This window comes from Spea bombifrons, chromosome 1, assembly GCF_027358695.1.
Source record: "Spea bombifrons isolate aSpeBom1 chromosome 1, aSpeBom1.2.pri, whole genome shotgun sequence".
Lineage (NCBI taxonomy): Eukaryota > Metazoa > Chordata > Amphibia > Anura > Pelobatidae > Spea > Spea bombifrons.
Genome location: NC_071087.1, coordinates 9,239,277 through 9,300,224, shown reverse-complemented (window position 1 = coordinate 9,300,224; position 60,948 = coordinate 9,239,277). Strand labels below are relative to the sequence as shown.

Here is a 60,948-nt window from a genome sequence, read left to right as displayed (position 1 = left end):
AATCCTGTTGTTTTATAGGGCATCTGTGACCTAATTTTATGGGGTAACTGAGACCCGATAGGCTCTGTGACCCAAATTCACTAAATGTTGATACTAGTGAATGTTGAATATAGAGTCTATTCAAACCACCAGGAGACCACGGTGTCTTCTGATTTGCGTCCAGTGAGCAACTGCTAAACAGCTCTCTAACCGCTCACATCTGTGTTTGTAGGGTTGTGTTATTACTGATTTCATATGAAATTATTAAACCCCTACATAGGGTTTTGTTCACAAGTGAGTTAGTAAACCTGACACGCGAAGCTCCCGGATAAGCGCGTATTCACTAACATTTACTTGGTTCCCTGGAATAGGTGAACACGACTTGCTATAAAATACTATATAATTATTACTCTTGCTCATTTATAATGCTGTGGTATATCTGCAGGCTGGTGATGTCTGTTGTTCGGCATACGTTGATCGTTGGCTGTATTTTATTTTTCAGCATTATTTATGAAGTGACTGGCATGTGGCTGTTCGGAAAGCAGTTCTGCAAAGTGTGGATCTCTTTTGACGTCATGTTCTGCACAGCGTCCATCGTTACCCTGTGCTTCATTAGCCTGGACAGATACTGCTCCGTGGTGACTCCTTACCATTATTCCAAGAGAATGTCACGGCACAGGTGGGTACCCGTAAGAGTTATTATGATTTATCAAGAAAAAAATGACTATATATGTTTCCTACAGATCCTGTTTATTAGTGCCTGAAACTCATACCTGAGAACTTTTGGCCTCTGGCTACCCGGACCCTTCCCTTGCGTGACGCGGCCAGGACTGCACACTGATGTCAGCAGGTGGTCCCGTGATGTCGGTGGGCAGTCCCGCTGACATCGTTAGTCCTATTGACGTTAATGGGAGTTCCCGCTGACATCGGTGGTTGGTCCCGCTAACGTTAATAGGAGTTCCCGCTGCCGTTGGGGGCGTTCCCGCTGACGGCTTTGGGAAACACCCCCATTTAAAGGGAATATGGGCGGGGAGCAGGACGTGTCAAGACCCCGCTCCCGCGACCCAGAGGATTCGGGTCTTGACCCGGAGAACCGGAGAAGCATTGCTCACCCAGAAATCTCCGAGTCAAACCCGGAGAGTTCCCAGGTATGGTGAAACTACCTAGAAAGTTTCTCTAAGTCAAATTGTTATGTTACATACTACTTGTTATTTCCTCTCTATCCATTGTACAGCGCTACGGAATTTGATGGTGCTATATAAAACACTAAGTAATAATATGATTAACAATCTTAAAGTGTATTTGCAAAAAAACATTTATATATTTATATCCAATGGGACTATTTGTCCCAACAGTCCTGTAAATAATGTTTTTTTTAAATTAATTTATTTACTAAGAAAAAGAAACCGTATGACCTGTAATTTATTGTATACGGCAAAGAAAGATTGCCAGCACGTTTCTGGTTACATAGAGGCATATAGCAAAATAATATAATCATTGATTCTATTCCACACACCTTGGAATTTATAATAACGTTTCTCTTTATTTATAATAATTTTAAATATATATATTTTTACAACTCAGCAGTGATTTTTACCAGATTCCATTAAGAATGGGTGCAATTTGTAAAATCTGGTCATTTATTATTTTTGTCCAGATCCCATGTACCGGGTTATATTATATTTAATTTTAAAAATGTTCTAAATGTATGTGGAGAGGTAACCCAAACTAAAATATTGCTTAAATAATAGGTGTAAGTATACAGTATATATATATATATATTCTATATTATATTACATATATTATATTATATATGTGCTTATTTATGATTTATTTACAGATGTATCCTTATGACTGTGACCATTTGGGTTTATTCTTCCTTGATATCTTTCCTTCCCGTCATGCAAGGCTGGAACGAGATCCCTGGTATAGACTTTGACGACGGGAAAGAATGTATATTTGTAACAAATTGGACTTTTGCTATTGTGGCCTCATCGCTGGCCTTCTACATTCCATTTATGATCATGTGCACCATGTACTTCTTCATCTACAAGGCTTCTCGGTTAAAAGCCACCCGCATTGTCTCTCAGACGCTGGACCTTCATTACCATCCAAACAGCAATCGGCAAAATAACTTGCAACTGGAGAATAAAGCCACAAGGACTATGAGTATCATCATTTCTGTGTTTGTGATGTGCTGGTTACCCTACTTTGTCCTAAATGTATGGATTGCGGCAAAGGGAACCAGTTCCACCAGCGCTGTCCTAGTCAACGCTTTCAAGTTTATTACATGGCTGGGGTACTGCAATTCCACCATCAACCCCATGCTGTATGCTTTTCTAAACAGGGACTTCCAGAGGGCCCTGAAGAAGTTGCTTATCTGTAGACGCTGGAGGTCTCAGGTGGACATCGGTGAGGATATGGTCTCGATAGTAACTTTTTCCAAGACCGCCCAAGATCCGGAATACAGCATTAAGTTACCGATGGCAAACTGTGTTCTAAAAGGCAAACAGGCTATGAAATGCACACCTACAATTCATTACTGATCAAAGTTCTGAGCACATCTGGTTTCATATCTCGTGAAAACTTAAGTGGACTTCTTTGTGCTAAAATGACAATATTTGCCGGATTTACACAGACAACAAATCAAAGAACAGAGTGCTTTCTGCTTTGTTTCAACATTTACTTTCTTCCACTCTCGATAAGGAAATCCTCGGATTAAAATCACAAAAAAATAGAAATATTTTAAGATATTTTTCCCGATCGACAGGGGGTTCTCCTGCGCAATAAGACGTGAATGTTTTCTACGCTTTCTAACGAACCTTTTCATATTCTTTGTAACCCCCCAGCATGCAAATCAACTCATTGTGCTACAGACGTTCTTCAACTTTATTACAGATGATTTGTTCAATGTAGCCTTCGGAAAAAAAAGAAAAACCCAACAAAGCAATGAGTCCTACTGGCGGCAATTTCACAGCTCTAACAAATAGAAAAACATGATTTAACTACCAATCACTGTGACAAACAGCAGGATCTCGTGCTGTTTCCAGAAAGGGAGCTAAAAGCAAACCACCCGCCACACATTTCCAATTTTATGGGTCAGCAGTGCAATGAAATAAAACAGCTGGGCGCGTTCTCAGTCATAAATCAAAGAGGTCATCAAATGTAATTGCCTTCTCTGTAATGAAAGCTAGAATCCTCTTTGTTGGGACATGGTTTTGGAAATATAATGTAGTACTTTAGTAAATCTGGTACTCACACGCAATCCTAAACATATGCTCTTCATATTGTGCTGGCTTGAGTTTGTCATGGAATGGCCAAAGATGGCGGTCAAGAGGCTCTCTAGAGAAGCAAGGTGCGATGACGATAACATCACAACGATGCGTCTATTACTTGTTTGAAATTAAACAATATATTGTACCATACTGTATCTATTTAGTGACTTTATTTTCATTTGGCATTGGACCTTCTCTATGGTCCTGATTCTGTAGCCCTCAGGTGTAGTCTTCTAAAGGTGGCTTTGTTGGCTCAACCCAGAAATGTCTCTGCTCTTCTCACAGGCTGCTATATAACCCAATCCGATAATAATGTCATTGTTCTGATTATATATTCTAAATTAAGAATGACATTAGAAACAAAGTACAAAAACAATGGCATAGCATGGCATCTAAAATGTGTTAAGATCTAAAAGGTTCTCTCCCGTTATTAACTATTTTCAGTTATTTTGAGTCCGGGCGCATATCCATAGTGTTCTGTTGGGATATCACGGTCTTCAATCAGAGGTTTGTAATCACTCAACGGTTTGCTGGACAGTTACATCTCATTACAACTCCCTAACTTGACTATTCATTGTGAAGGGCCAGCCATCGTGAGGTTCTCCTACAAGAAGATCTGATCTGGCCCTGTATAATGCATGGCTTAATTCTTCCCTTGACATAGGGAGTAGAAGTTTTCAGCTGTCTCTGAAACACCTGGTTTTCGTGAGGGGTACTTCCCCTCTTATCAACACAAGAAATAGCCTCTTCTCATGTTCTCTGTGATAAGCTTAACAGAAAAGTATCATCTTGACTTTATAAATTGTCAAGGTGTATTAGGGTATCAAGTCCTAACCTCACCTCACCCAAGAGTTTTTTTCTCTGGCTATTCTTTGTGGGGAAACTAGCGTGAGATAAAATGTACGACTCATATAATACTTTTGTTAAGGAAACTTCTGTTACCTTGGAGTTCCCAATAATCTCAGCGACTGTCCACCCACATTCGTTTTCGTTATTCACAGTAGCTGTAAATATGTACCCACAATGGTGTTTCAGATTTTTGTATTTAGGTTTCTTGCTTCCCAAAGAAAGATATTGTGTAGAGTGTCACACACTGTCGTCAAAGACGCACTTTAATGTTGGAGATACTGTACAAGAAAAATCAGTCTGTCGGTTAGACTCACAAACTTAAGGATATCAAGTTGTTTACATGATACACGTTGAACCTAATGAGTTGCGAAAATGTTTCCTTTTTTATGTCTTAATAATCTTGAAATAATCTTGAAACGATTAGAAACAACATTTAGATCCCTGCATAAACTAACAAAAACAAAAAAAAGATTTTACTTTCATTTATTTGTTGGCCTGCTTTGGATGAACAATCTCTCCCTCTGATTGCTTTATCTGGGGTCATACAGGCTTAAACAAGCTCCGATGAGCAATTACCCAGAATTAACCATTTCAGTGTCTGTAAGGAAAACACTACAGACAAGCAAGGACTATATTATAATTTAGAGCATCTTCTATTTCAGGCACTGTGTGTGCTCTACATGCCCCTCACTTTTTTCACCTTTTCTATGCAGCAGCACACTGTCTCACATACTGAACCTCCCTCCTCCCCGCTCCCTATCAGCATGGTCGCTGCATCTGCCAAGAAATCAGAGGAGATAAGAAAACGGCTAGAGAAGGAAAGTAAGCGGGGGGGGGGCAAATGAAAGGGCAGAAAACAAACTTCGTTGCCCGAAAACAGTGTAAAGCGAAACCAAAAATGTCTCCAAAATTATTCTGGACCTCGTGCATAATTCTAGCTGGCACTGGTATCTTGTTGCTATAAAAACTGAAAAAAGCTTCTTAAAATCACTTTATTTAGATATAGAGATTTAACAGAAATTGCAGGTGATTTATTAATAATGTATTGAATTTAATCAAATGAAATCATTAATGTGATCCCTGCTATTTCTATATGCATTATAGAGACTTCTAGAACACTCTGATTCTCTCATATCCAGCAAACATTCTGAGCTTCTAGAAAGCACGGACATCAGGGCACATTTCACCTTCCTTCCCCTGAGAATCTGAATTAAATTTTTTGATTAATATCCCTTCCTTCTTTTCTGATTCAGTTTATTAAAATGATCACTTTGAATCTTTTATCATTCGGTGCAACAATTAAAACCTTTAAATCTGATATACTGTAGCCGTAATATTTCACATAAATTATCCACACAGGGATTCAACATATATTTAATATGTCGGATATGATGACCCACATTCCAAGTTACTGACAGATATATGTAATATATATATACAGGTATATATATATATATATATATATATATATATATATATATACAAAGAATTAAGGTTTGGTGTGGGGGATATATCAGGTGGAGGAAAAGAGACCATCCTAGCCATGCTTGTCTTTCTTTGAATAAAACAAATTTCATTTAATCTTCACCCTAGAGGGATTTTAATAAATCCATTTTAAATTCCTGTTTTTCAGTCCCCGTTTTAATGATTGATATTTAGCCGCGTATATCTTCAAGTGTGAAGAATACATGTGAAGTGTAACTATAATGATCAGTCATCCATCCAAGATGGTAAACACTGTAATTGGTTTTGTCCTTTATTAATAAAGGGAAAAACAAGTTGTAGCTTGAAAATTAATGGATTAGTAAAGCCTCAAATAGAATTTCTGTATATTTCGAGACTATTTTATATAACATGAAAACTCAGCCCTGTAACATTGCATTTCTGTGAGGAACCCCATGGCTGTGTCTAAGCACCCATAGGTACACAGGTACAAGTACCCATAGGTACACAGGTACACAGGTGGCTGTGCATGGCCATGCAAAACCAGCAGACTAGGCGTCTGCTTAGGAATTTAACCTAGTAGGTGGCTCTAATTCATTTACTATGTGAACAAACGAGTGGGACCTGGAAACATCTAAGGTGCTAGAAACCTTAGGCTGGCCCGAGATGAGTGCTTAGTCAGGGTGCTGCCCGAGGTCTGACCCGGCCGGCTCTGTGCATGCCTCAATGCTCAGCTCTGGCTATGACGCCTTTTGAAGACAAGCGGCACAGATACCTCACGCTTTACTGGTTGACCCCACTGGACATGCCGTCCTAGGCCTACTCTTAGATCTGATCTTCCCGCATTTCATTTTATTCCCCCTCATTTTCTCTTTTTCTTTCTTTTCTCTCTAATCACATTTCTCTCTTATCTCTCTTTCCCCCTCTTCTTTCTCCTTCCTTTCTTTCTTTCCTCTTTCTATCATCTGTCTCCCCTTCTCTATTCTTTCTTATTTTTGCACTTCTTCCCTCCTCTGTTTTCTTCCCTATTTTCCTTCTTGCCTTTCTCTTTTTATTTATCATTATTATCTGACGCAGGGCTTCTTACAGTACATACATTGAAAGGGTATGAAAAAACCAGGACGGACAGAGCAAGGAAAACCGATATAGTGGGCAAAGAGGACCATCTTTCTCCTTCCTTTCCCTTCTCCACTTTTTGTATTTTCTCATCTCTCCTTCTTTCCTTTTCTGTCCTGTTATTTCTCTTTTCCCTCTTTTCTCCCTCCTCCCATCTCTCTCTATTCTCCTCTAATTGTTCCTCTTCTTGCTTCTCATGCAAAACCGACCCCGTGTAAGCCATAGATAAAGTGGTGGTATTTCTTTTCAATTTCTTACCTGATTTTGCATTATGTAGAACCAATTTGTTCCTTTTTTTGCAAAAGAAACTCGCATTTATCTGTCATTCCTAACGCACAGTGAACATTTTCAGCTCAGCTATAAAAGTTTAGTAAGTATGCTATTTTTTAGTCATTCCTAACAAAGTCTTAATACAAAAGCCGTGAAAACCACTGATGTCAACCATGGCAGGACAATTTTCTTAATCATATTGCAATCCAGTGGCATTCAATAATCTTTTTTGGGGATATTATTTAACTATTCGTATGCTAGTTTGAAATTCATCCGGACAGAGTAATTTCTAGCAGAACCGGCTATATAGATGGATGGCGTTGCTAGTGTCTGAGCTGACTTTACTATTATAAAAGGATTAGACCAAATTTAAATGCATTCGAAGGTCATAAAATATATATATTTCTACAATGTTCCTTAAAGGGTTATCATCTTTACCACCATTTTTATTATCAGATTAAAAGTTTTCAAAAAATATTGAAATAAATAGAATTGCTCAGTCTTAATCACACAGCCAGACTATAGAGGCGCTGACCTCTGTAGCTTTGCCATAAAGAATCAGCAACAATGGCGGCCTCCAGGTCTGCAGATAAAGGGCATTTATTGGAACAAAATGAGACAAAACCAGGCAATATGCAGCATTGTGTTTTATTCTCTACGAGAACATTTTTTAATTTTTTAATTTTTTTTTTTATTGGGACTTTAATACCATTTCACTCAATGAAAAAGCTATTACATAAATAAAATGTACATTCTTATACCCTTAAACTAGGTTTTTTTTATTTTTTATTTAATAATAATAATCATCGGCTAGAAAAAAAAGACTGAAATATAAAGCCTTTTTCGGCACTCTGGCTACATTTTATATGTTCACATGAATATAATTACAGTTCTTTTTGTCCTTTTTTATTGAAACTCCTGCCGAGTCTCTAAATAAGGTAGAAGCTTGAAGCTGAGACGTTACAAACATGGTGGGAGAAATGCGCTTCAGGAATCCACGGGGTTTCCTGCTCCCTCTGAAGTGTGAATTCATTAATATGCATTTTCTTTCCATGTTAAAACTCGCAAAGAACAAAAACAAAAGGAATATAGAGAGAGTTTGGTGTGCGGCAACTCTTGGTTCTTGCTTTTTGACGTGTTTCTCCAATTGTGAAGGCTTACAAAGCATGCCTTCAAATGATAACATACAGTTAAGGCAGGAGCCTCCAAATAATATTCATTCTGCAAATAAAATCACTTATCTTCAGGAGAAGCTGCAGCTTCAGAGCTGAAGACCAACATTTCCTACATGGTCTGCTGTTTTAACCCCTTAAGGACAATGGGCGGTCCCTAAACCCATTGAAAACAATGCATTTTGAGTACATGTACGGGCTTTGTCATTAAGGGGTTAAAATCAATGCAATCACTATGTGCTCATGACCATGAGAGGTCTCATTAGACCTTCCTGAATGCTCAACGAAGCCCTGCTTCCTCAGCAGGGGAAGCGGGATTTGGCACTTGTTAGGTGGGAGATCGCCTCTTTGAGACACCATTCCATCTGTCTCTCTTTCCTTCCCTGATGTCCCCATTTCCTAGCTCGGAATGTTCTTCTGGGTATGAGTGTATCACAGGGTTCTAAAACCTACAATAATTTGCATCTATACAGTAGAAAATGTATTTATAAACTAAACGAATTACACTTTTCTTCTTCTAGATGCCATACTTGGTAAAAAGTCTTAGAAGAGATCTGCCCTCTCATCACACCTCAAACCACAAACTGGTGTTGCCCCTCTTTGGCCATTGAAATGTATGTTTTCTGCTGTTTCTTTACAAATTACTGTGGATTTTAAGACCGCAGAACACCGGTATATACTCATACCCAGCAAATATTCTGAGCGCCTAGAAAAGGGGGGACATTAGAGGAGCATAGACGGGCAGCGAGGTTTGGGGCCTAAGAACAGGGCAGTGCCTCCTCAAGATCACTTGGACAATGCGTTGCCTACTAACATTCTAACTCTGGCTGTAGTTGCTTTTATCTTTTCTTTTTGTGGAACAATCTTTTTTTTCCCCGGTATATTAGATTCTTTTTGTTTTTGAACACATTTGCATTGATTTTCCTTTTTTCCTCTGGCCTTCAATGACTAGAATCATATTTCTTTGTTAAGCTTAAATTGAGTTAGAACTGCTATTTCTTCTGGATGAAAAAATACCATTTTTTTTTCTAAATGCATCATGTTGTGCTTTGGGAATCTCGGTAAGACAGATGGTTTATAACCCAAACTTTCTACTTGAACTTTTAGAATTACTTTGGGAAAGCCAACAACATGCCAAATGACATCGACAGCTAATATCTGGACACCATGAAATATTAGCTTTCATTTTTAATTTTGAATATATATTGGCAAAATGTGATAGGCAAAGATAATTAAACAGAATAGGTAAGTTATATTTTATAAGGTGATCTCCGGTTCAGATTTCACCTGGACAGTCCCGGAATTAAAAGCTAAGTCCTGAGTCCCAGATTTACCTCATTATGTCCTGGGAAATGCTGGCCTAGCGGACATGCGAGCGGGAGAGAACAATTGCCCCCTGGGCTGCCTTGATTTTGCTCCTCTGCCTAAAGCTTTTTGCATTCTACTTGTATCTACCCGTGTACCTAAAGTACCAGTGATTTAAGTGGCTGGATCCTTTCTGGACTCCTTTTATTAAATTATATGCATTTTTGAAAATGTGTTTTGGACAGGACTGGGTAATAACCATTCACTTGCGTTGTGCGACAGATATGTCGTGGGCTACGCTATTACTTGGCCACTTGGCTGGACTTGCCCCTGGGCTGAATGTTGCCCTACATGTGAGCCCACATTCCACAGTGGGGGACTTGGTGTTGAGACCCCCTACCAGCAGCTCAACTGCCAGCTGTAACAAGGTCCCTGTGCAGTGTGAACTTAGCGGACGACCGCCTTCTGCGCAGTCTTGCTATCCATGCTCAGTATCTGCCTGTACTTGAGCCTCCTCACTGTTGTCCCTGTCTGCCCATCTTGGGGCTCAAATCTTTGCTAGGTTCTTCACTCACGGCAGTCATGGCACTTGATAATCTTTGGATCTGTGAAAACAGCTGATTGCTGCACCTAGCATGGCCACTGAATAACTGTGAAACACACACACTGGGAGCAAAGACATGGTGCTGATGGCCACATCACTGACCACACGCCAGACCCTCTGACACAACCTCCTAGAGAGTGTCCAAGAAACAGCTCAGCTTATGTCCGATGGTCAAGTAAACTATTACTAGTTTTATTGTGGATAAGTCAACCAAGCATACCGTATATAAGCAGGGGTTGGAGATGACACCTTCTGGCCCATTGCATTAAATTATTTATATAGCGCCAGCAGATTCTGTAGTGCTGCTAAAATCAGTGGAATATTTTAAAGTCACACACAATAACAAACTGCTACAAAAAGAATGGTGGTTGGGGGAAGTGAAACAGTAGGAGAGAACGGCTTGGATGGGGATGAGTTGATAGAGTCCGGATGATCTGTAGAGGTCGTTGGTCCTTCAGATGGTTTGATTAGGATGATGGCTGTTGATTGCTGGAGGAGATAATATTGCAATCCCTGCAGTTTCCCTCAAGTGCAATTCTTAATTGTCCACTTATGAGGAGTCCACTTGTGATGAAGCCTCTGCAGCGACATTTCCAAGCGAGGAATCTAGGAATTTATAGGGAAACCTCACAGGTGGTCAGATAAGGTGATTGCATATAGGATGCAGATGTTTCACACCTTGTCTGAACAATTAGGCCAGACAAGAGGGCACCAAAGTTAACCCTTTGAAATCAACAGGGTATGTTGAGAGGCAGGATAGAGACATCCCAGGTAAAAGACAAGAGGTTAAAGCAGGAGATCTGATATGGTGGAGATATGCAGGTGTCCAGGTGAGTAGATGGAGGAAGTCATGCAGGGCCGGGATGGATGGATAACCCAGTGTAACTCTTATCTGACCACTTAGGAAGAGTCTACTTGGGGCCATTGCAGTTACATTCCCAATCCCGGAGAATTTGCTGCTTTATCATAGATTGCATTCCTGAATGTAAAATATTTTATGATGGTTTGTTGGGCATGGAAATTATACCTGATGGTGTGCTAGGCCGGGAGCGCTTCCTCTCCTGCCCAGAAATTAAACACGGACCAGAGATAGTCAGCGGCAGGAAAATACTCCCACTGAAATCAATCAGGGGGAGGTAACAGGCATTAGGTATATTAAGTGGCAGAAGACACATAGTTACATAGTACATAAGGTTGAAAAAGACCTAAGTCCTTCAAGATCAACCCTTCTACCCAACCTTCCTACTCTTCATCCAAAAGAAGGCAAAAAACCCTAATTGAGTTAATTTGAATTCTGCCATCAGGGGGGGAAATTCCTTCTTGACTCCAAAAGGCAATCGGATTTCTCCTTGGATCCAGAAGCTCTAAAATATTAATTATTTTTATAGCCTTGGCTGGAGTCTCCCTTTACATAGGCAAGTAACCATTCAATGAAACATTCACATACATCGGTAAATGAAGTAAATGAATGGCAAATTAGCTTTGACAAGTATGTTTCATTTTACTGCCATATATTGTCTGGTAAAAAGTAATTATCGGGTTTTATCATCAGACTCTCTTAATAAAGAGCTTAATTAGTGCTTAATTAATGACAGTGCCTACGGTCACGAAAGTTTTTTTACAGATTAATTTGTGCAAATTGTAGTATCAGAACTCGTTTAACTCCATTTATAACAATTAATCCGTCAGTAAGCATACTTAATTTCACACAGGTTAACATGTCTCTATTATTTTTAAGTTTACAGTCTTACTGGTTTTCTTTCTTTGTTATAAAACAGACACGTTATCAAAGAAAAAGAACAGAATCGTATAAATAGACGTTATCACTTTCCACTTCATGGGGCTTTAGGGGCTAGTTGTTGAGGGTAGCTCCCAATGTTTTGCAAGTTGGAACAGGAGGAAGCCCTAAAGCAATCAAATCTCTGATAGCCAATGTTCAGTACTGGTTGCCAACAGCATGAAAATTGAGCCCAGGTGACCTCCAACATGGAGGTTTTGCCTGGAGTCTCCAGGATGGATCACCTCTTCTCCAGTTATCTGGTTTTTCCGGGTCACCATGTTCTGTGTCTTGGTCACGTAAGCTGTGGGTAGGTCCACTCGGTCCTAGTTGCTTCCCACCTCAATACAGATCTAAGCTATCTGGGGCTAGTCCCACCCTTATAAATATCAGCCCTGACCCTTGCGTGGCTCGCCCTGACCCTTACGTGGCCAGTCCCACCGCTCTCTGAGCCACTCTCCCTGAAGAGGAGAAGTTCCCAGGCATGTTTATCTTCTACATTGTTTTACATTTGGCAGACTAGGCATGTGTTTAGGGGCACTGTGGAAGTAAACAAAAGGATGGTGCTTATGGCACCCACCAACGACCACTTTTGTCCTAATTTCTCTCATGCAGTATAGCAATTTACAGGCTTCAAACCTCTGGCTCAGACAACATCTGCCCGAGGAGCAGAGCTGGTTGGGCAGAACACGGATCTCCTAACCGACCCAAAATTAAGGAAGTACGAAGTCTGTTCCTTCAGACCTCTGCCTGAGTGCTCCCTCGCACCGTGTGCCTGTGATTGAAGCCAAGCGCCAGGATATGTTAAACTGGGTTGGGTGTTAGTGTATGGTGTTAGAGTGAACAAGTGTGTGTTAATGTATAGAGTGGTGTGTCAGTGTACGAGTGATTGTGTCAATTTAAAATGTTAGACAGTGTATGATGTTAGAGTGAGTGAGTGAGTGAGCGTGTGTGTGTGTGTGTGTGTGTGTGTGTGTGTCAGGATTCAGTATTAGACTGGGTGGAGTGTCCACAACCAGCAAGTCAGCGTATTGTTTGAGTGTGAGTGTATGGTGTTAGACCGTGTGTGTGTGTGTGTTTGCATATGAGGTAGGGAAGAGGTGTGCAGGGTGAGATGCAGAGTGGTGAAGAGGCTGTACAGAGTAGGAGCGGGGCAATTATTCCCGGTGCCTGGGTGCCATGTACCCTGTATACCTGGCTCAACTGCCCCCGCATAACAAATAATTGCTCGCCACCCTACTCATTATTCCTTCATCACTGCTCGATCCTGGTAAGCTTTAAAAATATTGCCATCTATGTAAAAGAATGGGGGGGGGGTGCAGGAGAATATTTGTGCCTGGGGTGCCACTTGGTGTAGGATTGGCACTGGTTGCAAAGCATGTGATTAATAAAATACATTGTGTATAGGAAAATGAACGTATAATTTAATTTCACTTATTTTTAGTTCCGACACACTGCTATAATTTTTCCAGCAATAATTATCGGCACTTACATGAGGCTTAATTCTATTTGACTGACATGTTTTTTCCCAACATTTGTTCCAGTTATTAACATAATATGAAGACAGTATTTTTCCCTGAATCTTTTCGGTGCGATATCTGTGTATCTGCTGCCCTCTACAGGAATCAACTCAGAAAACCTTCTTAAAGGGGAACTTTGCTGAGAGGGTGGTAGATAAGTGGAACAGGCGCTCAGCAGAATGGTAAAGGTTAATACAGTGAGAGAATTTAATCATACATGTGATAGGCATACGGTTCCTGGATCCAAGAAGAAATCAAGGACCGATTAAGGTCTGTGTCTTTAAAGCAGGAAAACACGGGCAGACTAATTGGCCAAACGGTTCTTATCTGCCATCAAAGTCTATGTTTCTATGGAACTGAAGATTACACGGCTTGTTTTTATTTCGTAATTTATAGATAAAACCCACCCCCCTCCAAAAAAAACAAACAAAAAAAAAAACAACTCAGAACCGAAAATATTTTTTCCCATATATGGTAATTGCTCAATGAGTATCATTTTTCGTTCAAAATCACTCTATATTTATTGATAAAGGTGGCCTAGAGAACCTAAAGGGACCCTTTAACATCTTTGACAACCCCACTTAAAAGAATGCATTTTGCAGTACAATGCGATCTCACAATTCATGACACTGATTGGTGGTTCCAAGTAGCCAACGAGCGACACAAAAGGGCTTCCATTTAAATCATAGTTAAGACCGAGCTTCTCTGGGATTTTCTTCCACTTTTATGTCTTATGATTACAGTCTATCGGTTTTCTTAATTCAGCACCAGAGGCTTTGCAGCTACCAAGATGTAATGGTGCCAGCCGGACTCCATCATATTGGGGTATAAAGTCTCAAACGTGGGGGGGGGGGACCGGCGGGAAAACCCCCACTCCATGACATATTTACCATCTGGAATTCCCCAGGCGTAAACCAAGGAAGCGCTGCCTGCCGCCCCTCTGCCGTCCTTCCTAATAAGTGTCGGGATAGGACACCATATTTCAGTGCTCTACTTCTAAAGGAAGCGCTATGGGCAAGCAAACTATGAGGACTTGGCACAGGTCTACATGGCGTTAATGGGCTGGTCCGGGAGATCCGTGATCTTCCCTTTAACCTGCCCACTGACTAGCGGCATTAGAGAGCACTGATCGCCTAAAATGGCAATGAGGCATCCTGCCTTGGACTTATAACGGCCTTGCCACGGTTTAAGCAGCAGATAGACATTGGTCCTTGAAATGAATACGAACACCCAATTTAGGAACAAAACTGATATTTAGGATGACTAGTCAATATTTAAACATCTGCTATGCCGATGAGCCTTTATCACACTTTGGAAGATGATCATCAAGATGACCCCTTTAACAGAAAATCACACAAAATAAATAAAAAAATGTTTATTAAACGATTCAGACTTGAAAAAAGTCACAATATTTAATGCACTTAAATTCTCATATTGCAATAAGTGCTCTGTACAGCACCAACCCAAACGGATTGACTTTGTTTTATAAATAAAAAAAAAAACACATAACATATATACAGAACAGGCAAAGTTGAACAGTTTAACCGCATAGTTGATGTGTAAGCTGGTAAAGCGTTTTCAAATTTGCAGAACGGGACGACAGATAAAACAGTTTAAATGCAAAGGTTTAAAACAAACGAGAGAAAAAGGGGGAAAAAAGTTCCATAAACTTCCAGGAATTTCGACATTTTAAGAAAGATAAACGTAACGCGATCCAAAAGGAGTAAAAATACGTAACTAAATGCGTATACGATTGCAAATAAGGCGATGATTGGATGACAATTAGCGACACAAATTAAAATCCGCTCTAGATATTTGCTTTGGTCGATACCGGGCAGCGACAACACGGATACGGTTAAGAAGCTGCAATAAAAAGCGTCACCTAAAACCAGAATAAGGTTCCGGTTAAACCGTAATGCTGAAGGGTCTAGAAGCTTAAAGGTCCCTTTAATAGAAACGAGTAACAGAGCTAAAGTGCTTAACCAACAAGGCACAAATAAAAAGTGTTCGGAATGAGATTTGTAGTTTAGGTTTGATAAATCAGAGCAGCATTTTAAATGAATAAAAACAAAAAAAATTAAATTAAAAATCAGGAGAATTATCCGACGCGTCCAGAGGGTTTATCTTGTTTTTTTTTTTTGTCAAGGCACAGCATGTGGTACTTTAGTATGCCTGGAGATCTAGAAAAATATTTGGGTTATTTGTCATTTCAAAAATCTGTGCTTTACTTCATGTAAAAAACGAACCAAAGAAGGCAAACGGCCATTATTACTGCCAACCGGCTAGATAAAAGAAACGTTCGTGTTTAACACCGGCGTCCAGTGTGCACCGAAGATTATAAAACACAAGCCCATTTTAAATGACCCCCCGCTAAAATATCTTTTCTGAAATACACATCTTTAGAAGGTTTCCAGGTTCTGTTAACGTTTAGAACAGGAGCCAAGCGCCCTCGGCGTAAGATGGCGAAGAAGCAGCCATGATCACGGAGTAGAACTGATGTGAGGAGAGACTTAATGATTTTTGTGCAACAAAAGGATTCGGGGCTGAACAGATACCGAGGATGCAAACGAGTAGAAATCCGAGGACGACTGATCAAGCTCCAGTCGTGTATAAAAATCCCACCGAGCGCGGAAGGAGCGAGTGTCTCTGTGCCGCGCTCATTTGCTGCTGGAATGTTTTAAATGCTTTAAGCCGGACATGCTGAGAGTCCGGGAACGCTGTCTGAGAGTCAGTTTGCCCGGAAGCGAGACGCTTTCAAACAAGGGATTTTCGATAATTTCTTCCGCTTCGGGTCTTTCGCTTGGGTTATGGGACAGCATATGGAGGACCATATTTTCCTAGGTTAATAATAAAAAAATTAAAAAAAAAAAAAGTTACCATTAAGATGAATGCAGAGATGTAATTTTGCATGTTATACAGCTTCCCCCCCGAAGATTCATTACAAAGTGGTGTTTTTTAACCTTGGTTTACTTAACCCCTTAATGACAAGACTGTTTCTTACTCGCAGTAAGCTTTGGGATAACACCGATTATGCTTAGGAAGCGATTGCTGATTCCAGCCGCTAAATGATCGGTTTGGCCGTGGACATTTGGGTCGCTCAGAGTATGTTAATAAGCATTCTTCTTCAAAGGGGCCGTCAGGGACATTAAAACCGTCCCTTTAGAATAACAATCACACCAAAAGGCTATAGACGAGCATTTACCTCCTGGGCAAACTTCTGTGTGAAAAGCGGCGGAAACTTCAGGTCTCGCAATTCTGTTAATATCTGCAGTAGAAAAAATATAAAATTAAAGTTGGTTTGCAATCAAGTTGCTTCCCATAAAAAAAAAAAAAAAAAAAAAAAAAAAAAAAAAAAGAAAAGTAAGAAAAAATGTTGGGCATTGCACATAGCGGTGCCGCACGCAACATGTTAACACTAAGGCGGTTAACGTGAAAAGAGAAGGAAGAGTCGCTTTGTGGGCTCTGCGAAAGCCGACTTGCACGCGCGCACTAATACAGCGTTCCTTACTGGTACTAAACCGGAATCACAGATCAGTAAGGTTATTGCCAGCAAAATCCAGTAAGGTTAGACTTGCAGCCAAACCCCCCCCCCCACCCCCTTCACAGAGCAGATTAACAGTCTCTCCTACGATTGAGCTACCCGGATACAACCGGTAACCGCACATATGCTGGGAATAAGTGAGGCTTTACCATCTTTTAAAACTTGTTTTGACATTACCCTGAGGGAGAGCGGATTTCTGCGCATGTTTCAGTTAAGGGAATAAAATAGAACAGAAATCTTTTGCTTCACACAATTTTCACAAAAAACAAAACAAAAAATAAGACACGGGTTGTGAAAGTTATAACCATGTCGTGAAACATCACGCAAGCCATAAGACTTACTCTGACGCGCTCCATCTGCGTGCTAAACGGATACAGCAGCTCAAAAAGGATTAGCCCCAGGGAGAAGATATCCACTTTGTGCGAGTAACTTTGGCTATAGATCTGCAAACAAAAACGAAAACGAAAAGCTCAAACAATATACCCATGCAATATTTAAATAAAAGGAAAGAAAACGTAGTCTCGCCTGAAAACGCTTACCTGCTCTGGGCTCATGTAGAGCTTCGTTCCCACCTGGCCAGTATGTCTGGCATACGCCGGCATCGGGGTCAGGACAGCGTCATCATCTTCTTGGTCCATTTCCGTAACCAACCCAAAATCTCCTACTTTTACCACATCGTCCATAGTAAAAAATATATTGGAAGGCTAAAGAAAAGACACACACACAAAAAAAAAAAAAAAAAAAGAGGTTAGGACAAAAAATAAAATGCTGCCACACACACACACACACATATACATACATTATATATTATATATATATATATATATATATACACACATTACACACAGCTAATCAATTTATTGTGTGTGACTTGGTTGCATGGAATGTGAAAGTAGGCACTGAAAAAGGTGCCGAAGAAAGAAAGAGGGGTCCATTCACTTAGGCCCTGCATACAGAAAATTAGTCCCTTAATATTTTATCTAACTATACATAGTTCTGGAGGGTCTTTTTGTTTTATTAGTCACCAGACTGTACACATGACCTGTGCCTCATATAGCTATGAAAAGCTATTAAAAACCCAACGCTGTTTTTTTGGAAATGGGAACCAATTTTCTCTCTCTTCTTACTGCGATCAACCTGAGCCGGACGTAAATTGGGGAGATCTTTTGCAAAAGCAGGAACTGCTGTGGTTTTTAGACACAGCAACGTAGACTGGGGCAGAATAAAGCGGTAAACAAAAAAAACGTACCAAAATGTACCCGTCAGTCCAAGCCTACCAAGAACGCGACTCCACTCAGGGTGTTGGGTTGCCACTTATGGACAATATTTTACAGGGAACACTTAATTTCTTTTAATATCACCAATATACCGCGTTTGCGTATATATTAGAGAAGACATCCTTATGTGACAGGGGACTAACAAGGCCTACTAAGGGATATGTGCGAAACCTGGATATTACATTGTAGCAACGATCCTGAACGGCAAATACCTGCAGATCAAACAGGAACGGCAAGGGACGCGTTTACAAACAGAATACATTGCCTTTTCATACTACATATAAAGCGATTAGATCTAAACCCCGCGTCGCACCTTCAGATCTCTGTGCATTAGACCTTTGCTATGTAGGAACTCCACGGCCTCCGCGATCTGCAGAAATATACGCAGACTCTCGGCTCGCGGCCGCTCCTCCAGCGTGCAGCGGGCGCTCATCCAGTCTTTGAGGTTTTCCTTGCGGCAGAGCTGCATCTGGATGTACAGATACACCTTTGGGGAGCTGGGTTTAACCCTTTCGGCCGTGTTTTTCGTGAGATCCAAATTCAAGGTCTTCGGCCTCGGAGGAGAGATGGATAAAGTGCTCGCCGAAGTTGGTTTGCTTTCGCTCGAGTCCTTCGTGCCGATTTCTCTACCGGAAAACTCACTGTTGGTTAGGAGAACCGACACGTCCGTTTTGTTATCTACGTTATTGGATGCGTTATCGCAACCAGAGTCTTCAAACACTATCGACGAGGAAGTTCGCTCGTGCGTTCCTACATCCAAGGCTGAGCGAGGGCAGTAATCGTAATAAATACCCAGATCGTCGTCATCCAGGTCACCGGGCTCCACGTCGCAGTCGGTGAGAAAGCTGTCCTGTAGGTTTACAGCGATGTTTTCCGACTGGTTCAAGTCTCCGGGTGTAGAAAACCTGCGCAGAGGTGGGTGCCTCTCGTGCACTCCGGGGGGTACGGCTAGAAATCCGGCGGAGAGGGAGCTCACACTTTCCGATGACGGCGTTATCACTTCAACCTGTTCCTTCATGGAGTACGGATCCGTGCTACGGACTCGGACAGAAAGACATTCCAGAGGCGTCGGGGAACTTAACGGCCAATCGGTGCTAAGAGAAGCAAAAGAAAGTATAAGAAGCAGCCGATTACAATAACCTTTCCTGCGACAAATATATTATATACTAAAAACCGACAACCATTCAGTATAGACTTCAGTATTAAAGTTCCTTAGCAAACAAAAAATATGGGTGGGGGGTATACTACACAGACATAAACCCAGACACGCATACTACAGTTAGAAAACTTAACTTTCTGAATGGCCAAATAGCATTTTAAACTTAAAACTGAGATTAGTGAACACAGGAGTGATGGGAGTGATAGAGGGCCTCTGTACCCCTAGATATCCCATTAAAAATAGTCCGTTTTAAGCTACAATAGTCTTTCACAACATTAACATCTACGCGGTATTTCTGACCTGTTTGGTGTTTTAATGGACAAAATTTGCCCCCCCCCCCCCCTGTTTAAGTAACCCGAAACTTATGAACTCTAGTGTATATCTGTAGCAAGGTAGGGCAAACATTTTAGTTCTTTACAGAAGCCGTACCTTCCATCCTTCAGCCACAGCTCGTCCATTTTTTCTTGCCACAGTTCAGGAGGAGCTTCCAGCCACGCATTGAAGTAGCGGACGATGCCGGGATGCTCCAGTTTAGCTAAAGCTTTAACTTCACGCATTACTTTCTCACGTGCCAGATCCCTACAGGAAAAAAAATGAATAAATTCAACAAGCCCATGTTTACAGAAACCAAACAAACAACAAAGCGGGCTACAAAATGCCGCCCATATAATACCAACTGCACTCAAGTCTACATCGTTTATTCTACCGACAGCATTGTCAGCAGCCCATCATATTCACTCTCGCGATGAACTTTCATGCTTTACAGCCAATCTTATTTTGCAGATCTGTTTGCTTCCTCCCATATCAAAGGGATCCCTATTTTTTGCCTATAAGTTACTCTTAAGGATTCACTAAAACATCCTAGCCATAAACGGGCAAACGTCATAAATGCTCAGATAATGGTCCCTAAACAAACATTTTCCAACAAAGTTCCTCTTTCCACTTAATGTTTCCGCCGTTCTTCATTTAGCGATACTGAATAGCAGCAGCGTACAAACACAAGCGCCGGGACCGCATGAAAACCACGGAGGCGAGATTTTGTTATTAGACGTCTACCTGTTGGGGAGGCGGATTCTTTTTATAGCGTAGTTGCAGTCGTCTACTTTGTTCCTGGCTTCAAACACCACCCCGAACCCTCCGCGTCCCAAACACTGAATAGGCTCAAAATCCGTAAGGTACCTAATAAAGTCAAACAAAGATAACAGGTCAATGCAATAAAAGCAATGTGAATAAATAATGTAATATGTACGATCACAAGCGAGCTGCAAACGTACCCAAAAAAAAACAAAAAACAAAAAAAAACACACAAACCCCCCCCCCTCCGGAGGTGAAATGAACATAAAAGCCCCGCGCAGCACCAAGTACGCATTTGCTCTGAAAAAACCTTGTCTTATAATCAAGCAAATCCAGTATATATATTAAAATATATAATTTGCATTCTTATTACATAGTGAGTTAGTATCTCAGCTCTAATTACTGACGTTTTAGGTGATCAGATTGGTCACGTACATATGGTTACACTCTTTTACAATATTTTTATGATAAATTGCCATCTGATCACCGATTGTTGACTCTTTAGGTCACTGATCGGAGTCACCGGTCGGCCAGTGATCTGATCTGGTAGGTGCGTATTATACACAAGTACTTCATCTGTCCTACAAAAATGGAGTGTAAACTTATCTCTTTCCGGAGATTTCATGGTTCGCTCTTCTCCAACACATTTTTGTTTTCACATAGTGGCCAGGTTTGGGCTTTGCATAAAGATCGCTCTTACCGGGAGACGTAGCCGCAGTTCTTGAAATCATTCCAGTTATCTTTGCCGTCTTCACCGCTGGAGTCATATTTATTGTCAGTCTGACATTGTGTCTCGGATTCTTTCCTCTTCTAAAATAGAACATTGGCGAGACTGACTATGTATACATCAGTATTACCAAGTCACGTAAAAACTAAAATAATGGGGGGGGGTTACCTAAAATGTGTAGGCGAAGGAAAAATACAATAGCAGGTGTTCATTCAAGATCACAAAAGGGATATCTACCTTTTAAAATCAAATAAATTAACAGTAATAATGTGCCAATAAATATACTCTGGCTATAGCTTAGATTCTAGAGATAAAACCCCCAAAAAACTGCCTGCACTCACTTGAGGAGAGCTTCATAACGGCACCGTTTAGGGAGCTGTATGTAGGCAGGCTGCCGACTGGCAAACAGATCTACTAGATCGGTACATGAAGCCAACACATTCCGTGGCGCTGCTTACCCGTGCACCATTGGGTTGGAACAACCTGCGCACAATGTAGGTGGTCGCTGTAATACAAAGCAAAATAGTTCCTATGATCTCCTTCCACCAGTGCAGCAGCAGGACCGGGTCCTTTTTGCGAAGGTTCTTGTAGTTTGGGTTCTCCAGGATTCCAACCGTGATCTGTGTGCCCCGCTTATTGCGTTCCCTCTTGTAATAGGGCAGGTAGTAACCGTTGTCTAGAAAACAAGAGGGGGGACACAATAAGCGTAAATCCTCAGAGAGAGACACACACCTCCTTGGGCTACCAGTCGCATGCAAGAATCACGTCAATTCATCAAAATAACGCACAGAAACCTAGGATTGTGGAGGGAGAACATGCAAATCTTAGCACTGACGGCAGAATCAGACACGTGGCGGTTAATTAGGTGTAACGCGGTTACATTGTTGGTGTGATTTGTTTAAACAAGAACAGGTCCTACAACGGATTATTGCATAGCCCAGACCACAAATGTTAACGACAGGAACAGGAAGGAGGATACCCTTACGAAAAAATTACTGCAGTTTTTCTGAAGTAATACTGCAGTTTTTTGGACATGAAAAAACTGCAATACTGCACTTTTACTGCATTTGTACTTCACTGTACTGCAGTTATTTTTGTACAAATGCAATAAAGCTGCAGTGCATTGAAGTACAACTGTAGGTTTGCAATATTGAAAAAAAAAAAGTGCAGTAATCCCGCAGTAAAAGTGCAGTATTGCAGTTTTTCATGTCCAAAAAACTGCAGTATTACTTCAGAAAAACTGCAGTATTTTTTTGTAAGGGTAAGGATATATCATGGGATAAGAATGGAAGAAAGGAAGAGGCCCTAACAAAAACACACAGCAAAGTAATAATGTTAGAATACTTCGCACATCAAAAAGGGAGTTCATGTTTTTTTTTTTTATGATAGTCTAAATAACGGCGAGCAATTTGATGGTTGAATATAAAAACACACATCGCCACTCTGGCATTAACCATATCTCAGACAATGAAGGCGAGATGGAATAAATAAGGGCGCATGGTTTGACAGCACTGAAGCTGGTAATGGAGAGTGGAGAAGCAGGGCGTGAAGGGATGGCACACAGTATGGGCTTGTACCAGTAGTTAGTGCTTGAGAGGGGTGGACAGAACGTCCAGCCGAGCGGACAGACGCTAGAATGTGCCTTTCGGTTCCTTGCAGCTCAAGCCGGGGAATTCCACCAAGTATCGCTAGAAACAAAGGCAAGGTTAACGATCCAAAGTACACCGAGCCTATAGAATAGAGGCATGCTCCAAACCAACAGTACATTAAAGCTCAGGCGCTTAGCGCTGGACCCTAACAAAGGAGATACAGAATCACACGGACACCCCCCTCACCCCCGTATGATCATATATAACGGCACCTCGTGTATGTTCATGTTTAGCAGGTAAGAGGACAGATAAAGACCTCCGCCGTTATTTTACTCCATGCTGGTAACACTCTGGCAGACAGCATTTAATGAAATACTAAGCAGAGATGGCAAGACAGGCACAGTACAGCACCCTGACATATATCACAGAACAAGAGTCAAAGAAAGACCGGCGTTGGGCAAAGTGATCAAGGAGCTAAATCCTACATGACACCGATTACAATTAACTCCAAATATACTTCAGCCATCATATGCTCTTTAGTGATAAGGTAAAAGTGCGGCCCCTTTAAAAGTTTGCGGTGATCACCCTTGCAAACGCATAGGGGAAATCTGCAGAATGCCCATATGCATTCATCCCTTTCTCCATCGCTGAGCTATTTGGGCCGAATGGACATTTTATGTCTCTGTGATCTACATCCCTCCGGTCAGCTCCAGCTCGGCCAACGCAGCGGCTGGGTGTCCATTCACAGAAAACGCTCCCTTTGACTTCAATGAGAGGATGCGCCGGTCACTGACTGGATGTCTTTAGATCGTTGAGGAGGGGAGCTACACTTTCTACCCCAGCCAAGAGCTCTTTGGGTTTCTGAAGAATGCACATTAAACACTCAAACAGTACTTTTACAAGCATTCTTCTTCCGTATGGCGGTAAAAGGCGCTAAATCGTCCCTTTTACCAAGTTGATAAAAGTCGAGCCTTAACTTGGGGCACACGTTGGCTTGGTGTCTTACCATAAGGATATTGCAGGACAGAAAGGGCGCCATTGCTGTATTCTTCATGAGAAAACTTATCATTGCTGAGACATTTATCAAATTCATCCGAACCAACTAATACCGGGGTCCTGGATGGAGAGTCTAAAAATAAAAACACAACTTTATAAATGACGTGTTTGTTTTTAAGACCAAGGAAGAGAGGGGGCAATAAACCCATTACTTACGGATTAAAGGCTTCCACTTTATCCTGGGTAAAGATATAATGCTGTTGTCGTTCTTTCTGGTGTCCAGCGCAGTGGGATTTACTGGAAACTTTTCGGAAATCCTTACAGATGACTGCAGGTAGAGCTGCCCTCGGTACATTCCTAAAGTAAAAACCCAATAAGCAAATAAAGCGACGTTCTACTGCTTCGGACAGACTCGTCAAGGAGGAACAACCTCGGAACTCTGAGCAACTAATATGCATTATTCACCTACAATAAAAAAGGGAATCAAATCATACACGCAGCTAACCAGCATTAGTAATAGAAGATTAACTCCAATTAGCAAACGCCGGAGTAAGTAATGGAAGAGCGGCTCCAACGTATGTATGCATGCATGTATGTATGTATGTATGTATGTATGTATTCATGACACACTATTAACACAGAGCCAGCAGAGACAGATTTGGGGGGGTAGAGATATGTACGTACCTAAATAAAAGCTGGACTCGGTGGCGCCTCGCGCGGCTTCAATAATATCTTCCTCATCCTCTAAGATGCCGTCATCGGACGAGTAGCTGTTATCATCAAACAGACTGATGGGGATGACTTTCCCATTCCTCACCAGCCAGGCAGATGCAATCGGAGTACAGAACTGCAGAGATTAAAACGCGGCAATGAAGGATCAGCGCTCTTTTACACATTTCCGGTCTATCTTGAAGGGATGATGATGATGACGACAATAAATCCCAGCACACAAAGTGCATTTCACAACAGACAAGCTAAACTTTGTCACGGTCACAACGTAAAGCCTTTACTTGCTGTGTTAGGAGTTCTACCGTTCTGGTAGAGATGGACAGCTATGCGTTATACAATAAAAATAATGTATATTTAACCCCTTACAAGCGACCTGTTCTAAGATGTATGCAGATAAAACCTCTGTTTACCTTATTAACGCACACACAGAACACTTATTTATAACTACACACATCCAGAAACCGTACCTGGTGTTCCCATTCCAGGTCTCCCAGCTGCCGGTTAAAAGCCATAACTTTCCAGTCAGCTACAGAAACCTTTATAACAGTGTCCCTTGTCCCAGCTTCTTGATCATCCACGTCTGAGATTATTTTGTTTTCATCGGGGTTATAGGTGGGTTCGAGTTGGCCTTCGATAAATCCCACCCCGGGTTCGATATCCGGGATATATCTCAACTCAAAGTGCCCCACGCTAAAGTTCCACCTGAAAAAAAAGTAGCGCTGGTGATGTGGAAACTTTAACATCTTATAACGCAAAAACAGCTTGAACTTTAGAAGTTGCTTCCCCAAAAAGGGACATCCGTTTGCCACAATTCACCTTTTCACATTCGATTTGATACATATTCAAAATGAAAAAAATATCCTCTTTTCAATACCCTCAGTGGCGTTAATACTCAGTCCGTAGAAAGCCCCCCCCCAGTGCCATACAAGATATAAAATCCCAACGCGTCGGTTTTATCGCCCCAGCGCTTACTTCTCGGTGCCGCTGCGAGGTCCCACGGCGCGCACCGTCTTCTGCTTTCTATGCAGTAAGAGTATATCGTCTTGTTCAGTTTCTTCTTCGTTCCAGCGTCGACAGCCCATGGCAGAGCAAATATACTTAACCTACAGAACGAGGAGGTGAACGAAGGTCGTGTTAAACATGAACTGCCAGATTGGACTCGGCTTATATTAAACCCCAACACCCGCTGCCGGCAACAGTCACGTGGTCTAAAACATGCATTTATACCTTTTAGATCCTTGAAGGCATAAATAAGCCAGCGTCATAACCTACCGCAGCTTTACGTATTTATATACAGAACCGCTAACGTGCAAGAAGAGCCACAAATGTGTGGTTAAATTCACCTTCCCGCTGGTGGCGCTGAGACCGTACGTGGTCAGGGATTTGCCTCCTACTAAGACAACATCATCTCCAAACTTGTACGAGGACTCCAAGAGGGACTCGACAGTGAAAGGAACGGCTTCCATGCTCTCTCGGTCCCGATCCCACTGGAACAGATCTCCGTCCAAAGAGGGAATAATCATCTTATTGCCAAACACCTAAAATAAATAAAAAAACACATGAAACCAAACGTAAAAACTTGTGCCGATATGCTATGAGAAGGAGAAAGATTAAGGCCTCCTGACACATGTGGAACGGGGGTCCATCTAAAGACAGAACTGGTTAGCCGACTGGCTTCATTCACCCCTAATAAGGAAGAATGGGTAGAAACCACCACTTTGAACGAGACAAAAGTTTTAATAAAATAAAAAAAAATAAAAACACACACACCATCTTTTTATTTAACAAGCAAGAAATCCCAGATCTGTAGCCATACAATTTTCCCAAGGTGGTGACCTTAGAGATACTATTGAAAAGATAAATAGGAAATAATAAAAATATAAAGAGACGTATTTATGCCAAATAAATAAATGACTATACTGCCAAGCTGAATCCTATTCACTATGAAAGTACGCTGGCGCATGTAGCGATCGATTACAGTTGTAACACAATGTCAATAGTAGTGATTTCTCATTAAAGTAGAATCTCATTGATAAAACGTGTAAGGGAGAGTTGTCTCCGTCTGCCTACAGTGCAGGGGGTTTTAAACCAAATTCATTTGCTCCGATAAAAGTCAATCTAAATCAGCCCCGAGCGACAGCGGATTCTTCACCCCGAACCAATATGAACGAAGATGCTCCGGCTGGGAGAAGCCGACGCGCGTTTTGCCAGCCTGGCTTCTTCGGAACCGCAGCGATGTATTTTTAATGGCATAAAGAAAAGTTATATTTTAGATGTATTATTATTATTATTATTTCCTGCTTATTTTATCTGTTCACCTCTTTTAGGCAACAATAGCTGCCGATAGGCTAGAAACTGATACCTATACCTAAAAGCTTGTGCAGATGTAGTATCTGTAGGTACAGCCTTATTCCTAAACCTGGACATATACATACTCCCTCCCTAGCCTATTAACCATTTCTATGCCATATATCCTCTGGCAAAAGAAAAAATGTCGGTGCGCTAAGCTAGTCACAGGCTCAAATAATACAAATGTGTAATACGAGGCCTACCAAACAGGTGTAAGCATGCTGCAAGAAACAGTGTATTGGCTGTACAATGTATACAAAAAACAAAAACTGTCTGCGCTTCTCACCCTAATAAAGTTGGCAACAAATATATAAACATAACATAATTATGCTTTGGCCAATTCATATAACCAAAACCTCTCATTTATATTATGTTTATATATTTGTTGCCAACTTTATTAGGGTAAGAAGCGCAGACAGTTTTTGTTTCTCATATATCCTCTGGCTAATAGCATATCCTATTTATTACACCGTTTTTTTTTTTTTAATAGGATTATTTTATATTTATATTATACATTTTAGTTCAGCGCCTTGACGTGGGGGGTGAGATTAATTATGCTTTGGCCAATTCATATAACCAAAACCTCTCATTTATATTATGTTTATATATTTGTTGCCAACTTTATTAGGGTGAGAAGCGCAGACAATTGTTTTTGGTATACACTGTGCCTTTTCCATATTTTAGTTCAGGCTCTCTCCTTCAGGTTTTTATTTAAGAAGGACGTGTACAAAAAGCTTATCGTCAAAAAAAACCATTAGGCTACAGAAATAACGAGTACGCATCGTTATTTGTGGAAAGCAGCAAAAATATTGACATTTCCATTTCTTGAAACCGGTTTAGAGTGCGGAGGTCAAAATCACCAAGGTAGAGTCACATCAAGCTACAGGTTGGTCATCCAGGGATTATAAAATAAAAATCAAGAAACAAACTATATATCTTACAGGAAATCATCCGGTCGCCTTGTCTGCAGGAGGTTGGAATATAAAGATCTAAGGTTAACCCTACGTCACCCAATCGCATACAAAAGATAAACGCGAGACAGCTTAGAATTGGAATTCAAGAAGGTTTATAAGCGGTATGTCAAGCATCTATAACTATAAATATATATCTCAAAATATAAAGATCTGCAAATATATTTACATATTTAAGTCAGGCTGGGGGAAAAATGTGTTATTTTTGTTGTAAATCCTAAGCATGTAAAATAAAAGCACTAATATTTAAAAGGTACAATGTATTTGCTCACAAACACTTTAAACAACTGTGGAACTCATTGACGCCATCATAGTTTAACAGGAAGTTCTAACGAATGAATGGAATTAGAAAGTATAACGTGTAGGCTAACAAAAAAAAAAAGCCAAAGCATCTGGGGATAGCTAGATATAGATTACTAACGCTGAAGACCAATTTTAATCTAGACATGTATGAGATAAAAGCGCTGAAAGGGTTAAGGACTGTCGCCCAGGGATTCCGAGCAAAAGAATGAGATCAATATTTATGAATCAGATCAATGAAGCTCCATTCATCAGCGAACCCAGGAGAGGGCCGGAGGTGAAAGGAGTTTGAGTGAGGAAGGAAGTGGAGTGTGAAGGCATTACAGGTGAAGGATGACATCATCTTTATCAGACAGCATTACCTCACCCCCCTAATCCAGTGAGTCACCAGATGCTGCAGAATGTGGGTTGATCGGTATTAACAGGTCACATGCTGCCATGTAAACCGTTCTCGGTGCGGCTTCACTGCCCATACAGACCGATCTGAAACCAATTAAGATGCTTGACAGACGCGGATTAAAAGAGCCACCTCGCATCCCTCCAACGGATAAATCATTAACATAAAGAGGATGAAAACGCTGTTAATCTCTGCCCATCGATCGGGCGATTGAGGGGAACGCGTGAGTCATCCGACAAACCATTTCGGAAGGATTGTTGTAAATCGGCATAGTACCGGCAACCGAGAGGACTTTGCTTCAAGACCACCCCACGAAGAGTTAAGCAATTGACTAAAGGACCTTAAATAATTTGCTTGCAGAACTTCGTAGCCTAAATAATAAGCCCTATCTTGAATGTTTAGATAAAAAAAATAAAAATAAAAAACATACAGCAGGCAGAGCCGTTAATTAAAGTGTCCATGAGAATGCCTAGCGTTATAGGTAAAATGAGTAAAGTTATTACTTTTTGCCACGCGGGGAACTCTACGCTTATTGAGGACGGGACAAACCCCAGAGGGCAAGCAGCCCGAATCCTAAGCAGGCTATAGTTTCCGGAGCATACGGGACTCCGTGTATCTCACCTCTTGTGCCGAAGCAACCAAAAATAAAATAAATAAAAAAAGTTTAATATATTACCGGTATTGTGTGCCACATTATCCGCAGCATTAACCAGTTCAGGACCTAAGGTGACCCCAGCCTACTGCTCTGATTTCTACATTATGGAACCTAACAGGTAAACTCATTAAATATGAAGAATGAATCAGTCAAATACAAATAAATTATTTATGCACCATCTGTGACCCTTTTCTAAAGACATTCCCGCGCGTCGCTTTGCCGTTCGCACTCCAGTTAACATCTTATTTCCGACATTTCAAAAATGAAACATTTTCTGTGAGTTCCACCCATCAAATAAATATTATTGATAATAAATAAACGTTGGCGCTTCTTTCCAGCGGTTTTGTCACTTTTACACAGATGTTCGTTAGAGATATTGAGCGGATCATCTGACAGACAGGAGCAGAACGTACCTCTGGCTTGCTGAGGCTGGAGGACACCAGCGAGCCGGAGCCGATGTCCAAGTCCCACTGCTTCCTGCCGTGATTATCCGCATCCAGAGCCGCGATCCTCCCGTCCAGAGTGCTGATAATCACCAGAGACCTGGGGAGGAAACAGAAGAGCCGCGGTCAGTCACCTCACCTCCAGATCCCGGGCCCAGGGGTCCCAAGCCTCACGGAAAGCTTCCTAGTGAACCACGACCAGTGGTTTTTACCGCGGGGCCGCTGCGTGCCAAGCGACGGCACAGAAAGGCTTCTGCGGAAGCAGCTCCATAGCGTGAAGCCGCAGCGCAGGGAGGTCGTTACTTGGGGATCAGATTGCGTCGTCTCTGCAGAAAAAGAAGTGGCTGCGCGGAGTAGAAGCTGCAGCGGCCAGCGGCTCCTGGACAGCATACGAGCTTCCAACAGATCGAAAGCTTATCACTAGCGCTGATAAAACGCATTACATTCAACAGCTTCCCGGGCTTAACCACGTAAACAGATTACAGTCATCCCAAAACAAGCAACGGGAATAAGGATACAGTCACAAGATATCGGCACCCCAACCATGCGCTATTACAGGGGAGATGACAAAAAAAACACTATTAGATACCAAAAAGTATTGCATTGTTTTGTTTCTAAATAATTTGTTTTTGCCTGCATATCAGCCGTTCTTGCTCTGTTATCTGATCCCCAATCTTCTACCCCCCCCCGACTCCTTATCATAGATAGAATGCCTTAGTCTCGCAGCTGAACACTGACTAAAGAAAGTCTAAGGAGAAGCGACTTCATTAGCATTGCCATAAAGCATCAGCCCAGTGCGATGAGCAGAGAAACCCACCCAAGTTATCATACGACCGACAGCAATGGCAGCCGCCGGGTCTGCAGTTAGAGGGAGTTTCTTGGGACGGACTGAGGTAAAAGGGAGGTTTTTGTATGGACAAGCCCCGTAGGGTGCATTTATTATACAATGTAACAAGCAATTACAGTTTTTTTATTTTTTTGCAAACACAAAAAAAGGATGTTGCATAAAGAATAAAACATGTGGCTTAGATCTGAGTAAAAGCTCGCTTATTTACAGACCACAAAACCATGGAAACAAGAGGCCGATCGCATCACTGGGGAGTCCCACGGGCAGCCAGCGGGCGCTGCTCAAACACAGAGTGCTAAACACACCGAGCACACGTCCCAGCACACGCTACACGCAAACATGAAACGCATCCGTGGGAGCAATGGGGCACCTCCACACATCTAAGGAAATAATATATATTACTATATATAAAAATAATAAAATAAAGCCATTTGTCAAAGTGATAAATCCCTTCAAATAACTTTAATGACAACCACAATCCTAACCAGAAAGCACGAGCCCTCGCCAAGCGGGCGTACAAACGCATATTTCTACGTAACCATTAGCGAGGATGGCAGACCGATCCCAGAGCCATTTATTCTTCCCCGAGCAGGTTATAGAGAGGCTTCTGAGTCAGAGCTACAATCCAAACAGCCGGCGGCCGCAATCTGCGGCATAACGTGGCAAAAATAAATAAATAAAAAAGTATCGAATGTTTACAACATTTACATAAAGGCCATCAAAACCAACAACCACCAACTAATAATAAGAGAAAGATTAAACACAATGGGGAGGAATAACCATGGACGTTACCGCTAGCATGATTTAGGCATTTTTAATACATGCATATTGCCCGTTTTATTCCATAAATTTAGTATTTTTAATTATTTGTATAATAAAGTGTTTTCACAGACCATAGCTCAGGGGCTCGGGACGAATCCCCCGGGGGTGTTGGATTTTTAGGTCGAGCTGCTAACTTTCTGCCGTTTATATTGATCTGTAGCGGTGTCAGCGTTTCTGCGGCTTGCTAGACAAGTCTAAAATGTTTAACAGCAGCAGCGCGGCCCGTGCAAACAAGCCTAGGGAGTAGTACACGGACACCATAACCTGGGCTGCGGGGCTGGCAGCGAACATCCTTGTCACATCGAATCGACAGCTATAGAGAAGCAAAAACAAACCGTGCCGAAGGAAACTGTGTGTGTGTAATGTATATATATATATAATCTATATATATTATATATATATATATTACACACACACCTGAAACAATAAACATCTAGAAATGCCAAGATAAGGGTCCACGCGGACCGCAGGGTGATAACACTCAATGCCAGCAGCATGAATTACTTTGGAGAATCGGCACTCGGCGATCGTTTAGTTTGCCTGCAGCACCCGGGACTGCTAAGCATCCATTGCTGGCACTTGGGAACACGGCCCCGGAGGACAGCCCCGAAGAGCTTGGTTCTGAGGCAGAGGTCAGTGCGGAAGCCGAAGCCAAGCGGATGTTTGCGATAAGTTGGAGCAGGGCCCTCCTCACCTGTTGTCTCTGTAAGTCAATTTGTTACGTCCTGTCTACCCATTGTACAGCGCTACGGAACTTGATGGCGCTATATAAACAATAAATAATAATACTGCTAACAAAGTCTTCTTCAGGAATCGGACGGTCCCTCTGGGTGATTGGGAGAGACTTTCTATTCTCTACCACAAAGCAGTACAAGCCCAAATTTGTCTAGTAGGCTGGCCATTCCGACACATCAGAAATACACAAAATATGTCAAAACAGAAGAAAAAAAACCCAAATGTGTAACCGGTAGTAATAAAAAGTGCTTGGATTCCCCCCTTTTTAATCAGCTGCCTCGCATTAAGCATACATTGTCCAGGGCCGGCTTACTGAGCCTGTCCTTTATAACACATAGTGAAATGCTCAGCTGCAAGCTACACGTTTAGTAAATACGCCCCCAAAAGGGACAAAGCATTAAGAAAGCGCTTTTTCCCCCCCATTACCGGCTGACACAGAAAGCGATGAAGTCATTTAGAAGATTTCAGGCTAAAAGGTTCCAACATCTCAAAAAATTGGATTAAAATAAAAGACCCGTTAGAGTTCAAGTCCATGAAAGTTATTTTTTTTTTTATTTGAGAGGCAAACTAGAGATAATTTAAGCCAGAAAACAAGATCCATGCGCGTTCTCGCTGCGCGTTACTTGACTGACACCCCGTTGCTAACATAAGGAGGAAAAAAAAAAAAAAAGCTACACGGCGCCAATTCCCAGCCGGGACGCGAGACGGAGGAATAATTGCTCCCAAGGCAGGAGAGGAAAGCAGAAATAGCCCGGTTACACACATGCAGCTGCGATGGGCGCCTGTCAACTAAACGCCACACACCTGTTCTCAAGCAGGTAAATCAACACGCAGGAGCCCGAGAGTTCATCCTCCGGACGCAGAGAGAGGCTGGCGAAGCATAGAGGATAGACAATAAAGTCCAAATAAATCAGTCATTTATCCGGGACGCTTGTTACACGAAGGTCAAACAGATTTAAGATAATAGATTGTTAGCTCCTTGGTTAGCTGCTCAGAAGGAATAGTGAAGTGAGGGGGTTAAAAAACATCTCTCCTGCCAACTATAGTTTTAGCGAAAAGACCCCAAAAGAAGGAAAATCAATGTGGGTTCGTGTTTTTATAGGATTTCAAATACTTTTATTATTACTTTAACATGTTTAAAAATTCCTGAGCCGGCCCCCCCTCACCCGTTTCCATATCATCCAGTCATGTTATGTCCCGTCTACCCTTTGCACAGCGCTACAGAATCTGATGGCGCTATGCAATAAAGATATTGATTTGTACAGTAACGGACATTAAAGGGTTAACGGCAAACTAAAATAAGCCATTCCAGATAAACTCCGACAACAAAACAAACCGGTTACAAAAACCGGCATTTACAGGCGACCCCGAAGCGGGAAGTTTTAACCCGTTATCACATTCGGTGCAACAGATCCGGCCAGTCCGACGCAGAGACTTTGATGGCTCCTCGGCATCGTCTTAGATTCAGGATCGCTTTATGCCTGCCCCATGCATGTTTACATTCCCTCACGCTACCACTTCTGCCGGGAGACCGCTCCATTTATCAGCCTCCTCTCTGTAATCTAAAGCATCCCTACAAAGCATCTAAATCACTTTCAACAATGATTAGTAAAGCCTCGCAACAAGGAGGCAACACGCTGCAGCGCACGTTGCGGGGAAAGGAAACCCTCATAACACTCAGCCAGGGACTCTCTCCAGTTAAACGTGCCGCCTGAGTCATGGGAGATGCAGCTGGGCAAGATCCTCGCTTTCTATGCAAACTATATGGGGACCCATCACCAAAAAGGGGCAAAAGCCAACGGCAGCAGCGGAGACCACCGGTGGCCAACACGCAGGGGAAATACAATTCCTATGATTCTCAGCCAGCCATCAGCAATTCTATCGGCACGGTAACGGAAGATCACTGGAGGTTCAGCGCCGTTTTAAGTACTTGTTGTTCCATTTAATGACACGGCCCCTGCCAAACCTGCGGCTGATGGTCATGATAGTCGCTGTTCCACAGTCGAGCTGCCTCTTGACTACCAGTTACTGAGCCACGGCGAGTCAATATGCAGCCTCACAGCTGCTAGCGAGCTTTGGAGCAACATATCGAGGGAGCTTTCGAGTTATCGCCGTTAGAAGTGAGTTAAGCTGGCCAGGCTCGTGGCTGAGGATCATGGGGGTTGCAGCCGGATCGGCACAGGTGCAGCGGTACGCGGAACACGTCATTCACCTGGGTCTGTGGTCCTCCCGGCCGCCCTCCGGATATTCCTGGTCAGCCCCGGATTCGTCATCCTCCACAATAACATCGCTGGTGGGGAAAGCGGCAGCAACCCCGGGGCTTACGGAGCTCAGGCCGCTCTCCGCAGCTTCGGTGCCTTCCTCCTGTTCCTCCCAGGGGTATCCCACCTCTCGCCCCGGAGCTCCCTGCTCCACAAGGCCGGCTGCTGTCAGCCTCAGCAGCAACAGTGTAACCAGCGACAACCCGAGCCGCAACACGTGCAGGCCGCGACCCTCCATGGGCAAGTGAGCATCTGTACACAGTCCACTATGCGTTAACACGTCCACCTCATAGCACTTCCTCTGCCAACGCCGCCATCATAGCTTTATACCGCACGACAACTCCCCCTTACTCGCCACACTGTACTCGCGCTCGAGCCCCGACTGTGTCCCGCTATCGACCAATCACGCACAAGCTGCACAGACACTACACCTGCTAGTGGCTGTCACATAAGTCCATCAATGCTCTATAGTCCCGCCTACTAACAAACTCAGCATTATCCTATTGGTGAATGAGCCAAGCGCTGTCAAGAAAGCCTCAAGGCCCCATGGGATGCGGCGTGCGTGTCCGCCCGCAGGCCATCCAACAGCCAATCACATGGCTACCTCTGGGTTTTCTGTTTACAAATACTTTTTTTGTTCCGAAGCTTGTAATCTAATACGCTCGTATCCACTGATGCTTGGTTCCCATTGGCTACTTGTTAGCTACGGGCGGAAGCTTTCTGTTGGCTGAGGATAACGTCAGCTTGAGGAAGAAGTGGCATTATGGCTGTCTTTCATTGGCTGAGGGAGGCTCTAGATACGTGGCTGGTTTTGAGTGTCTCAGTAGGCGCCATTGATGTGGCTGTGTGTACAGAGGCGGGGAGGGTGAGAGGTCAGCCAGCATGCCCACGGGACTCTGAAGTAAATGAACGTTAGAATGAAAGGAGTCGGTCCGGTTGTAGCCAAGGGCATTTTACACCCCAAACGCCAGAGCTTTTTGCCTCCCCGTTTTCACCAGATTTTTTGGTTAAACGTGATAAATATAATATGATAGAAAATATAATATAAATATATATGAATTAAAATATATTTATTTTTTATATTTTAATATATATATATTTTTTTTTTAATTTTGATCAGCCCTATAAACAAAATTTATATATATATATATACACGCGAGACGTATAACCATATTTGTGTAAGTAACACAATATTTATTAGAGTTCAAATATGTTTTAAATTTTTTTTGGTTAGGAAATCTTAGAAAATAGGTCCTTCTAAAAAAAAAAAAAAGTATGCAATTTTAGGTTATAGAAGTCCAAAATGTATCCTTAATCGCTACACTATTTTTTTTTAATAATCCTTTTTAATGCTTCTGGGTTGCTGGGTAATCAAGAATATTTTTAATATGTTATATAGGGCTAGGATCCCGATTTTTGATGAGGATGTCGTGCCTTCGTGCCGCTAAACCACACAGTGAAAAATAGTCAACTGATTAGGACCCACATCTTAAAATAATGTATGTACCCAAACCAAAAAAAGTCAAAAATGAGAAACGACGCCAATGACAGACCCAAAAAATGTAAAAAGCGTTAATGACATTGGTCCAATCAAAATTGACTACGTTTAGAAGCTCACGAGAATGCAGAAGATTTAAATCATTATGGATATAAAACAATGAAGAACAGATGTCTGCAGGTTAGCAAATTATAAAAACTTATAGTCGGGCACAGGACAAAGTGTTAAAACTGCTAAATAAAGTTAAAATATATATAAAACTGGTCAAATAGCCAAGCCGGATTGATCTTGAAGAATGCTTCCACGTATGGAATGGTGCAATATTCAAAATCGGGGAATTACAGTCCCGTGAGCTTGACATCTGTGGTTGGGAAATTCCCTAAAACCTTGTCAAGGGATAACATATAGGAATACATTTTGTCCAACGATATCTTTAGTAAGAGTCAACACTGTTTTGAAAAACTACAAGTTGTTGCATATTAACTTAATTTCATTCTGCAAAAAGATGACGTATATATATTTTAGTGAGTGCGAATGAATGAGCTCTTTCTAAAGACTTTTATACAGTTCCAAATAAATTGGAAGAGAGAGGCTTAGAGAACATTGCTTACGGCAGAAAGAGTTGTTATTAATGGAAAATTCTTGTCGTTATTGGTAAGTGGGGGTCATCGTAGGGCGGCTTTAATGTATTAATTATTTAATTCTGTTGCATTGGTCATTGAAAGCCAGGTCTCAGCGTTTCCAGATGAGACAAAATAAGATAAAATGATAGGGACGTTATTTCTCTGCAAGGGGATTTGGTCACACATGAGGTTTATAGTTATAATCTTTTGGGAAAAATAAATAAATGTGCAAAATAACCATAAATGGGGTTGCGTTAGGGAAATAATTAAACGAGACTGGATTGGGAATAATAAACAATAACCTCAGCAACTGTTTTCATTGTCAACAGCAAGTAAGATATCGTCATGCGGGAAAAGGAGTAATGATTTATACGAGGCAAGTGGAATTAACGATAAGACCCCAACTTCAAAAAATGCAAAGTGAGTTCTATAAAGATGTGGAATTCGCTACCTGCAGAGATTACGTTACCAAATTCAGTAAATGTCTCAAAAAATGGGCTGGATGAATATATGAAGAATATACCGGGATATAAAGGTTAATAAGCACACGATTAATTATAGCTAGGCTCGCGCGTTCTTTTTCATACAAATGTGTTTTCGGGCTGAACTTGGCTGTTTTGGACGAACAAAAAAGAAAACTAATGTGCGCAATATGAATATTTTCGTCCGTTCATTTATTGGTTTGTAGCCCCGGCCGCCATTTTAACGACACCAAGAGGAGGAGAATCTCACCATTTTAATTCAACAACTTCTACGCATTTATTTCTTGTTTCCATGGCAACCCGGACAGACTAAAGGGATTTCTAAAAATCTTTCCGAATACAAAGATTTTTTCCCCCGAACGAATACAAACTTTCCGCCAGCGCCCAAGTCTAATAATAGCTTGTTAATCCAGCGACAAATAAGATTTTGGTGTTAGGAAGGCACGTTTTACCTTTTTTGAGGCACAATTGGTAAACCACTTTATGGTGTGTGGTTTTTTTTGTCTTCTGGATCAACAGCAGATTTAAACTTTTTTTTCAACCCAAGTCAATATATGAATGTTTCCTTAACCCCTTAAGGACAATAGGGGTTTTTACTCGTAGTATATTGTGGGACAATGGCTATTTTAACATTTTTCGGTGTTCCTGTTTAGCTGTGATTTTCTTCTTTCTCATTTCGTGCTCCCACACATATGATATATTGTTTTTTTCAGGACAAACAGGGCTTTCTTTAGATACCATTAATTTTATCATATCATCTAATTTACTATAAAAAAAATGATAAAATATGGGGATTTTTTGTTAAAAAATTACTTTTTCTCACTTTTTAAACAAAAAACTTTTACTCATCTGCAAAAACGAATGAAAAAACCTGCTAAATAGATTCTACTATTTGTCCTGAGTTTAGAAATACCCAATGTTTTTATGTTTTTTTGCTTTTTTCTGCATGTTATGGGGCAATAAGTACAGGTAGCGTTTTGCTATTTCAAAACCTTTTTTTCCAAATCTGGTAATTCTTCCCCCCATGTGCCATTTCGGGTATCTTTGAAGCCGGCCAATGCAATTTACCCCATCAAGTCATATATTTTTAAAAACTAGACACCCCAAGGTATTTCACATGCTGGTAATTTAACCCTTTCCATGCACTAATTTTACCACCAGCCTTTGTGAAACTTTATGGTAGTACATTTTTTTGTATTTTTTTCACACACGTTGTACTTCAGGTATAAATGTATCACTCCTGGTATATGTCCCTGTCAAACAACACCCCAATATGTGTTCAGTAACATCTCCTGAGCGCAGTGATACCCCACATGCATGGGTTTGTTGGGTTATTTTGTGAGGTGTGTATTTTTTGGCCATTTAGACATCTGATCATACTGCCCCCATGTCCCATATTTGGGACACCTTTGAACCCGGCCAATTCAATTTATCCCATCCACTCATGCATTTTTTAATACGAGACACCCTATGGGCATTTGTAATGCCAATATTTTAACTCTTTCCATGCTGGAATTTTTGTAAAGATAAAGAATTTTAGGAGTTGCTTATTAATTTTTTTTTTTTTGGTGACAGTAGGGATTTTTATATGTTACCATATTATTTTTATTTTTTTTAAACATTTTTTTAATTTTTTTTTTTAATTTTTTTTAATTTTTTTTACTAATCACTCATTAGTGAGCTGGGCTCCATTGACCTTGCATGGTTGGATGCAGTACCTGCATTCAACCTGCAGGAGGAGCTCGAGAGTTCACAAGAGGGTCTGGATAGACCCTCTATGAACTCATATTTATTGTTAATGCCATCCTGTGAATGACGGCAACGTCATTCACAGGATGGCACTTGTGGTTGCTCCTCGGAGCAATCACAAGGCGATCGGGGTAGGGGGGTAGTGTTACTGACATGCCTCGATATCGAGGCATGTCAGTAACACCATTTATGCTTAGGAAGCGATTCAGATCGCTTCCTAAGCTGTTTTAGCCGGGCGCCGCCGCGATCTTTGATGATCGGTGCGGCGGCGGCCATTTTTCTTCCGGGGAGGGCTGCCGAGGGCTGCCCTCCCCGGATCCACGGTCAGCCTCACTTGTGAGGCTTCCGTGGATGCTGCAAAGCCGCCGATCGCGGCGAAAACGCCGCGATCGCGGCGATGCAGCTATTTAACGGCAGCCCGTACATGTACGGGCATTGTCGTTAACCCGTTGCACGGCAACCCCGTACATGTACGGGGATTGTCGTTAAGGGGTTAAGCCGTTTCTAAGTTTCTCACCTGAAGTAAACTATAGCAAAACATTGGGGGGGGGGGGTTCCTGACCCCAGCACTCAAGGGGTGAAATCAAAGTGGCCAATGGACGATTGAGAGCTATACTGTGACTCAGAGAATTCACCCTGAGATTTTTATTATTACTATCATTATCTTTTATTTATATAGCGCCAACAGTTTACGCAGCGCTAAATACAATACATAAATTCAAAGGGTCTGACAAGACGAGAACTGACAGACTAAGACAAACCGATAGATTAGGTGGAGAGAGCCCGGCTTGCAATCTTGAGTTATGGCAATTAAGATTTTTATATATATTGTATAATTTAGGATGTTTAAACATCTCGTATAGCATAAAACAAAAAAAAAAAACCGAGGAAGCCATGCCTGACAAAATTCCTCCGGTAACTGGGACTGTATTTGCATAGTAATGGATATCTTTGATGTCCCCCCCCGAGGGAGATAGTCCTTACTGAACGGCCATCAATGAGATAATACGGTAACTCACAGCCGATAGAGACGGATTCTCTTGTCTCTGCGGTGGCTGAATTGCTTCATTTGAGATTCATTGAAACCATCCTGTCACGTGGTGAGCTTTCCTCTTACCTCATTCTGCGCAATCTCCGGGGACGTCTTACATTTAAACATATTTATAGTCTTTGTTTATCGGTGATGTCATTTTAGGACCGGGGGTTTTTCATTGACTAAAAAGTGCCTCTTAACAGTATGCATTGGCGCCACTGGCTAATTAACGAGTACTGCCGGCATGCCCGATTCCTGTTGGATGATAAGCGTTACATAGGAAATTCATTCATGCGTTGTGAATTTGTTTATACATTTATTGACTTGCTAGTTGAGGGATGAAGTTATCTAGTTTCCGGAACACAATTTAGCATACTGGATTTTTTTATTTGGCTGAAGGACTATAGTATGAGGATCAGGTGGAAATAAAAAAAAATGCAATTTCCTATCTTTTGCAGATATTATTATTTTATTTTGAGCCATGCGATTCCGCAGCACCGTACATCGTGTAATGAGACGGGGCATCGCCTTACAAGCTGGAGTTACAGAAGCAAAAGGAGAGGAGCACCTGCTCAAAGGAGCTTACAGTCTAGAAGGAGATGAGGGTATATTACACAAGAGATGAAGGTGCAGTTGTTTGAGGTGGACTAGCCAAATAATTGACATGGAGGTAGGGGTGAGAGTCAGTATTATTCATTAAATACTGACACATACAGGACCCAGTGAAGAGACTGACAGCAGGGAGAGAGGTCTACATAGAGTGATTCATAAAGATAAGCATGGCGGCAGCAGTCATTGATGAAGCGTAAGGGGACAAGATGAGTAAGATTGAGTTGCAGCAGTCAATACAAGGGAGGAAGAGTATATGGATAAGAGCTTTAGTTTCATTATGTGATACGAAGAGGTAAGTACAAACCAATATACCACTATTCATTTGTATGCATCGGTAGCAAAGAGCTAGAAGAAAGTCTTGTTGGATTTTGCATGCTCGAGACACAATGGAACTGTTGAAAGCAAAAAAATATTAGAAACAAAAAAGGTTTTTTTAAGTAATTCCACTAGGTGAATGGATTACCCAAGGCTTCTCAAATACAAGCTCTCAGAATCATTGAGACAAGGACAGTGAAACAAACACACAACTTTACTATTTCAATTAAAAAATAGGCGTTTCTTGGAATAATAATTGTTTTCGGGGCTTTCCTGTTACATTACATCACATCGGGGCTTTCCTGTTATATTGCATCATGTCGCACTTCATCCATACTACATTGAAGTAACATAAATTGACATCATGTCCCTCTCAGGTTTTGTCTACAATGAGCAAAGGTGATGCTCAAAACAGCCAAACTCATTAGAGATATGTGGATGGAATTATTATTATGATTATGATCTTTTATTTATATAGCGCCAACAATTTACGCAGCGATTAATACAATACATATATTCAAGGGGTCTGACAAGACGAGAATTGACAGACTAAGACAAACCGATACATTAGGTGGAGAGAGCCCGGCTCGCAAGCTTACAATCTTGAGGGAATATTTAACTTTGGTATTTTTCCTACACAAGAACACTTTTCCAACATTAGAACCACCGTGATTATTCGCAGGACCTCCTGATCATAGAAGCACTTCTAATTTCTAATTTGTGCTCAATGTCTTCTACTTTGCCAGCATTAAAAAATGTAACAGACGTCAGTGTGCATGGAACACCAGTAACTTGTGACTCCTTGCTACAGAATAGAGTACAAATAAATTTTCCTAAAAGTTGACTATGCGCTGGCTTTTATTACATATGCCTTAATTGTAGGCAGAAATTTTAGTGTTTTCTTTCCTATTAGAAAAGCATTAACATAAAGAGATCCGCCATAACATTATGACCAAATATTGTGTAGGCCCCTCTTTTGCCACCCAAAAAAACAGCCCTGACCTGTCGAGTCACAGACTTCACTAGACCTCGGAAGGTGTGCTGTAGTATCTGCACCAAGATGTTGGCAGCAGATCCTTTAAGTCCTGTGAGCTGCATCCCGGTGCCGTGTATTCTCCAGGTAAGCGACGCACGCAGCCACCCACATGATGTAAAAGAAACGTGATTTATCAGACCGGGCCAGTTTCTTCCATTGCTGGGAAGTTCTGCTCACGTGCCCATTGTAGGCGCTTTTGACAGGGGTCCGCATGGGCACCCTGACTGGTCTGTGGTTTTGCAGCAACAAACTGCAATGCACTGTGTATACTGACACCTTTCAGAACCAGCATTAACTTTTTCAGCAATTTGAGCTACAGAAGCTCATCTGTTCAATTTGACCACAGGGTCCAGCCTTTGCCCCCCACATGCATCAATGAGCCGGTTCACTGCTTTTCCTTCCTTGACCACTTTTAATAGGTACTGAACACCTCACAAGAGCTGCAGTTTTAGAGATGCTTTGAGACAGTTGTATCGCCTTCACAATTTGGCCCTTCCTCATCAAAGTCGCTGAGAGCCTTACGCTTGACCTTTAACATATCAACTTTGAGGACAAAATGTTCACTTGCTGCCTAATATATCCCCCACTGACAGGTGCCATGATACCAAGATTATCAGTGTTATTCATTTCATCTGTTAGCAGTCATGTTAGGCTGACCGGTGTATATCATACTTCTTAGTGTATGACTATTGCAGTTCATCACAAAGGTGTTGGATGGGGTTGAGGTCGGAGCTCTGTGCGGCCGGTCAAGTTTTTCCACATCAAGCTCATCCAACCATGTCTTTATGGGCCTTGGTTTGTGCCCTGGGGACACAGTCATGCTGGAATTTAAAAGAGTCTTCCCCAAACCGTTCCCACAAAGTTAGAAGCATAACATTGTCCAACATGTCTTGGTATGCCCCCTTCAGCACACCAAAATATTTTGGTTATTTATCTGGACCATATCGGTACTTGTTGCATTCGTTATTTCCAATGTGAGATGTGTTTATGAAATAGAATGGTTTCCCGATGCGGTAACCAGTTTATTGAGGAATTGTGTTCTTCTCTTGTCCTTGGTGTGTTCTGAGGACTGCAGCTGAGTAAACATGTTTCTTTAACCATAGATAGCACAGTTTACTTTACACTTGGTTAAATATTAAGACATTGTCAATAAATAGCTTTAAGATTTGCTAAGGTTTGTCCACGAAGTGATGATGTGTGCCAAAAACAGAATGTGAATTCTAGAAAATTGTGAAGAGGTATTTTAATAAATATATTTCTCTGTTATGTTTCTTGTATGTGTTATTGCCCAGCACTGTGTATTACAGCATTTCTCATACCTTCTAAAATAGTTGACCATGAGATACCTCCAAATATTATCTGTAATAGTCCATCGTAAACATGGTTTAAAGACTCACTAATGATGGCAACCATATGGTTCTAAAAACTGTCTGTATGAAAACCATGGCTCTCAGGAGGTAAAGATATTATTAGAAGTATACTATGATGTCACGGAATGAGAATAGAATATGAAGTCATCTCCAGATTGTGACCCTGAGATTGGTGTAAAAATCTAGACGTTCAGGGAAATCCTAACAGTTCATGTTATGGGTATTCTGTGTTTAAAAATGTTCTGCTGATCACTTTAAATAAAGTGATGTAAGTAATGGATAACTTAACCAAGTGCCAGATGATTATTGGTATCTGAATTAGATTAGCTATCTGGCACGCTAGGAAAATACCCGGTGGGCTGCTGGCCATTTACGACCCAGTGGCTGAATGAGCATAAAAATGTAGCATGCCCCCATGCAGCTGGCCTTAAACTTCCAGGGCCTTCTTGTGATCGCCAGTCTGGCTCTTTTGCTATTCTTTAATATCATGTAAGAAACATATTAAGCAAAGATAAGAATGATCTAAAGTATTCATAATGTATACAATAAGCTAGTGGGCTACAAATACACTATATGGACAAAAGTATTGGGACACCTGGCCATTACACCCACAGGGACTTTGATGACATCACATTCTAAATACATAGACATAATTATGTAGTTGCTCCCCCTTCGCAGCTATAACAGCTTCCACTCTTCTGGGAAGGCTTTCCACAAGATTTTGGAGAGTTTCTGCGGGAATTTTTGCCGACCAGTCAAGTTCTTCCACACCAAACTCCTCCAACCATGTCTTTATGGGCCTTGCTTTGTGCGCTGGGACACAATCATGCTGGAATAGAAAAGGGTCTTCCCCAAATTGTTCTCACAAAGTTGAAAGCATAGCATTGCCTAAAATATCTTGGTAAGTCCCCTTCAGCAGGCCAAGACATTCTAATACATGTGATTTATGTGGTCTAAAGCTGGGAGAATTTGCCTGCCACCTAGTGGTCAATTATTTTTCTGCAAGCCACAACACCAGATTCATGTCTCAGAGAATTTGCCTGCCATCTAGGGGTAAACTGAAAAATGATCATTATTACAATTATTAAAAATGTTCATTAAATATTAAAAAGTTAATTAACACAAATCAGATATAATCTGGAAGGGGCTATGTGGAAATGACAAGACATTTTAAGTCTAATTGTTTATTGTTATGTTATATACTACTTGTTATGTCCTGTTTACCCATTGTACAGCACTGCGGTATATGATGGTGTTATATATATATATAAAAGAAGAATAATAATAATTTCTGGCTCCACAAGAAATACCCACGCAGATTAAATAATATAACGTACATGATTTTTTGTATGTATCTAAACCCCACTGAATCCTCCTTACAAAAAAAACATCCTCGCTCGTTCTCCCTCAACCTTCTAATAGATTGTAAGCTCCCAAGGAGAGCGCCACCATCTCCTTTCATACCAGTATGTCTTAATGTGTGCCAATGCAGTTGCTAAGTTGTATACTGTCAGTGTTAATGTTAATTTGCACCGTGTGTTGTTGTGATAGCGCTACAGAATCTGCCAGCGCTGTTTAACCCCTTCAATCCCCTATAGACGTACCGGGACGTCCAAAAAACGCCCACTAAGAAACCCCTATGGACGTACCGATACGCCTAGCCCTTCGTGCAGCGTCAGGGACACATCCCTGCCGCTGCACAGGAGACCAGGCTGTCGTTTGACAGCCTGGACTCCCCACTGACAGCAGAAGCCAGCGTCGCCCCAAATGAAACATAGGTCTACTAAAGCAAAATGTGAAAATTTCACGTTTGGAATCTATAACACGCATGGTCCCGTTTGTGCCCTGTAATGTCCAGAAAACCACAAAAAAACTAGGCATGTGGGGTATTTCCGTAATCAGGAGAGACGGCTGAACACTTTAGGCTGGATTTCTCTGCCATAACATATACCATGTGCAAAATATCCTAAGCAACACTGATGTGTTGGCGAAAAAAGCGCATGAAATTATTGCTACGGCTGACTTTGGCAGTGATTGGCGGCCACATGGTTGCATGAAAATTGTCCAAATGCTCTTGATGAGATACTCTGGGTTGTCTGCTTTACGGAAATATATACTTTTATGGGGTATTTATAATTAGGGGGGTGCTAAGCAGCCCGAAATGAAACATAGGTCTACTAAAGCAAAATGTGAAAATTTCACGTTTGGAATCAATAACGCGCATGGTCCCGTTTGTGCCCTGTAATGTCCAGAAAACCACAAAAAAAACTAGGCATGTGGGGTATTTCCGTAATCAGGAGAGGCGGCTGAACAATTTAGGATAGATTTCTCTGCCGTAACACATACCCTGTACAAAAAATCCTAAGAATACTACAAAATACTAAGACGCGTTGGTGAAAAAAGTGCAGGAACTAATTTCTGTGGCCACCTTTGACAGTGATCGGTGGCCAAATACCGGCATGTAGAGTGCTTAAATACCACTGATAGGATAGCCTGGATTGTCTGCTTTACAGAAATATATACCTTTGTGGGTGTTTTTGTTTTATTTGTTTAAAATTAGAGTTGCAGTCCCATCATACCTAATGTAAAAATTTTACGGCTTTGTATAAAGTAATGTACACTTTATAGTATGTTATGTATAGTATAGTATGTTGCCTATATGTGCTTGGAAAATATGGAAAATCTGTATAAATTAGGTATTTCTGAAATCAGGACACCTGAATTGATAAATCTGGATGGAATTTTCTGTCTCTTTACCTAATTTTGTGAGGATTCAGAGGGAAAATGTAAAGAAACTTAGATGTTTTTTTCAAATTTTTGCTAGTTTTTACTAAATTTCTAATTCTAAATTTTCAGCTAATCATCCAACTATGGTATAAAAAGAAAGTTCTATCTCTCCTTGAAAAAACAATATATAGTTTACATGGGTACACTATTTACAGGAACAGAGAATCATCGCTGAACCGACAAAAATTGGGATTGAAGGGGTTAAATAAAGTGTAACATAAATCAGATCTGTCCCTTTAACACACACCCCTCCCACAGAAAACTCCACCTTCAAGGATGATGTCACCCTGCCCCAGTGCATTACTGGGAAGGGACCATGATGTTTGCAGCGTGATTGCACTGGGATACACACAGGATCTAGAACTGTGAGTGTGAATGGTTTTGTGTCATTCTTTTCACAGCTACAATGTTGTATATTGTATCAATCAATACTGATCTAATAACAACAACCCGCATGATTGCTTGTTCTGCTGTGTGGAATTTGTTAAGGCAAGCAAATCTGTCTCCTTACGTTAATTTATATAGCGCCAGCGGATTACGTAGCGCTGTTGCAGTAGGGGACGGTGGTAATGAGTACGGAAGGAGAAGAGACTCCTACTACTCCGAGCCTGCGTTCCCTCTATGGCTGCCGCTACGTTCACATTTAGTAGAATATTCTGAATTTCGCCGCCGCTTTACGTATTTTGGTTTTCTTATACCCATAGATCTAGTTAGAGCTGTACAAGGAGACGACAAACCCCAAGCCGTTCAATTTCAGGGTAAACGCTTTGCTCGCGGTTATCGCTTTTGAGTTCGTTTTGTAGCCCTAAGTTTCCTAATAACTCTTTCTAAGGGTTAATCAACTGACCTTATTGAGGAAGAACATTTATTTTGATTCCGTGGAAATGTATTCTTTGTTCCTCTTTTAATATGTGAAAATAATCGTGTCACTTCCTTTTTTTTTATTATTAATTGCTGCATTAAGTGTTACAGATTGGATCGGGTATAATATGCTTGAAGAAGAGTCCTAGGTAGTCTTGAAAGCTTGCAATCTATTCATCGTCAGTAATTAATGACATCGTATAGTTTTTACTCTTTTATGAGACAGGATGTTGTCAGAATCCATTTGAACCGCGCTCAAAGCCGTGACCTCACTTGTGCTTCTGAGATTTTTCATGCACCAAATTTAAATTTTAACCCTATGAGTTCTAGAAGAGTGTGTTGTGTTTCCTTTTTCTTACGTTAGAAAAGGATACAAACAGATATTTGTGGTGGATTCCCAGCTATTTTATATGAGGTCCTATAAAGCGTCAAAATAAGTAAAATAATAGACCCAGGAGGAGCTGTCGATATCGCCTCTCTAGGTTTCGGTAAGGCACTTGACACCGTCCCTCGCAGAAGACATAAATAAACTGCAGTCTTTGGGTTTGGATGCCAGAAGAGTTGAATGGATAAGCCAATGGTTGAGTGACAGGAGGCAGAAGGTGGTAGTCCATGGCGTGTATGCAGAGGGAGGACTTGTCACTGGTGGGGTACCTCGGGGATCAGTATTGGGGTCCGTACTTCTTAATATTTTTATTAATAATATTACGGAAGGTCTTAATAGCGAGGTATATCGTTTTGTGGATGATACAACAGTCTGTAACAGGGTAGACATTCAGGGTGGAACAACTCAAATGGGGAATGACTTCAGTAAAGTAAAAGAATGGTCAAGATTGTGGCAGCTGCAGTTTAATGTTGATAAATGTAAAGTAATGCACTTGGGACTTACAAAACCCAAGGCAGAATACAGCATTGGGGGCTTTACGGTCAGTGACAACGGAAGAGAGGGACTTTGGAGTAATTATTTCTGATGAGCAGACAATGCTCTCACCTGTCGTGTACGGTTCTGAAGACCCCATCTCCAGAAGGATATTGAGACATTGCAGAGGATTCAGAGGAGAGCTACGAAAATGTTAAGTGGTTTATAGGACAAAAATGATCAGGCAAGACTAAGGGATCTTAATATGTATAACTTGGGGGAGAGAGGAGACATAACAGACACATTTAAATACTTAAAGGGATTTTACAAAGTACAGAAGACACGCTTATTTAAAAGAAGGAGCAATGTTAGAACAAGAGGTCATGGTCTGAATCTAGAGGATCAGAGACTTGGATGTAACAAAAGGAAGTTCTACTTTACAGAGAGGGTAGTAGATAAATGGAACAGTCTCCCAGAAGAATTTGTGGAACCCAATACAGTGAATTGTTTAAACCTCTCCAAGTCGTGACTTGTCCCCTGATCCGCGCTCTCGGAGCTTAATAATCAGGGGAAGTTACTAAATCGATGAACTTGCTCTGCCAGGATGTGGTGTAAGTTTGTTCGTTGCTGTCCGAGTTACATCGTCTTATTCTTTATAGATGTTATTCTAGGTAGACGAGATATTTATTTAACGGGGTGCTCACTTTTCCGTTTAGAGGAACAGTCTTTGGAGTTTATTCACTAAGGGAGAGTTTGCAGGTGAGTTCCTCACTTCACTATTCATTATGAAGGGCTGACACTGGCCAGTTTCTCCTGCCCTCTGTAATGCATTATTCACCGTGTAAGCAGAACTGATTTACCTATACATTACGCAGGGCTATCCTGGCCTTCAACCTCAACTCTCCAGCACTCTCTTCTACCAACTATCCCTTTAGTGAATAAATCCTTTGGGTCTCTTTTTTTTTTTGTATTTGGCAAGACTGCTCCTTTATGTTCTGTCAGACACCCCACAGCCTCTATGCTAACACTGATTAAAAAAAGAAATAAAAAATGCCACTTTAACCCTTTGCGCACCAGGGGCCAGGACACATTTTCTCCCCTGGGATGCAAGTCTTTTTTTGCTATAGTTAGGAGATAAGTATATAAATAGTCAACATTTTAACTAGGACAAGTTAAATGATTCATGGATGCTTTATATATGGCACAAAAACACTGCCCCCCCCCAGGATCTCTTATTCCTCCCTAGGCAGGCAGCTGTACCTTGAATGGGGCATTATTTTATTTGCAAAGCCATCATAGGCCTGCAAAGTGTGGAAGGCTGTGAAATAGTTAAATCCCACGCTAATCCGTGTACAATATTTGGTATTTAACGAGCTGGGAACTGATTGTTGCTCGCGCCTCCCTTGGTAAACATGCCTGATACAGTAGCTGCGGGTCACGGCCGAGGACGATGAAGTACCAAACAACCAGAAACCGTTCTGTCTTTGTCTTTGGCAGCTCGGACCTCATCCCGTTGCGGACAGCGCATGATCCAGCGTCGGCTGCTCACTACTCTCTGCAGGATGACGGAAGAGGCGAAGAAGCTGGCGGGGTGCGCTGCGGTGGATAATCACGTGAAGGTACAGTATGGGGGGTTTGGTTTGTGTGCTGGGGAAGTGCCCAGAACTATACAGATCCTTACTGATTTCAGTCATTTTAGTAAATAGGATTTCTTATATATAATTTTTTATTATAATTATTATTATAATTACGTACCTCCTACTTCTACCCCAGAGGGGAGCCGGGGGGGAAGCGTTGCTGGCAAATACCTAAACAAATACCTTTTAATTAGTGTCTAGGTTAACATTACATTTGTATTTATTTATTTTACATAGGTCGGATGATATAACGATCAAAGTGGGACATAGTGAATGATTTAGAAATTCTAGGTTTAATAAAAAAAAAAAACATATTTTGCAGAATAACCAGGCGCTTGGAATTGGAAGCGGATCCACGATAGTTCATGCGGTGAATCGTCTCGGTATAGTAACATTCTATTCCATTATTAAATATTAATAACCTGGCAACTAATATCCTTGAGAAATGTGCACGTGTTACACCTGTATTGAGTGTATTTTGAGTAATCGGTGCATCCTGCAAAAAATGAGATCCTCTGAACAAGTCTCCATGTGACGGATGTAATGCAGGCGTGTATAATAATTTTTTATTTTCTTCCCCCCGATGAAGCTGAAAGGGTGAAACAGGAAAACATGAACGTTGTCTGTGTGCCGACATCTTTCCAGGTAAAACAGGTTTCCAAAAAATTTAATTAATAATAATAATAAAAAAATGTTCTCTATACAAAGCTGCTTAAAATTAGCGCATGAATGTTACATAAAATAACAGGCGATGAGATTCTGTCTCGTAAGAAGTTGCAGACTGATGGAGTTTAGGGTTCAGGTCAGACCTACGGTGTCAATCGAGTGTCCTTGGGGTTAACTGGCTGATGGCTGCGTTTGGTGGGTGAAGCTCGTATATTAAGTGCTTCCGATTCAACTGATTTAAGTTGTTAAAATTTGATAGTAACAGCGACCTTCATTCATTAACTTCCGAGTTGCCGTTTGTTAACTGGCTCAGCCCTTTTGCGGAAGTACTCGGAGAAGCCAGAATAATGAAGATGTGGAGAAAGAAGTGCGGAGATGCTTCTCTTTATTTAAATCCAACTTCGTTATTCTGGCTTCTTGGAGTAATTACGTGTCTTCTTTCTTCGCCCGCTTCTCTGTGAACCAGGAATACTTCCAGAGAGGCTGTCCCCGTGGCTCTGAGCTTCGGTGGAAGTACTCCTGGAGGCCTGGTTCGCAGAGAAGCGGGCGAAGAAAGAAGAGAAGCGGACGAAAACAGGCGCAACTCTGGTTGGAGGTGTGATTACTGCTTCAGATCTCATGTGGGCCACACTTTAATGTCTGGCGGGCTGCATCTGGCCACTGGCTGCATGTTGGAGACCCCTGACTTATACGCTATCACAAGCTGCATTTTGATGTTAATTTCATGGATTTCTGCTCCATCTCCAGAGAATTCTTCTTTCAAGTTCTAGTTGGGTTCACGTCCAGTTTCACCCCTAATTCATGTAATATGCAGACATTTCCATGCTATAGAGGACATTTTCTGTTTTCTACAAAAAAAAAAAAAAAAGATTTTTTTTGTGAATTTTTGCAGGCCCGGCAGCTGATCCTTCAGAATGGTCTAACGCTGAGTGATTTGGACCGGCACCCTGAGGTAGGCACCGTACCGAACCCTGCTGAATACAGCAATGTCTCTGTCAATCATTAGATCACTTTCACATCCAAATCTTTCAGAAAAATAGGTTTATGAATTTTGTGTTAATGCTGGAGGCTTAAATATTAACGTACCTGACGTGGCTGATATGAAGCCCTCCAGCTGTTTGCGGGAGAGTTGTCTTTTAGCTATTTATCATTAAGTATGAAAGTCCAACCCTCTTCTGCAAAAAGAGCTTGGCTGGCCCTGTATAATGGATAGTAAAATTAGTGAGATTTATTCAAAGTCTTCAGACACGTTGAATTATATCGGTCCAGCTCAGCTCTTCACCCTGGAGAAACTCGCTAGCATCGTCCATTCATAATGAACCCGGGAAGTAAGAGTTAAAACCGCAACTTTTCTGCCAACTCTCACTTTTGGTAAATAAATAAACTCCTTTTTGCATCTCTGGTGCATTTTAACGTTCTGAAACCATGCGGGTTCTGTGTTTTGTGGCGTAAGAGGAAAAGAAACGTTTTCACTGGCACCATATGAAAGTAAGTGTGTGTGCGTATACATGTGTGTATATAATATATATATATATATATATATATATATATATATATATATATATATATATATATACGTATTTAAAAAAAAATGTATATATATTTTTTTATGCGGAATTTATTCAGCTTTAGAGATTTAAGAGTCTGACGGCAAATTTAGAATTGTCTACCATAAAACATTCTCATTATTTTTTCCATTATTTCTTTAAATAGATATTTCCGCTGCAATTAATATGAATTGTGCAGAATCGTTTTTTGTTTTAATTCTTCTGCGCTCGGCTGGCTTTATTTTAATGTCTCTATTTATACAGCTCGACGTCGCTATCGATGGAGCAGACGAAGTGGATTCTAATCTCAACCTCATCAAAGGAGGAGGGTAAAGTATACGTCTCGTCCTTGGTTACATTTATCTGGAAAACCAACGAAAAGACCAAAACATGCTGTTGATTCGTCTAGAACTGTTCCTTACGTATCGGATTCTGGCTGCCGGTATCTGGGCCATAATATGTTTTTATAACCCCAGTCTTACTTTTTTCTACACATATTTTGAGAGTTTTTCTTGACATGATAATGGTGAAAACTAAACAGCTGATCAGTCCACTGAATTAATCTAAAATACAAATATTTTATTTTCAGTTCTCGTCTATAGGAACTACCATCAGTTATTTTTTAATATACTTTTCATTGGTGAACCACGGTTTTATCTTAAGATATCAGATTAAAAACGTAATGTAATTTATCATTTATGTGGCTTCTCCAGAATAAGCTTTGGATGTATTTTAACCCCTTGATGACGAGGGCATTCAGCGACACCGAAAACCCACCCCAGGATGCACTGTGACCGGAGAGAGTGGTCACCAGCGCCATAGCAAGACTTTGCCTCTCGCAAGATGGTCGGCGCTCATTAAAAAACAAACAAGTTCTCAAGAAGGGCTCTCCATGCCCGCCAGAGAACTCTGAGCTCCCCCTGCAGGTTGAGTACAGGTACTGCATTCAACCATGCAAGACAATGCAGCCCCGTTTACCAATCCCAATGTGATTAGTTATAATAATAATATAATAATAAATAAAAGTTTAAAATAAAAATGTGGTAAAATGTAAAAATACATCCCCACTGATGTCACCATCAGAACCATCCAGTTCCAGCAAAATGTAGAAGAAAAATGGATATTTGTCCTTCTATACAACAAAACAATCTTGTTAAATGACTTAATATGAATGTTTTTCTTCTTCTAGTGAATTATGTTAATATATAAATATCATCGGCCGGACTAACCGTTTCTTTTCTTTTTCTTTTCATGTTCCAGTGGCTGTTTGACACAGGAAAAAATCGTTGCCGGCTGTGCAAAATCTTTCATTGTCATTGCTGATTACAGGTAAGAGCAACGTCCGACTACACGTCATAGATAGAAAGCTTGCTTTTTTTTTATACAGTAAGTATGTGTTGTCTGAGTGAATATTTTTTGGAGGGGGGGTTATACATTTTTAACTAATGGTTCTGATTCGTCTTTACTGGACTTTCTAGTTCAGCTTCATTTAAGTAATTAAAGTTTTTATAATCCAAAATTCAAAGACTCCTAATCAATGCTTGTTCCCAGAAACTATATATCGGAACATGAAATTTATCTTCTGAAACTGCCTCTGCTTTTTTTCTCCCAAAACATGTCCCCCCCCCCAATGATATCAAAGCTGTTCATTCACCCTTAAAGTATTATTTTTACTTTTTTTTTCTGAAGCAGACCAGAATTACCAGAGAACAAGAGATTTGTAGTTAGCCTATAAAAAAGAGATGCAGTTATGTCTGTCATTAAACCAATTTATTTGGCATTATTATACACTGCTGTATTTGTTTATATATAATAAATATAATTTATACTGTAAATCCATGTTGGCTTTGGCTGGGCTGGACTGGCGACCAGAAGGCTGATGGCTGATCTGGTGACTATCATGCACCATTGGCCACCGTCCCACCAGCCATTTGCCGGATAGCCAGGCCTGGCCTTTGGTAACTTTTAACACAAAACTGTCTACTCCAAGGAAAATCTTGAAAAATATGTATTAATAATTGAGGATGGAGAAGTATTTACAAAAGGCAGTCCTTGTTTTACAGATGAGTAACACAATCTAATAGAAAGCAATAGTAATGACCATTATAGGCAAACGTGTATTGCTTTTTATTTACTCCATTACCTTTTTATATAGAAAAGATTCCAAGAATTTTGGTGAGCAGTGGAAGAAGGGCATTCCTATTGAAGTTATTCCAATGGCTTACGTGCCGGTCATCAAAGCAATACAAAGCCGCTTCGGTGGAGTCGCCGATCTGAGGATGGCCGTTAGCAAAGCTGTAAGTTTTTCATTACTTATCGTTTACATATCCAGCAAATTCTTTGCAATGATGACTTCGGTTTCTCACTCAGGATCTGTGTAGCTGATGGGAGAAATGCCTACCTTTTTAAATACGCAAGAGAGGGTGAGACGGAGTTACCCGATAACAGACAGTGCCCATTAACAAAGCTTATTCGTCCCATTAACAAAATTCTCCATCAGCGTATCAGGCTAGCGCTGCCCAATTGAAAATGTGAAACATTCTTTTACTTTTTCTCCCCAGGGCCCGGTGGTTACAGATAACGGGAATTTCCTTTTAGACTGGAAATTCGATAAGGTGTATGATTGGAATATTGTCAATACAGCAATCAAAATGATACCAGGTGATTTTTATTTTTCTATCTCTCTCCCTCTCCTCTCCTCTTCTCTCTCCTCTCCTCTTCTCTTCTCTCTCCTCTCCTTCCATTCTCCTATGAAATAGAAGGGTCCTGCACTATTTAGAAGGTGGGCACAAAAAAACACCATATGATAAGTATATCAATTGTGAAAGGTGAGGTATGTCATGGATTATATATATATATATATATATATGTATATATATATATGTATATATATAATATATATATGTATGTGTACAGAATAGGACATTAAAATATTTTGGAATCTTCTACAATGATTAAAATATTTTAATTTCAAATAGTTTTGGGGTTTTCTAAACTGCATGTAATATATATGTCCACTAGATGGCGACACATTTCTGTGTATGAGCTGATATTCTTTTCAGGAGCCCTTCACTTCAGTGACTTGTGTTAGACCGTTACCAAGTAATGCTATATTATTTATTATTATTATTGTGTTATACAGCTATAACACAGTAAACCAGGCATGTCTGACCAACTGGAGTGGATTTATGTAAATGCTAAAAGGAGGTGATGTGTTTTTCTATTTTATATAAATCAATAATTATATATATTGTTTTAATAATAATGTGTGTGTGTGTTTGTGTATGTGTGTATATATATGTATGTTTGTGTGTGTGTGTGTGTGTGTGTGTGTGTGTTTGCTTGATTATAAGACAAGATTTTTTTCAGAGCAGATGCTCTGACAAATACCCGTCGTCTTATTTTCGAGGTCGTCTTCTAATCAGACCTCGAATAGAGGTCTGACTACAAGACTAAGATCCAGAATCCCGCAGCGCTGCAGGGGACCTGGGTCCTATTCTCTGCTCTCTGGTAACCTCCGCTGCTGCTGGCACTTCCGCCGAGGCTTCTATGACGGATCACCGGGGTAACATGACGTTTACATGAAGTTTACGTATGAATTAATATTTACTAGTAAAACTTTTTTCTTATAGGGTAGTCTTGTATTCAGGCTTTTTCTTTTGCACAAATACAATGTGTGTGTGTGTGTGTGTGTGTGTATATATATATATAACAAAAGATATAGTATGTAACGCACTCTCTTAACTAGAAACATTTGTAATATGCCCGGGTGCTAGCAATCCAAAAAGTGTATACAGAATGCAAATAAAGTTGATGCACTCAGTGGGTCTTCTTTTTATAAAGTTTATCGGCTTAGTGAAGGTCCAACGTTTCAGCTCTCAATGAGCCTTTCTCAAGAAAGCCGATAAACTTTATAAAAAGAAGACTCACTGAGTGCATTAACTTTATTTGCTATATATATATATAATTATATACCGTATTTGCCTGAATATAGGCCGCACTTTTCCCCCTACTTTAAGTCTTTAAAGTGAGGGTGCGGCCTATATTCGGAGTCTAGCGCAGGAATGCGCAATTCGTATCACCCGACGCCCGGGACATGCAGTTCCGGGCACCGGGCAGGCAGCAGGGTTAGGATACAGATCCCCCGCAGCGCTGCAGGGGACCTGCTTCCTACTCTCCGATACGCTGAGACAGCCTCCCCTGCCAGCACTTCCCACGGGGTTGTTATTGTCTAAGCGCATCGTGCAGACGTTCACCGGCTGCGGCGATGTGAGCGTAAGCGACCTCCGCTGCCAGCACGTCTGCACGATGTGCTTTAACAATATGGGAAGTCCCGGCAAGGGAGATTGTTAAAGCACATCGTGCAGATGCGCCGGCAGCCGAGGTCGTTTACGCTCACATCGCCGCAGCCGGTGAACGTCTGCGTGATGTGCTTTAACAATCTCCGGAAGTTGTTTACGCGTATTGCGTAGGTGTCCCCCGCAAGACACCGGGAGTCTGCTTTGGTAAGTCTACGGGTGCATATCTCGGGGAGGGCAGGGTGGCAGGATATCTGGGGTGGGCAGAGTGGCAGCATATCTATTCTATCTATTCTGTGTGGTTTTTTTTTGTTTTTTTCTTTACTAAGAAAATTTCTTTAGGAAAGCACCTAACTTTTAGTGTGCGGCCTATATTCGGTTCGGGTGCGGCCTATAATCGAGCCAATATGATCGAAGGGCTGAGCTGGAATAATGCATAACTCAATGTTTATGGAGACTTTGAAGTCTTGTTAATTTAACCATATATTATACAAGGTCACTTATTATACATTATCACAGTTTCTTGTTCTTTCTCCAACATGTTTTTTTATTTTTATTTTTTAAGATTTATTTAATATATGGAAGTCCCTAACAAAACCGGGGCCATGATTGTTTAAGATGGTGTGCTCTGAATCCCCCTCCTATCTTAGACGTTCCATGCGTTCCCTGAAAAAAATTAACAAAATAATTCACTCAAGCCCATGCAGTATACAATTGTGCATATATATAATATATTGTTGCAGGATAGCCACGAAAATAGCCATCTGGATACACTTTTCTGGTGATTTATTCAGGTTCAACAGTACTTTGTTTTAAAAGTGTAAAAAACAACAAAAATCCCACTCTGGGCACAGTTATTGGACAGTAATTCTGTCTATCAAACGGCCATCTCCAATTTAATCTATTAACCCTATTATACGGGGGAGAAAAATAAGAAGCTTAACTCTGCCGTCTACAGTATATACATATAATTACACACACTAAATGGACAAAAGTTTTTGGACCCCTGACCATAATGCCAAGAGGGACTTTTGATGACCTTGCATTCTAAATACACAGACGTTAATATGAAATTAGTCCTCCCTTTCCACTCTTCTGGGAGGGCTTTCCACAAGGTTTTGGGGAGTTTCCGTGGTAATTTTCGCCCATTCATCCAGTAGAGCGTTTGTGAGGAGAGACAATAATGTCGGACGAGACGCCCGGCTCGCAGTTATAATATAGTTTTGATATATGCATTGGACACTTGGCGTGCCCTAAGGGGTAGACAATTTGCTGAGAAATGCTGCGTTAATGTGGTCTTTGTTACACTGGATGGCTCACTGGGGTTTAATTTGGGGATTCAATTTGGCTCCATGGGGATTAAAATTCAAAGTAATAAAAAAAAAAAAAAAAATCAGAAGATGCAATTATGTAGCAATACAGAAAATAACGCAAATATACTGTATATATCATCGCAAAACTATTTGGTAGATGCTACCGCTATAGGGTACGGGTACGTGTGGGTTAACGTGGCCTTGTAATGACCAATCCGCATGTTACAGCAGTCGTTGTGAGTAGTTGTAATATGTGTCACCAGTCCAGGTGCGTCTCCGGAGAGGGCATTTCTCAGCCTCTGCGTGATTCGATTTCATGTTCTTCTCGCCACCAGAGATGAAACCGATTCTAGTCTAATAACCCACACTTTGCTTCTTTCATGGAAATTATTGTAATGCTTTAATGGAAATTTTGAAGCTCTGCGTGTGTGTGTGTGTGTGTGTGTGTATGTGTATATATATATATATATATATATATACCTACCTACCTATTAGGTGTAACTATCATTTTAATATTTCCGTGCTTCCTCTTAGTATATGACTGATTTTTGAAGTACATTACTGTTCAAAAGTTTGGGTCGCTTTCCTTATTTATAAAAGTAAAGCCATTTTTTTTTTCATCCGTTAAAATAACAGGAAATGAATCAGAAATCCAGCGCAGAGAGGGTTATTAATGGAATATCTTCATAGGCGTACAGAGGCTCTTTATCACTCCCATCACTCCTGTGTTCCAATGGCCCTTTATCACTCCCATCACTCCTGTGTTCCAATGGCCCTTTATCACTCCCATCACTCCTGGGTTCCAATGGCCCTTTATCACTCCCATCACTCCTGTGTTCCAATGGCCCTTTATCACTCCCATCACTCCTGGGTTCCAATGGCCCTTTATCACTCCCATCACTCCTGTGTTCCAATGGCCCTTTATCACTCCCATCACTCCTGGGTTCCAATGGCCCTTTATCACTCCCATCACTCCTGTGTGCCAATGGTCCGTTGTATTCACTGATCCAAGTTTAAGTTCAAATAAAATTGATTTCATAATTGATTTTTAATCAATAAAAATTTGATGATAAATAATTGAAAAATATAACTTCTAGGTGTATTGTTTTTATTTATTTTTTTTATTGATCCTGAATTTTAGGATTATAAACTAATTAATTGACGCTTCTGTTACAGTCAAGGCTTTTCTATATGGAGTTTTGTTATATGGCGGGGGTTCTTTGTCATTGACGTTCCTCCGGTATGCCACATTCTATGTCGGATATCTGGAGAATGAGTTCATTTTATGGAGTTCTTCCTAAAGATTTACTTCTCAGTGTGTTCTGTCCTCTTCAGTAAATGTTTCCTGATCGATGGCTTTTGCTCTTTCTCCCAGGGGTGGTGGACACCGGACTCTTCATTAACATGGCAGAGAGAGTCTATTTTGGAATGGCAGACGGCACCGTCACTGTCCGCGATAAACCTGCGAGCTAAATGAACCGGCCGTTCATCGATGAAGTCCAACCTCCATGCCAAGCAGATAGACATGTTTACTGTGTTCTTCAACTATAAGGTTGATGTTGTTGTTGCCTTTTTTTTTTTTTTTTTTATAAACTTGGTACATTTCTACATTTGTCTAGATGCATTTCAGAATACAGATGTAGTCTATGCCAGATTAAACCAAGATTATTAAATGACTTCATCCTTTTGCCCTGGTTTGGTTATATGGATCCCACCAACCATCCCAGTGGATAACGTCCTATTTTTAGGTCACCTTTTCCCAGGGCAGTTTGAAGGTTTTTGGGTTTTTTTTTTTTTCATTTGTGGCCAAAGACTTGTATGTGTCTTATACATCATAGCCTATATCGTTGTTTTTTGTTTATGTAATTTCTATGCAATGATCAAGATTTTTGCTGAACAGTCAACACCGTCCAGATAAAAGAAAACCCCGATGGTTATAATCCGACCTGGTGATTCTGCCCCGATCACCCAAACATTTGTGCCAATTTTCACTGATAAATGAATCTGTAAAGCACCATCGTTCCTGCTGCTTTTGTCTCAATGCGTTGTAAAATACAGTTATATTTTCTGCAATAAAGGCCGATTATGAAATCTGTTCCTAAACCCGAGTGAGTTTTTGTTATTTTGTTTCTAAGGCATAAAATGTTATGCAGGCTTAAAACTCTTTTATTTTAAAATGTCTGCTTCCGGAATCCTTCTGTGGTTTTCTTCTTATGTATAACTCCTAAAATATGAAAGTGGAGCAGCCACCTGAACCGTTCTGTAGGTTGCTATGGTGACTGCACCAGTTTTGTATGAAGAGCACTTGTGGTGCAATAAACAAAGCCACATTGGACTCTTCGGCTGTCCCCCCCCCCCCAGACCCTCGTGAAGAGTCTAGGGCAGGGGCGTCCAACCTGCGGCCCTCCAGCTGCTGCCGGACTAAATCTCCCATCCTCCTCCGCCAGACCCTTAGCTGAAAGGTCATTATGGGAGATGTAGTCCTGCAGCAGCTGGAGGGCCGCAGGTTGGACGCCCCTGTTCTAGGGCATAATACGGATCGGCAAAGCTCTTTCTGCATCAGAAGCTCAGCGGTGTTGGTCCTTTATAATGAATAGTGGAGTCAAGGAGCTACAACAATTCCCCCTTTAGTAACTAGACCCCTTATCTCTCATCTCTCTCCATATGTTATATATATATATATATATATATATATATATTACATGCACATATCTGTGTATGTCTGCCTATGTCATAAGTATAAATGTCTTTACGATACTCATATTTTTGTTTTATTTGGGTACACATTCTTTTTATTTATTTTTTTAATACTCTGTAGATGAGCTGGTTCTCTACAGTTAACTCCAGCTCAATCTTAAAAACATCTGCTTGTTTCAGTTCATTCATGCAAATAAAAGTACCAGGGTGTGCGTCTCTAAATACCTTACAGCTGGATTGTTTGCAATAACTCATCGCTGAAAGAAAGAAAGAAAGAAAGAGAAAATAAAAAAAAGATGGATAATTTGGGGTCTAGAATTGATAGAAAACCATTTGGCCTTTTAGATACTCATGGCGCTCTATTCACAAAGCCACGAGTTGTGATAATCTGTCCAGACCCTTTGGACCTTTTCTCTGAAGTTGCCCAAGGCAGAGTATAAATTAACAACATCCCTCAAAGTAATTCAGCTCCGGAGGAACTCGGCCTTTGTCCGTATTGTCCTTCAGAACGTTGTCCTGTTAACATCAATAGTCTGTAGTGAATTTGCCAAGTGGTTTTATCCAAGTAGGAATCAAGAATACCTGAAATTCTATGGCAACAACCTATCAGAGCCTGCTTTTGTGTCACATGGCAATTTAGTGTTCCCAGCAAAAATTCTGAATTGGGCAAAGTTTTACTTGATTAGGGATTTATTTCCAGGGTTGGTTTGGGCGTTTAGTGTTATCGTTGTGATGTTTCTAATACTTTATTTGGTTACAAATCTCCCAAATAAGTACACTAGTCGCCAAATAAAAAGCAGAAACTATGGTTTTGTGTCGGGGACAGTTACCCTTAATGTAGATATGATTGGGGAGCTTATTCAGCTTCTCTCGCGTTCCTGTATGGATGAACTCAATGTCTCTAATCTACGTAGAGGTTGGTTTCCTAAAACAAAAGGTTACCCTACTTCAAAGGTTAACCTTGCTTGCCCATGCCCTATGTACCATCATCATGAGCATATCTCAATCTCTAACTGTGTTAGTACAGGGGATGCTGCTGATGTCCTTTAACTGCTACCCAAGCCACTAAAACAAAATGGCTTCCTAACATTGTATGATCTATCATGAGAGTACACACGTTAATTTGTATAACAAAGTTCTCCCCAGAATCATCTTGAGTTAAGCTATGATCTTCCCTTTGTATATCACGAAAGAGTCTAAATATTAAATGATCTCTAAAGATAGAGTTGCATGGAAATCTTCTATTGGGTTCTTAAAGAACCTGATCGCTCCAGTATCCTTTTTAGAGAGAAAGGTGAAGGGAAGCGACCCCAGTCGGGACGGAGAAGCAGGGAAATATATAAAGCGTGTGTGTTTACAGAAGTCCTGGAAAAAATGTTGGCC

At 41.0% G+C, this 60,948-nt stretch overlaps 3 protein-coding genes across 4 annotated transcripts; 2 read left to right on the top strand and 1 right to left on the bottom strand.

The window, feature by feature from the left end:
- The first annotated feature begins 502 nt into the window (after positions 1-502).
- On the top strand, positions 503-3,404 carry LOC128478324 (octopamine receptor-like). The gene is made up of 2 exons (XM_053458136.1): positions 503-658; positions 1,820-3,404. Exons 1-2 carry the CDS (start codon positions 504-506, stop codon positions 2,523-2,525), a joined length of 861 nt encoding a protein of 286 aa, XP_053314111.1. The 5' UTR covers position 503; the 3' UTR covers positions 2,526-3,404.
- Positions 3,405-15,847: 12,443 nt separating this feature from the next.
- EIF2AK3 (eukaryotic translation initiation factor 2 alpha kinase 3) lies at positions 15,848-34,520 on the bottom strand. Of its 2 annotated transcripts, XM_053458134.1 has the most exons (18): positions 34,134-34,520; positions 29,488-29,617; positions 25,746-25,940; positions 25,375-25,505; positions 24,870-25,104; positions 24,358-24,520; positions 23,890-24,030; positions 23,684-23,806; positions 22,666-22,776; positions 21,547-21,764; positions 21,062-21,171; positions 20,344-20,466; positions 19,717-19,866; positions 18,442-19,222; positions 17,391-17,555; positions 17,193-17,294; positions 16,513-16,575; positions 15,848-16,147 (listed from the first exon to the last, which is right to left on the bottom strand). In XM_053458134.1, exons 1-18 carry the CDS (start codon positions 34,418-34,420, stop codon positions 15,968-15,970), a joined length of 3,408 nt encoding a protein of 1,135 aa, XP_053314109.1. In that variant the 5' UTR covers positions 34,421-34,520; the 3' UTR covers positions 15,848-15,967. The 2 variants fall into 2 exon arrangements, with proteins under 2 accessions (XP_053314109.1, XP_053314110.1); XM_053458135.1 differs by lacking the exon at positions 22,666-22,776.
- An 11,447-nt stretch (positions 34,521-45,967) lies between these two features.
- Positions 45,968-58,555, top strand: RPIA (ribose 5-phosphate isomerase A). Its single transcript, XM_053458137.1, has 10 exons — positions 45,968-46,052; positions 48,905-49,026; positions 49,367-49,427; positions 49,634-49,689; positions 50,603-50,662; positions 51,522-51,586; positions 52,518-52,586; positions 53,413-53,554; positions 53,819-53,918; positions 58,244-58,555. The coding sequence occupies exons 2-10, from the start codon at positions 48,934-48,936 to the stop codon at positions 58,339-58,341; spliced, it is 744 nt and encodes a 247-aa protein (XP_053314112.1). The 5' UTR covers positions 45,968-46,052; positions 48,905-48,933; the 3' UTR covers positions 58,342-58,555.
- The last annotated feature ends 2,393 nt before the right edge of the window (positions 58,556-60,948 follow it).

Excerpts from the sequence above, each read along its gene's own strand:
- LOC128478324 (XM_053458136.1), top strand. The coding sequence starts at position 504 with ATGTGGCTGTTCGGAAAGCAGTTCTGCAAAGTGTGGATCTCTTTTGAC. Across the intron at positions 659-1,819 it reads AAGAGAATGTCACGGCACAG|ATGTATCCTTATGACTGTGA; the intron begins GTGGGTACCCGT and ends ATTTATTTACAG.
- EIF2AK3 (XM_053458134.1), bottom strand. The coding sequence starts at position 34,420 with ATGGAGGGTCGCGGCCTGCACGTGTTGCGGCTCGGGTTGTCGCTGGTT. Across the intron at positions 25,941-29,487 it reads CCAGCCTCAGCAAGCCAGAG|GTGTTTGGCAATAAGATGAT; the intron begins GTACGTTCTGCT and ends TATTTATTTTAG. Across the intron at positions 25,506-25,745 it reads TCAGCGCCACCAGCGGGAAG|GTTAAGTATATTTGCTCTGC; the intron begins GTGAATTTAACC and ends CTCGTTCTGTAG.
- RPIA (XM_053458137.1), top strand. The coding sequence starts at position 48,934 with ATGATCCAGCGTCGGCTGCTCACTACTCTCTGCAGGATGACGGAAGAG. Across the intron at positions 52,587-53,412 it reads ATTGTCATTGCTGATTACAG|AAAAGATTCCAAGAATTTTG; the intron begins GTAAGAGCAACG and ends CTTTTTATATAG. Across the intron at positions 53,919-58,243 it reads AGCAATCAAAATGATACCAG|GGGTGGTGGACACCGGACTC; the intron begins GTGATTTTTATT and ends TCTTTCTCCCAG.